Genomic DNA, 72,089 nt, shown 5'->3' on the forward strand with positions numbered 1-72,089 from the left:
CTAGGTATAAGTGGTGGTGATAGTAGTGTGGCAACGTTGGTGGTAGAGTAGCGACGACGATGGTAGTGGTGGTGTGGCGATGGAGATGGATTGATGGTAGAAGTGGCTCCCATTTAGACAAGTTTAAACGGGTACCCATGTCCAATCCACGTAAACTCAACTTTAATTGGGTTGATAATGAGCAACTCATTTCAACCCGTTTATTAATTCAGGCTGATTTATATAGATTTTAAATGGGTATAATTGGATGAGCTCATGGGTTTGGGTTGGGTTTGCCACATCGTTTTTAGCAAGAGATGGTGGACGAAGGTAATTGCTGTCGGTAGGAGGTAGATAGTTGTGGTTGCCAACCTCTTGGAGGTGGTGGTCAAAAGTGGTTATAAAAGGTAGTTACCAGCAATGTCGACCAGATGTGGTAGTCGATGGTAGTGATGAGTAATGAGTGATGGTTAGAACGAGCAAAAGTAGGAATGAACGAAAAAACAGATGAAATTAACTTTTTGTGGTTACAAAATTTAATAAATTTTACAAACTATTTACAAGTTTTCAAAAATGAAAAACGATACCAAATAATTGGTACTGAAACCAACCATCGTCAAAGTTAAGGACTGACAATGACTGACGATTAGGGGTGTAGATTGGGTTCGGGCTCAGATTGGCCTATGTTGGGCCACCTGGGCTCATGCCAAAATTCGGACCGAGCTGGGCCGGTCCACGAGCCAAAAAATTAGGCCCAAGCCTAGGCCCAGGGGGTATTCAGGCCTTGGGCGGGCTGGGCTAGGCCTAAACATTTGTTATTATTTTTTATTTTTTCTACCAAAATTTTATTATTTTTTACTAAAAATGACACTAGGCCTCGGCGCGAGCCGAACGGGTTAGGCCTCGGGTTAGGTTTTAAGTAGGTCTTGAGCGGGTTAATAGGCCAGGTCGGGCTTCAAAATGACGGCTCAAGCCCAAGGTCTCGAGCTGGGTCGAGCCCGAGCCTAATCAGGTTTAGTCGGATTGGGCTCATCTTGAGTTGAGAGCGGGTTTCAGGTTGTGGGCCATTTTTACATCTCTACTAACGATAGTAATATGGATAGATCAAAAGATAAGTGGACAAAAAGGCAAACACGTGAATAGACTTATTTGGTTAATCTTGCCTCTATATGATAGGCATGTGAATAGACTTTTTGGTCGATCGGCCATATCTTTTGGCCGAGGCCTTTCTATTTGCTTTTTCAGATATTTTTGTGCCAGTTGTGACAACTGGTGAGCACAGTTTTCATCCTCCATACACGTGTATGGAGGGATTGAATCAAGACTCAAGCTTGTTCAACAAGCTTGGGGATTGAATTTCTATAAGAAGGGGGACCCCTCTCCATTTCCAGAGGTTCTTAAAAATTGATATAGAAGATATATATCACTCTCTCTCTATATTCTCGCTCTCTCTCTATATATATATATATATTTACACTTGTTTGTGCTCAAAAGTGTAATTTCTTCACACTTTTGCACTAAAGCGCCTACTAGAACACCATCCTTTTGGAACTGAGGTCCCTAGGAGCTGGTTTTGGGGTTTTTCGATTGGTTTAAGCTCAGAAAAGCTACTGGAGTTGTGGTCTTGAAGGTGTTCTTCAAGGGTAAGTCAACTAGCCTTTAAACCCTTGTTTTGGTTTAAGCTTTTGGACCTATTTGCATGCTGATTTAAGCTTAACTTTTTACTGTAAAAAGTTTTGATTTTGTATGCTTGTAATATTTGTTTAAGGTCACTCTTGCGTTAGGGGTAGTCTACCCCCTCTTAGGCCTTGTTTGGTCTTGTTCTTGTGCCTTCCCTTTAAGCTATTGGGACCACCTTGTTTTGGCCTTCTCACCACTGAAACTCATATGATTTTCAGTGGTGGAAATGGTGTTTTGAGGTCCCAAATAGAAGAGGGTCATCCCCTCTCCTTGTGTCTTGTTTGTTTGTATAGATGGCTCATCAAAGTAGTATGTTTGTCTAACATGTTTTGGTTCCATTTCAGAAAGTTTTGGTGTTATTTTAGCATGCCTCAACTCTGTTTTAGGTTGGTTTGATAGCATCTTGCATGCTTCACATACTTATAGTGCAATCTTGCATGCTAGCATAACATGCATCATGTGTTTGGACCATCATTCTTGTATGTTTTGGCTCAACTCCAAGAAGCTTTTAGCCTTGTTTTACCATGCTTAAGCTCTGATTTGTGTTGTTTTGATCATGCATGCCATGCTTTGTGTAGCGATAGTGCATTCTAGCTTGTTAGCTTTGAGTTTCCAAGCCACTAGCATGCATTGCTTGGGCTACTTTCATGATTTGGAATCATTTGTTGTGTAATTTCAAAGCATGTTTCATTGCCATGCCCTTAAATTTGTCACTCTTTCAATGCTTTGAAGAGTTGGTGTTTTATGCCTTAAGAATGGGTCATTGTGCATGCCATCACACCTAGGACTTTGGGCCACCATTTCAATATGCATTTGGTCCTATTTTTCCATGCCATAACTCTGATTTTGTTGTTAAAGTCACCTCATGCTTGGTTTTGGTAGGTGTAGTGTAACCACCCTTATTGGCCTTACATGCATCATGCCTTATGCCCTTCATGTTGTCTTGTTTTGGCTTTGCTCCATGCATGTTTTAGCATCATTTTGGTATGCTCTAGGACTGTTTTGGGGTGCCTTGGCCATATGCTTCATGCTTTGTATATCTATAGTGCAAGTGCCTATGCTAGTTTCAAGCTTTGAGCTTTCTTGCATGCCATACTTGTCTTGTTTGAGTGGTTTGGAACCATTTCATACATGATTTCAGAGCATGTAGTGTTGTCACATGTCCATGCCTCTCACTCTTTAAGTGCTCTTGAGAGTTATCCTCTTATGCCTTAATTCTTGAGCCATTTGGCATGCATGCTTGTTTTGCATTTCATGCCTTCATTTCAACATTTTGGCCACTGATTTGGGCATGATTGAGGTCTGTCCATTTTAGTTTAAGTCCATTTTGCATGTTGTTGCATGCTTATTGCATTGCTTGGTACATTGCATGTTGTTGCATGCTTGGTACATTGCATGTTGTTGCATGCTAGTTGCATTCCATGACATTATAATTTGCATGTTATTGCATGTTCATGATGTTTAACATGTTTGATTAGACAGCATGTTGTTGCATGCTTGATATATAGAATGTTGTTGCATGCTTGTTCCATTGTATTGTTGTTGCATGCTTGAGTTGCATTGCATAGTGCTTGCATGCTCATGTTGCATTACATTGTTTGCATGCCATTAGTTTTGTTAAGTTGTGCATGCATTGCATTGTGTTTGGTTTGGGTGTTAAGCCGAACACGAGAAACGAGAGACGTTTCATACTTGAAGTGATGAAACGTGCCTCAATTCTCGGTCGCCGACCCTCTTGATCATGCATGATAGTGGTTAAGGCATTTATGTGTTTTTGTCCATTCATTTGGCATTGATTTGTGCAACTCGGCTTCTTTGGCAATCATGCATCGAAATGCATGATTGATGGCTCGAGAGCCAAGTACTACACACCTTTGAGCCTTAGACATGATAAGGGGTGCAGTTGCACACATTTTTTTTGCAAATTCATTGCCATGCCTCTGTTTGTGCTCTACTGCTGCAAAAAGGAGAGTTTGTAGGAAGAGATGGCCGATCGGCTATCTAGTGTGCCGATCGGCTACCAATAATTGGCCGATAGCCTCAAAATTGGTCGATGACCTTCATCCTTTGGCTGATGGCCATACCTTTTGGCCGATGACCTCTCTGCATGTCCATAAGGTGGAGTAGAAGTGTTTTGGAGATTGGCACAATTTTCAGAAGTCTAAAACAGTGTAAACAAAGGCAACATGAGGCATCGTAACGGATTTCCGAGCGAGGCAATCGAGCATGCATCTTCGAACTCTTAGAACTGAGCTGAGGCTTTTTAATTTGTAATTAGCTTTACTTGGTTCGTTAGCTTTTGAATTTGTAATTAAACTAGTTAATTTGTTAATTAGTTAACGTGTTGTAATAATTAGCTTAGTGTTAGCTAGTTATTCAATTTGATTATGTAATAATTAGTCTAATTAGATTATTAGATTAGTTAGCGTAGCTTCGCTTAGCTTAGTGTACTCATTCAAACCCTCCGTCAAGAGGGCGCATTGTTGTAATAAGTGTGCGTGAGTGTGTGAATGTCTTCCAACCCCACGTCTTTCTCCCTTTTACTTAACCGCTTACAATGGTTAGTTCTAGGTCATATTTCAATTAGCATACTTATGGTAGCATGTTTGCATACATTCATTTGTATTACATGCACCGGGCTCAGCGCATCATACTAACCGCATTGTATTTCAATACATTTACTTGAATTCGTGTTCAACAGAATGTTATCAAGTTACATTTCATATGCGATCTTAGAATAGTCGAGCCTATTTTTAGTTGCATTAGCCATCTTAACATAAACTAGGATCATGCATAATTTCTAACTTGTTGTTGTTTTGGCTCGGAGTACTAGGTAAGCTTTTACGCTTTAGCATCTTGTATATGTGTTAGTGTTGCCATGATAGCATGCTTGCCATGAGACTATGTGCTTAAATGATATAACTTGATGAATGCCTGTAGATGAAGGCTTCATTGCTTGAATTGAAACAATTCATCGAAATGCGAGTTTTAAGCCCACTTGAGAGTGGAAAATCATGTTTTCTAAGCCCACTTGAGGGTGGCTAAATCCACATCTTAGCCTACTTGCGAGTAACACCTTCAAACCATTTTCAAACAAACATGAGATGTTTTGTTCCAATTTAGGCGATCTAGTCTATACTTGTATGTTGTGTGCATCACATAGTAATTCTAGGTTAATAACCGGAATAAGAACACATGTATTTTCAAAAACAACATATCATGCTTAGTAAAGGCCGATCTTTTGATCGGGCGAGCGGGGGTGCTCATTGCATGACCTTCCCCTTTCGTACCCAAGTTCCCGAGCCGAGGCAACTTTGGTGAAGATGGACACGTGGCCTTAGGCACGAGTTGGGGTTTCCTAAATTTTCCAAAATAAAATATTTAGGCGGCGACTCTATATCTGGCAAAACACTCCATGTTTGGCACTTCTTTATAAAAATCAGTTTTCCAAAACGATTTGTCGGATTTGGACTCTTTTGTGATTTATTGGTTTTGCATTGCACTTTGCGAGATTAGATTTAGAATCATGACATTGAGTCCGAATTGTAGTAGCTAATGAACAAACTGATTTCGCGCCAGGACATTCGGGGTGGTCTACAGTTTCTTGTGACTCTGCTGGGGATTTAGAGAACTTGACTCGAACTCATGATATCTTGTTTTGATTACACTTATGTGTCTTTTTGCATTGCATTTGCATTGGTGCGCTTAGGACACCATGTTTGCCGTATGCTATTCTTGAACGGTTTGCTAGAGGCCCGCTTTGAGAAATGTACCATAAGGCTGGCCGGTTGCGAGCTCTGCCACGACGGGAACACAAACCTCAGTTTTTACAGGGGCACCCTTTTTTACCATTCGACCTAGTGCATATCGAAAACTGTAGTGACCATTCGTACCTAGGATAGGTTGCTTACCCGATTATAGGTTGTTTGGAACCGCTGTGTGCATAGTAAACCCTAGCTCGTGACAAAATCGGATAGGGAAACCCAACCTCTCCATAGGGGTGTTTTGGCTCTCACATTCTTACTATGTGCTTTTAGAGTGCGTCTCTACAGGAATGCATGTATCAGTTTGCAAGTCTGGGTATCAGGCCTGAGGGTATCAGTATTTGGGGGATCCGTTTTACCTGAGGGTATCAGATCTGGCGCAATGATTTGGGAACAGTGATCAGCGGTTGAGAATAGTTATTTTAGCTTACAAATGTCAACTGTGTGTTGTCTTTATTTAAGCCGTTATGCTGTCCGTTTTTCTGGTTATTTGTTTCCTTTTTATGCTTTATTTATCTTTTTGCAAGGTAGTTTAGCACCATTGCATCCGACCAGGCAGATATTCCCCTAACACTCTGGGTTAGAGGTCGAAGACTTAATCGATCCGAGGATCTGATAGACAAACAAGCGGTGTTCCTTTCTTTACCCCCGGTTACCAGACGAAGGTTAATAAGGTGCAGTGTATCGGTACAGCGGTTGCCAGATCAGTGGTCCTCCCCACTAGTGAACAGTCAGGTTGAGGTCTCAGTTTCTACTGTAGGGATAGATATACCGGTTGTTCAGATAGATCAGCACAATATGGTAGGTATAGAGGAGATGATGCGTCGGCTCCAGGAAAGTATGCAAGCCATGCAGCAGGATGCTGCCCGCCAAGTAGAATTTGTCGCACACCAGGCCGAGGTTACGACACAACAGATAGAGCTGATTGCTAGACTTCAGCAACAGCAACAACCACAGCAAGCCGGAGCATCTTCTTCGCACCCAGCTCCTCCCCCATTAGGAGTTCCAATACTCGGGAAGACCGCTAGTATCCAGGAAAATACGGACGTTCCAACGGGGCCGGCTCCGCCCCCAATCCTACCCCAGCTATCCAAAGCGTCGACCAATATAGTGGACACACCGTTTCAGTTCGAGGTGGATCCCACAACGCTAAAAGTGAGCAAGCTAGAAAAGCTGTTCAAGAAGTCTCACGGCGTGAAATCCATTCCGGATATAGAGGATGGGTACACCGACTCGGCCGTGACTCTGCCAGACCGGTTTAAGATGTCACACATAGACCGTTTCAACAGGTCTGGAGATCCTATGGTGCATTTGCGGCTATTCTCGGACATATTAAGGCCGATGGGCCTCTCCAGATTGCAGAAGCTTTCACTGTTTGGCCGAACGCTGTCGGGTGTAGCGGCTATTTGGTATGCAAAACTGGAGGACTCTGTTAAGAGGAGCTAAGAGGAGATGGCTGAGGCCTTTGTAGCACAATACTCCTATAACACAAAGATTAAGGTCACAACTCGTGATCTCGAGACAACTAGAAAAGAACCGAATGAGAGCTTCTCTGATTTTATGGCCTGGTGGAGGGCTAAGGCCTCGATGATGACCATCAGGCCTGTTGACAAAGATCATATTCGGATGGTTGTGCGCAACCTCCAGCCCAAGCTCATGCAAAAGATGATCGTCCTCCCTCTCCCTACCTTTGCGAATTTACATGAGATTGGGGTCCAAATCGAGGAGGGCATGAAACAAGGTCTGATTGACCATGAGAGAAAGCAGCCCAAGAGGACATTCAACTGCAATACAAATGCAAGCACAAGCAGTGCTGCAGCTGCCAGAGCTTCAGATGTGGGTATGGTCACCACTACCACCCAAAAATCCTTGCAGCTACACCATTCACCGTTGCGTCTGAAAGTAGCTCGCAAACAGCCAAGAATCCACCCCGAGGCCAGAGAACCTTTACCCCGTTGTATATGTCTCTGTCCAAAGCTTTGGGGGTTTTGATCAAGAAAGGGCACTTGAAGCCCCTAGAGCTGCGGCCATTGCCAGAAAAGCTTCCTCCCTCCCATAACCCGGCGAAGTACTGCGCCTTTCACCAACAACATGGTCACGAAACTGAGCAGTGCTTTAGATTGCGTCATGAGATTCAAGATCTCATTGACAACAGGGTGATCGTGCCTCCAGAGAAGCCGAATGTCACCACCAACCCACTCCCACCACATAACCAAGCTCCACCTCCCAAACGCATCAACCTGATCCAAACTGAGGTTGTGTCATACGACCCTAGCATATATATCACCCATTCCCACCTACCCAAGCTGGAGGTGTTCATTCCTAACAGCACTGACTTGTGCATGTTGGACATCTCCCAAACCTAACCTGAAATGGTAGTGGTGGCTATCGAAGATAGAATTGGGTTGACTATGAGGGCAGATGAGAATGATGATACAGAGCCTGAGGGGTCTGCGAGCTTCATGTACAACCCGAGGGGTTACATCACATCAGCAGGCCAAGCTAGGCCAAATATGGAATTGCCAGTGGAGGCAGAGATTTGTGTAGTTCGAGAGAATGCACCTAATCAGGGGCTAGATGACCTTGCAGAACTGGAGGAGGATATCGCGAGTCTGCAATTCTTCCATGAACAGGATCCAAGGGACGTGACAGTCAACTTGTTTGATTTGGAAAGGTCAGCAAAAGTTACAAGGTGGCTTAGCGACGAGCTGGATGTTGTTGAGGCACCTCAGCCAGAGCAAGGGCAACTAGGAGCTGGGATGTCAACAATGGCCGGAAAGGCCGGGAATCAGGATGCACTGCCGAAGAGCACCAGTGTTAAGAATTTTGCTCAGAATACGGGCAATTTGAGTACGGAAGATACTGAACAGTAGGCTGCACTGAAGTAATTTGAGCGGGAAAGGATCGAACATTCTGAGAGGGCTAGAAAGGCCAAAGCTGCTGTGGCGACAGAACGTGCTGTGTGCACAAGAACAGAACGTGCTGCAAGCACAGAAACGGAAGGTGCTGTGGGCACAGGAATAGTTGTAATAGAGCCGGACAGGTGTCTGTCGGCTGCCGATGGCATGTGATGGGAAGACGACGACTTATGTCTTCCCCACACAGATGAAGATTGGGGGAACAATCAACCGGATGATACTTGGTATGTTGGCGAGGTTGACCACATGACTAGGAGTGGGCGGTATTTCAAGCCCCCGCACTTAGATTAACCAGAGGCGTCCGGAAAGGACAAGGAGGCGGAGAGGTAGAAAGAAAAGCTGCTTGAAGATAAGGCTGTGTTGAAATAGCTGAAGAAAATCCAGGCAGACATCTCTATCTGGTGACTGTTGATGGCCTCAAGAGTTCACCGACAGGCTATTCTTTCTGCCATGGACAAGGCCAAACTTTCAATTAAGACCACACCTGAGCAGTTAGTAGGGTTACTTTTTCCAGGAGGAGCTTCCCTGATGTTGACCTTTACCAACAAGGAGCTGCCGCCTGAGGCTTGGATCATAATAAACCACGCTACATCTCTGCGGAGTGTAGAGACAAATGGATACCGGTGGTCCTTGTCGACACGGGATCCACCATTAACGTCTGCCCGTCAAGGACGGCATATGCAATCGGGTTGAAGCCCGCGGATTTTGTGCCAACTGCCTAGGTGATAAAGGCATATGACAATACCAGCAAAGAGGTGATAGGGACCGTGAAGATTCAGACTCAGGTTGGTCCAGGACAACAGGATATTGACTTTCATGTCTTGGACGTTCCCACAACCTTTAATCTACTCCTAGGGTGGTCATGGCTGCACCAGGTGAAGGCGGTCTCTTCCACCTTGCACCAAATGTTGAAGTACCCCTACGGGAAGGGGGTGGCAATTGTCTTTGGGAATTCTTCAATGCATTCGCCACCAGAGTGTCTACATCGGTTCTGGAAATCGAGCATGGCACAGAGGATGTGTTCCTGTCAGGATTTACCCTAGCCGAGGCCCGGGTCGTACAAAACATTTTAGCTGTTGATGAGGGGTTATATGTCAGCGCACAGTCTGTGTACCTCATGAACAAGCTCCAACACATCCCTGGGATGGGACTAGGAAAAAGTGGCCGGAAGGGCATTACTGTATCGGCCGAAGTGCCTCACAACCCACATACCTTTGGCTTAGGTTATCTGCCTACCAAAGAGGATTGGGTGAGGAAAGGCAAAGAGATAGCCGAAAGAGCTAGAGCCATGCAGACCGGGAAGCATTATGAGTTGATGCATCGGCCTATCCAGGGTACCCTGAACGGACGCTTTGTCTGGGAGGGGGAAGACTTTCCATTTTGCGGCTTCCCAGAGCCATGGCTAAACGTAGAGAAGAGGCGCCTGCTGGGATTTGACATCTTCTTTGACTTGCAGTTGTCCGGGGATGATGTTGCCGAAGAGCAGACAGACCCACCAGCTAAGGCTGAGCAGTGTAAAGAAGAGGATTCCGAGAGCACCGAGATTGAAATGGGGGTAACGCTGGCTTGTCTACTCTCAGATCCTCTGATCATACAAGAGTGCTTGGGGGATAACTCAGTTTCCATGATTGGGAATGAAGCGGCTGCGAGCCCATCTTCAAACATCCTGGATGCGTCCATCGCACCCTCCCTCGTCTGACAATACGATAAGGGATTTTTATCAAGCAGCACCGGGTCAGGTAGTGAGTTGGAATCTGATTCCACCAAGTCTATGGAGTTAGAATCAGGTTCCAGCTCGTCTAAGTCTGAGTCCGGTATTATTGGGGTGACAACCCGGATGCCACAATCCTGTCTAGGTCGTCTTTTTCTTTTTCCTTTGAGTCTGTTGTAACAGAGGAATCAGGCGATTTGGATGTGATTAATGAGAATTGTACGGTTGTGGCCTTCGAGTACTTTTTTGTGCTTTTGATTTATTGCATTAATCAAGACTTTCAAAATTTCGATGAAAACGATAAGGAAGAAATTCCTTCGGTTTTGAAATTTTTGCTTGATCAAGAGCAGGAGAGGTTTGTAAAATCTCTGGTTGATGAAATCACCACAATTAATGTGGGTACTGAGAAGGGCCCGCGACTGGTCTAGATCGGGTCCACGTTGTCTTCGGAGGAGCGCGAGTGCTTAGTCGCTTTATTAAAAGATTTCAAAGATGTTTTCGTGTTGTCCTACGAAGACATGCCTGGAATCGATCCTGAGATTGTACAGCACCGGATCCCTCTTGACCCAGAGGCCCGACCTGTTAAGCAGAAGCTCAGAAGGATCCGCCCGAACTGGGCTCTCAAGATCAAAAAAGAGGTCACCAAGAAAATTGACGCAAGGTTCTTGCTGGTATTTGAATACCCAACTTGGTTGGCCAATATAATTTCGGTGCCGAAGAAGGACGGTAGAATTCGGGTATGTGTGGACTTTAGGGATTTGAACAAAGCCAGTCCGAAATACGACTTTCCTTTGCTGCATATCGACGAATTAGAGGACTTCACTACGGGGCATGCGTTGCTCTCATTCATGGATGGCTTTTCAGGCTACAATCAGATTTTGATGGCACCCGAAGACCAGGAGAAGACTGCTTTCACCACCCCGTAGGGAACCTATTGTTATAGGGTGATGCCGTTTGGGCTGAAGAATGCTGGGGCTACATATCAACGGGTTGCGACCACAATATTGCATGATATGATCCATAAGGAGGTTGTGGTGTACGTGGACAACATGATTGTCAAGTCCAAGGAAAGAAAGGTCCACTACACCGCCTTGCAGAAATTCTTTTAACGGATCAGAGAGTTTCGGTTGCGGCTGAATCCTCAGAAGTGTACATTTGGTGTTACAGTAGGGAAAATGCTGGGGTTCTTGATTACACAGAGAGGTATCAAAGTCGACCCTTCCAAAATCAAGGCCATCTTAGAAATGCCACCACCAAGGACTGAAAAGGAGGTGCAAGGCTTTCTGGGTAAAGTGCAATTCATAAGACGATTTATTGCCAAATTAACCTTGACTTGTGAATCCCTTTTTGGTCTCCTGAAGAAAGGAAAGAAATTCCAATGAGACGGCCAATGCCAAGCTGCTTTTGAACAGATCAAGCAATATTTACAAAACTCACTTGTGTTGTCACCGCCTGAGCCGGGGAAACCATTGATTCTGTACCTTTCAGTAACTGAAACTACAATGGGCTGCATGCTTGCACAGGAGTCTAAGGACAAAATGGAGAAGGCTATCTACTACCTGAGTAAGAAAATGTTGGATTACGAGACCCGCTACACTCCGTTGGAGAAGGCTTGTCTGGCCTTGGTATGGGCTACCAGGAAGCTGCGGCATTACCTATTAGCTCACTTTGTAATACTGGTTTTGAGATTAGATCCCATCAAATATCTTTTTGAAAAGCCGGCACTTGCGGGTAGGCTAGCCCGTTGGTTGTTTCTGCTTTCTGAATTCGACCTGAAGTATATGACGCGCAAGTTAGTGAAGGGGAGAGCCGCAGCGGAGCACGTAGCCGATCACCCAGTTGAAGGGAATGAAGCAGTTGAGTATTTGTTCCCAGACAAGGCCATTCTGCATGTCGAACAACAGACTTGGACGATGTACTTTGACGGAGCGTCAAACCAATACGCGTATGGGATAGGGGTGTTGCTGATAGCACCCGACAATTCTTGCATGCCGCTAGCATTCAAACTTCGGTTCAAAGTATCAAACAATGAGGCAGAATATGAAGCATGTATTGCTGGACTAGAAGCCACCCTAGAACTAGGGGCAAAACGGTTGGACGTCATCGGGGACTTGAACCTTGTTGTATCTCAAGCTAAAGGAGATTGGAAAGTTAAAGAAGAAAAGATGAGAATCTACCACCAGACCTTGGATGTGCTGATTCCTCAGTTTGAGAAACTGAACTTCGCTCATCTGTTAAGAGAAAACAATAGGTTCGTTGACTCATTAGCAACTCTATCTTCTATGATAGACATCACTTTCGGAGTCCGGATGCGTCCGATCATCATCGAACAGAAATTCGTACCGGCCTACGAGTTGATTGCTACCACAAATAAGGTACAAGATGAGAATCCCTGGTATTACGATGTCTGGAACTTCTTGGAAAAAGAGGCGTATCCACCAGGGGCAAATGCCAAAGATAAGAGGGCAATTCAAAGAATGGCTGCTCAGTTCATCGCCTGCAGAGGAAAACTATACAAGAGAGGTCATCTCGGGATGCATAAACTGTGTGTTGATGCTAAAGAGTCCAAGCACCTGATGGAGGCCATCCATGGAGGAGAGTGCGGAGTGCATATGAACGGGGTGACGCTAGCCTGAAAGATCCTTAGACAAGGTTACTACTAGTCCACCATGGAGGAGGATTGTATTGGCTTTGTCCGGCGATGCCACAAATGCCAGATTCATGCAAACTGCATGAACATTCCGCCGTCGAAGCTGTACAACATGACTTTGCCATGGTCGTTTTCAGTCTGGGGGATTGATGTAATTGGGGCTGTCACTCCAAAGGGGTCCAATGGGCATGAGTACATTCTGGTAACGATAGATTACTTTACGAAGTGGGTAGAGGCCCAATCTTACGCGGTGTTGAACGCATCGCATGTTGCTAAGTTCATCAGGAACAACATCATCTGTCGCTATGGGGTCCCGAGCGAGATTATTTCAGGTAATGGTTCCCACTTCAAGAAGGAAGTGATCGACTTGTTGGAGAAATACAACGTGGCTTTTCATAAGTCATCTACATATCGGCCGCAAACCAACGGAGCTGTTGAGGCCGCCAACAAAAACATCAAGCACATTCTACAGAAGATGGTGGAAACCTACCGGGACTAGCCAGATAAGCTGTCATTTGCTCTGTGGGGCTACCGAACTTCAATTCGAACTTCTACTGGAGTAACCCCGTATTCTTTGGTTTAAGGGATGGAGGCTGTTCTGCCTATCGAAGTTGAGGTTCCGTCATTGCGAGTATTGGCTGAGTGTTAGATAGTTGAGGCAGATTGGCAGCAAAGCAGGTTCGAAGAACTCATGCTCTTTGACGAGAGAAGGCTGAAAGCACTGTATCATGTCCAGGGTTACCAACGAAGAATTGCCAGGGCTTTCAACGAGAAGGTTAAGTCCAGGAATTTGAAAGAAGGAGATTTGGTGCTCAAAGACAACCGAGCTCCCATCCACGACCCTAGGGGCAAGTTTAGACCCAATTGGACTGGTCCTTACATCAATTCTATCTAGTCGGGTGGAGCTGTCCTCCTAATGGACCTAGATGGCCTAGAGTTCTCCCAACCGATCAACATGGACAAGTTAAAGAAATACTTTCCCTGACTGGCTCGCTAGGCCGAAACCCGAAAGGGCGACCTAGGCAAAAGTTACAGCATAGAAAAATTTGAGATTATAAAAACTGAGCTCGCAAGGTTGAAAACCCATAAAAGGCGGCCTTGGCAAAAGTTAGAGCGCAAAAGGAGAGTGTTAATACACGAGTGAACCAGAGCCGAACTACGTAAGGCTTGATTCCCATCTTTAGGATACGTAGGCAACTTCATTCTGAAGTTCAGCCATAAACACTTCCAAATCAACTTTCTCCGTGTGATCATGTTGGTCATCCTTGTCTATTCCACATTCAAGAGCTCGGTTGTGATCTCCAGTGCAGTGCTATTCAGACTAGGGGCAACTTTCTAGTTGATGGGATCCAGGGTTGTACATCTCAGTGATAAATCTCAGCCGTGTCCAGTTCTGATCCATATCGAAAATGTTTTTGAAAAGTTTTAATAAAAATTGATTTTGCTCAAATTAATCTTTTTACAACTTAGATGATTTTTGGACCAAATGGAAAATTTTTAGTACCCACAACCTTCAATTACATTGATTTCAATACAGAGTCCTCCTGCTCTTGAATACAAATTGAAGTTGCTTTTTATTACATTCATAAAGAAAACTTGAAAGTACTGATTAAAGCAAATAAATTCGAGGCATAGTCAGGTGTTCCTGCGTTCCCTCCCAGAGCCTGTGGAAGCCTCTGATGCCAAAGTGGGCCTGATCTGTGCCTCCTCATCAAGCCAAGCTATGCACTCATCAGAGAGGGTGCAACTGAAAGTAGGAGCGGGGGCCAGAAACTCTCTCGTCCTCCACGCTGTAGCATACCAAGCTAGTTGTGCGCCTCGGACCGGAAATGCAGTAGGGTACTCTATCCCCTCTTCTGGGCAAGTCTGATCATGTCCGAACTGGTGCCAGAATCAGAATAGGAAGTAAAAGACACCTTGTGTCAGGCCAATCAACTGAATCCTGGGCTGGCGGGTCATGCTGTAGCTCATCGCCAGTAAATTAAGCCAGAGGCAGCGCCAAGCAATGTCGAGAGCAGACAAACTACACATCCATTCACACCACCATCCCTCATCCAGGGCATCGACAAGACGTCGTTGGAAGAAATAGCTGCGAGCTGAATATGCTGGGCATGAGTCCACAACCTTCAATTTATCCATCAACCATACCTGGGGAGGGATGAAAAATGAGAGATTAAAGAATAGAGAGTTGTACGTTGAGAGAAAAAGTAAGAAAAGGGTTTTGAGAGAAAAATCGAGCCTGAGGGCTGAGTGATGTGAGAAATATATGTGAGATGGGGTGGGAAACATTACCTGCAGTAGTAGTGGACTCCCCGCAAATCTTGTCATCTCCCGGCGATGAAAAGCGTCCAAACCCATCAATGTCTCAGCTAGCGTCATGGCGATGCAACTTTTGCCCTCTTTTAAGCCCTTGACAACTTCAATCAAACGAGTGCTAAACCCACCGAAGCCTGGGGCAAGCAAGAAATGAGACAACATGCACAAGCAAAGCGCATGTCGCCGATAACCCTGCCAATGATGATCGTCGCGGTCACCGACATCAGAAAATCGACGAATCAAGCTTAGAATGTCCAGCTCTCTGTCGTGAATTAATGATCGAGCGTCATGAAAAGTAAGCCCGCACATCCATCCTAAGGCATGGATATAGCCGAAGCGGAATTGAGGCAAGATTTCTTCATCGCGCTCGGATTCCATTAAAGCTTGGAAGTTCTCGAAAGTGGGACATATCTCTTGTCCGCCAAAGCTAAACACATGTGTCACTGGATTCCAAAACCTTGTCGTGGCATGATGGAGCGGAAAACGTAGCATGATACGACTCAACGTGAATAGTGCATTGATGCCAAAGCCCTGGAAATTCAGCTTTTCTGAGCCATCCAAGTTGGCAATCCAATTTGTGAGATTTTGGACAAGAAATGCTTCCATTTGGTGCAAAAACTGAGCTGAAATGGAGAAACGAAGCTGGGGCTTTGTAGAAGATAAGGTGTTGAGTGGAAGACAGGTGGTAGCATTCTGGAGGTTCTTGCCATTTTTGGCCGATCGGCTAAAAAGAGTGCCGACCGACCATCCTTTTGGCCGATCGGCTACTAATGATGGCCGATGGTCATTTCTTGTGGCCGATGGCCTCTCACTTTGGCCGATGGCCTTTCCTCTTGTTCTCTAAGCTGTCTATGTGTTGGATATGTTGAGAACTTGCAACTTGTTCCACTTCGAATGCCTTTCGGTGATGATTTTGCAAAGTCGCGCCTGTGTTACTTCAATTTGTTTATCGAGTTGTTGTACTTTTGTTTATCGAGTTGTATTTTGTGTTCTTTAGTTCTTGTCTTGCTTATCGAGTTGTATTTACATTTGGTTAGCATGTCAAGTTCTTTGTTTTGCTTATTGAGTTGTTTTGTTGTCAGTTGGTTCACTACCTGATTAATGCAATTCGAGTGTTTAGTTTTCAAAACAAAGTTTAATCTCATTTACATTGTTATGTAATATGATGCGATGCAATGCGATGCTTAGAATGTACAAATGTAACACTTTTTCAACAAAAACAGTTGTTTCATTCCATCATATTTTCTTTTGCAAAAGTACATAGTTTTGAAGAAAATAAAACCTGCCTGAGGCAGTACAATGTGCAAAACTACTTGTAAAAAGAAAAATAAAGCAAAAAAAGAGGGGCAGCATCTGGATCGAGGCCGGTCGTCTCAAGTACGGGAGTTCGTCCTCGTCCTCTTCCTGGATAAAAGTCCAAGATCGTCGCCGCCAGCTCCACTATCTGAGCCTGAGCCTGAGCCTGAGCCATCTCTAGCCTCATCCTAAGACGACTCTGCCTCAGCATCAGACTCGTCGTCATCTGGGACAGGTGCTTGCGAGCTACTCCCAGAGTGAGTACGCCCAGCCCTGCTGCGGCTGCGTGCTGAGATCCCTCGTCCTGCTCTCCCCGCTCCTCGTGCAGGTACAGATGGTCCTGCTGGAGCACCTCCTGCGACCGGTATCTGGAATGGGGCCTGAAAAGAACAATTGGAAAACGCATCAGTTATGCTATGCAAAGTCGAGTATGGTATAGAATACAGTATATGACAACAGTGTATGAATGTCGTGAGCAGTGTATGACTGCAGTATATGAAGGCCGTGGCCAGTGTATGAGTTACAGTGTATCAGTGCCGTAAGTGGTATGTGAGTGCTGTGTATGGAGTACCGTATTGACAATGTGATGTATCAAATCAGTATGGAATAGAATGTGCAAGGATTTGGGACTAAGGTTGAAAAAAAATTTCGGGATACCGTAAATGTTGAGCAGGTCCATGCTCCTCTGCAGCATCCCCATCACTGAGGCTGACAACTCCAGGGCTTGCCCAGTATACTCGATGGAAGCTTGCAAAAGTGTTGGAGTAATTAGTATTCTGCGGGATATCAAATGAAACGAAATGACTGTACACAATGCAAAGTATAGTACATACCGAGGTCAAGCTGCGAACTCTGACAAGCTCATGATTAGCCGGAGGAGGAGCGATGGGTATCTGATAAGTCTCCCCACCTTGTCCTCAGCATGTCATGGTGGTAGGCAGCTCTGGCCACTCTGCTCTGCGTCCTCTCCGGGAACCACTCCTGTCGCGGGCCTGAGTCGCCCTCGGTGCTCCCGTTCCTCCCACAGGGACTGCAGGCCTCTCCCTCTCGACTAGTCGAGCACTGGCCAAAGGCCGCATAAGATGAGTCTTGATGAAGACGGTGTAGTCGCCCTCATCTCGGAAGAAGTGTGCATCCCAGCCAATCGTGTAATCCTCTATCTCTTACGGGATGTATGTCGTTGTCTGCCTCATATGAGTGGGAGGTGGTATCGGAACCACTGGCTCTGGTAAGCCGAGAGTCTGCCACAGGAAACGCTCACCCAAATACCAAGCCTAGTAGACCGGATCCTCCAGGAGAACTAGGAACCGGGCAGTCTCCCAAGCACCCATGTACTAGTCTCTCATTGCATCTGGCAACGCGGCCTAGGGCTGACAGGTGATCTGCAAATGACAGGATATACAGTTGGTTATCTGCTTTTGAAAGTACAATGTAAAGCGAAGCTTAAATAAACTGTAATGTTTGAAATACCTCTGCTGCGGTAATGGTGTCAAAGTATCTGCGGAAGAACAGGAAAGACTCTAGCGGCCTCCGCTTGCACCTCACATCGTATCGATGAGAATATGAGACGGCGAGGGGCATCTCCACCTCTGGCTCTGGAGCAAGCCTCGGAAAGTAGGCATACACCCACAACTACAGAATGTAACAGGGTAATAATGAGTGTGCTTATCAGTAAGGCAGTATGCAGATAAAGCAAAAATCAGAGAATGATGTGCAGTGTATGTAGTGTATGCAGTGTACAACCAGTGTAAAGCAGATTGCATGTATACAGTTTGGGTGGTGTACAGATACTGTAAAGCAGAACTATAAAACAGAAAGGAAAAATGTACCTCCCAAGCTCGCCAATAGCCTCCCAGCAGATGTCCGCTGCGACGAGAGGAGGAGCTCATGTATCCGTAGACCGTGGCTAGGCCTGCGCCACCCCAGTCGTAGCACCGAATCCGGGCCACATCCACCAATGCGCTTAGCAGATATAGGCCAACTGTGTTCGCCCGGTCGGCGAAAAGAGTGCTGCCCAGCAAGAACATAATAAATCCTCAGGCAAATGTCTCAACCTCCTCACGGGTCGTAGGCGTCTGTACCCGAAACTAGTCCTCGAACCAAGAATACCTCACTAACCCTGGCCAGGAGAGAGCTGGTCGAGCGCCGAGCAAGAATATCTGGGCAGCATCCCACTCGCCCATGTCAGTGTCGAAAAGGATCAGATCACCTCCTACTCTAATGCCAGTGAGCATGGAGAAGTCGAAGGGAGTCATCGTCATCTCCCCTGTTGTAGAAAGGTGGAAGGAATTGGTGGTGTCCCACCACCTCTCCACCAGCGCGCCTAGAAGGGGCCTACTTGCAATGAGGCGTGAGAGTCCCATGCAGAAAATATCGAATCCGGCCTCATCAACGATATGGCGAACCTCGTCGGGCAACTCTATGTATCAACCCCGCGCGATGGTATTCTCATACTCCTGGAAGGCATGGGAATCTCCCTGTGTTCAAGACAAACAAATGCGAAGCAGTGTTAGAAATACAGAGTTTGAATATGTTCAGAATTGATGAAATGCAGTGTGTGTGCCTATGTTCGAGTCGACACAGATATCATGTATGATTGAGCTCTGGGTGAACTACGCATGTGATCTACAAGTGTGTTTGTGATGATCAATTATAGAACAGTATCGGCCATCAACGATATCTTACCTACATTGCAGAAAGTAAAAGAGGGGAAGAGTATACCTTAGCGGCGCCGAAGGATAGGTGCGACTCTGGCTCACGCAACAGGAGGTCCTCTGGAGCGCCTCGCGCGAAGCTCCTGAACTAGCGAATGCTGTCTGGAGGCAACACGTGTATCGCGGGCCGGTATGTCGCCGGGTCGAAAGGTCGAACATTAAGGGGTAAGAGCTAGACCTCGGGATCCGTATCCATCTCTAGGGGAGTCCCACCTCGTGGAATATCATCCGCCATCTTAAGAAGAGTGCAAAAATGGTCAAGGGTATGAAAAGTGGGCAAAAATGCAAAAAGTCAACCGAAAGTCAACCATGAGGGGTGAAAAATGGGAGAAAAGGTCGAAGTGTGGAAGAAAGCACGGAAACCAAGGCTAACTCGGGGGAAACAAACCCCAAGTGGTGGAAATCGAGAATGTGGCACCGAAATCACATTTCGTTCGGTTCAAAGTGTTTGAAACGAAGAGGGATTCGCGAATTGGAAGTTGCGGGAGGCTTGAAAACGAGAGAAAAGCACGGATCAAAGGGGCAAAATGACCTAGAGAGAGAGGGGAATGATTTTCGGCTAAGGAGAAGTGAGGAAATAGGGTTTGGAACCCTATACTTAAAGACCCGAAGCAAATGGACAAAATTGCCCTGAATCTGCCACTTTTGGCTGATCGGCCAAATTGTTGGCCAATTGGCCAAATTGTTAGCTGATCAGCTAAATTGTTGGCCGATAATCTCTTTTTGTGGTCGATGGATGGCCGATGGCTTCCCCTTGTGGTCGATGCACCTCCAATGCCCTTGTTTGGGTCAGTTCTACTGATTAGTACCCTCATCTTTCAAGAAAGTGCAAGAAAATACACTTCTGAAGCTTAAGCGGCCTTCGTGGTGACCTCGAACCGTGTCTTCCGTGTTCGGCACTCGATACGCACGAGGTGTATCCTTTTTCGTATCCTTTTGCATATTGAAAGAATTGCTCGAGAATTGCTGTTGAATATCTTGCCTTACGAGTGTTTTGTCTTTTTTGTAAGATGCGCGTTTGTTATATGCCTTTTTACTCTTACATTGAGCATGCCTCGTCTTGCTTTGAAGTTGCATCTCAACATCGCGAATAACATGCCTTTACCGTGCTTACGTTGAATATCTGCCTCTTTTTGTTGTCGTATTGTTTATACACATTACTTGCATTGTCGCGCACGTTTTTCTTGCATTGTTATGCACATTGCTTGTGTTGTCGTGCATGCTTTACTTACATGTGTTTATGGACCCCATGGCTTGCGTTGTCGCGCATGCTTTTCCTTGCATTGTTATGCACACACTATATGCATTATCGCGCACGTTTTATTTGCATTGTCATGCACATCTCACTTGCATTATTATACACATTGCTTGTGTTGTCGCGCATGCATTACTTATATGTGTTTATGCACCATTGCTTGCGTTGTCGTGCACGTTTTTCTTGCATTGTTCATGTGCCCCATGGCTTGCATTGTCGCGCATGCCTTTCTTGCATTGTTATGGACATTGCTTGCGTTGTCGTGCATGCTTTACTTACATGTGTTCATGCACCATTACTTGCATTGTCACGCACGTTTTCTTACATTGTTATGCACATTGTTTGCGTTGTCGCACATGCTTTACTTACATGTGTTTATGCACCCCATGGCTTGCGTTGTCGCGCATGCCTTTCTTGCATTGTTATGCACCCCATGGCTTGCGTTGCCGCGCATGCCTTTCTTGCATTGTTATGCACCTCTTGGCTTGCGTTGTCACGCATGCCTTTCTTGCATTGTTATGCACCTTTTTATCCGCGTTGTCACGCACACTTAGGTTGCATTGTCATGCATCCCCTTACTTGCGTTGTCACACATGTTTTACTTGCATTATCATGCTTGTTTCAGTTGCATTGTTATGCACCCCTCGCTTGCGTTGTCGCATATGTTTTACTTGCATTGTTATTCTCGTTCTAATTGCATCGTCATGCATTTTTTCACTTGCATTGCTATGCACCTTCTCACGCGCATCATATATGTATGCGTTTATCTCATATTGAAATGATATCTTGATCTAACGAGTGAACATGTGTTTCTACTAAATTGCACCTATTGAATTTCTTTCTTTTGCAGGCACGATATTGTATGTACGGTTCATTTGAAGTTGGTGAAACCAGCCAGTATTATATGTACGGTTCATTTAATAGAAGTTCCGGTTTAGCTTGACTGTTACCCCTCTCCACTCGCGTTTTGCATGCATTTGGGACGTATCTCTCTCCTCTCACATTTGGCACGCGTTTGGATGACTGCACTTTCTTGCGCAGTCCTTTCCTCTCCTGTGTGTGATACGCTGAGAGATGTTGTGTTTGAGACTCCGAGTATCCTCGGTAGTCGCTTTTAGTCTTCTCCGCGTGATACGCAGTGAGAATTGCATAATTTTCTTACATCCTTTCTATTGGAATGTGTGGGACTATTCTTTCTTACTCGCTTTGCTTAACTAATGTATGTATTTTGCATAAATGCCTCATCATATCTTTATTTGCATGATCATAAGTTATGCTCGGCATTGTGCATGTCATTTGCATCTTGCCCCTGCCTACGGGCTCATCTCTTTGTTATCTTGTATGCTTGTCTAAGTCTTCGGCCTTGTCGAAAATGGGTAATCTCTGGGCTTTGACATTCACTCCCGTCATCTTATGACTTTCAACTTCTGTCAAAGAGGGGCAACTGTAGACACCCCATTTTTGACCGTCCTCAAGACTTGGATGTCATCGTTTGAACACTCGATGATCATCCATGCTCGTGTTCGTTTTGAGTTCCCGAAGGTCTCGGCTGCGCACCTTGCCTTAAGATCTCTCAACTTGTTTGTTTTGTGCTTGGTTATGGACCAAGGACTTGTGATTTTGCTTCTACGGAAGAGGGTGGCTTGTTGGCCATCCCTACCACCCATCGACTAAGGCCTTGTGCCATCGGCCTTGTTTTCTTGCCATCGGCCATAAGTGTTAGCCGATCGGCACTCTTTTTGGCTGATTGGCACTCTTTTTGGTCGATCGGCCATATCTTTTGGCTGAGACCTTTCTATCTACTTTCCCAGATATTTTTGTGCCAGCTGTGACAACTGGTGAGCACAATTTTCATCCTCCATACACGTGTATAGAGAGATTGAAGCAAGACTCAAGCTTGTTCAACAAGCTTGAGAATTGAATTTCTATAAGAAGGGACACCCATCTCCCTTTCAAGAGGTTTTGAAAAATTGATATAGAAGATATATATCACTCTCTCTCTATATTCTCTCTCTCTATATATATATATATATACACTTGTTTGTGCTCAAAAGTATAATTTCTTCACACTTTTGCACTAAAGCACCTACTAGAACACCATCCTTCTGGAACCAATGTCCCTAGGAGCTAGTTTTGAAGTTTTTGGATTGGTTTAAGCTCACAAAAGTTGTTGGAGTTGTGGTCTTGAAGGTGTTCTTCAAGGGTGAGTCAACTAGCCTTTAAACCCTTGTTTTGGTTTAAGCTTTTGGACCTATTTGGATGTTGATTTAAGCTTAACTTTCTACTGTAAAAAGTTCTAATTTTGCATGCTTGTAATGTTTGTTTAAGGTCACTCTTGTGTTGGGGGTACTCTACTCCCTCTTAGGCCTTGTTTGGTCTTGTTCTTGTGCCTTTTTTTAAGCTATTGGGACCACCTTGTTTTGGCCTTCTCACCACTGAAACTCAGAGGATTTTCAGTGGTGGAAATGGTGTTTTGAGATCCCAAATAGGAGAGGGTCATCCCCTCTCCTTGTGTCTTGTTTGCTTGTGTAGATGGCTCATCAAAGTAGCATGTTTGTCTAACATGTTTTGGTTCCATTTTAGCAAGTTTTTGGTGTTATTTTAGTATGCCTCAACTCTGTTTTAGGTTGGTTTGATAGCATCTTACATGCTTCACATCCTTGTAGTGCAATCTTGCATGCTAGCATAACATGCATCATGTGTTTGGACCATCGTTCTTGTATGTTTTGGCTCAACTCCAAGAAGCTTTTAGCCTTGTTTTACCATGCTTAAGCTCTGATTTGTGTTGTTTTGATCATGCATGCCATGCTTTGTGTATCCATAGTGCATTCTAGCTTGTTAGCTTTGAGTTTCCAAGCCACTAGCATGCATTGCGTGGGCTACTTTCATGATTTGGAATCATTTGTTGTGTAATTTCAAAGCATGTTTCATTGCCATGCCCTTAAATTTGTCACTCTTTCAATGCTTTGAAGAGTTGGTGTTTTATGCCTTAAGAATGGGTCATTATGCATGCCATCACACCTAGGACTTTGGGCCACCATTTCAATATGCATTTGGTCCTATTTTGCCATGCCAGAACTCTGATTTTGTTGTTAAAGTCACCTCATGCTTGGTTTTGGTAGGTGTAGTGTAACCACCCTTATTGGCCTTACATGCATCATGCCTTATGCCCTTCATGTTGGCTTGTTTTGGCTTTGCTCCATGCATGTTTTAGCATCATTTTGGTATGCTCTAGGACTGTTTTGGGTTGCCTTGGCCATATGCTTCATGCTTTGTATTTCTATAGTGCAATTGCCTATGCTAGTTTCAAGCTTTGAGCTTTCTTGCATGCCATACTTGTCTTGTTTGAGTGGTTTGGCACCATTTCATACATGATTTCAGAGCATGTAGTGTTGTCACATGTCCATGCTTCTCACTCTTTAAGTGCTCTTGAAAGTTATCCTCTTATTCCTTAATTCTTGAGACATTTGGCATGCATGCTTGCTTTACATTTCATGCCTTCATTTCAACATTTTGGCCACTGATTTGGGCATGATTGAGGTCTGTCCATTTTAGTTTAAGTCCATTTTGCATGTTGTTGCATGCTTATTGCATTGCTTGGTACATTGCATGTTGTTACATGCTTGGTACATTGCGTAACATTATAATTTGCATGTTGTTGCATGTTCATGATGTTTAGCATGTTTGATTAGACAGCATGTTTTTGCATGCTTGATATATATCATGTTGTTGCATGCTTATTCCATTTTATTGTTGCTGCATGCTTGAGTTGCATTGCATGGTGCTTGCATGCTCATGTTGCATTACATTGTTTGCATGCCATTAGCTTTGTTAAGTTGTGCATGCATTGCATTATGTTTGGTTTGGATGTGAAGCCAAACATGAGAAACGAGGGACGTTCCATACTTGAATTGATGAAACGTGTCTCAATTCTCAGTCGCCGACCCTCTTGATCATGCATGATAGAGGTTAAGGCATTTATGTGTTTTTGTGCATTCATTTGGCAATGATTTGTGCAACTCGGCTTCTTTGGCCATCATGCATCGAAATACGTGATTGATGGCTCGAGAGCCGAGTACTACACACCTTTGAGCCTTAGACATGATAAGGGGTGTAGTTGCACACACATTTTCTTGCAAATTCATTGCCATGCCTCTGTTTGTGCTCTGTTGTAGCAAAAAGGAGAGTTTTCAGGAAGAGATGGCCGATCAGCTATCTAGTGTGTCGATTGGCTACCAATAATTGGCTGATAGCCTCAAAATTGGTCGATGACCTTTATCTTTTGGCCGATGGCCATACCTTTTGGGCGATGACCTCTCAGCATGTCCATGAGGTGGAGCAGAAGTGTTTTGAAGATTGACACAATTTTCAGAATTCTAAAACAGTGCAAACAGAGGTAACATGAGGCATGGTAATGGATTTCCGAGCGAGGCGATCGAGCATGTATCTTCGAACTCTTAAAACTAAGTTGAGGCTTTGTAATTTGTAATTAGGTTTACTTGATTAGCTAGCTTTTGAATTTGTAATTAAACTTGTTAATTTGTTAATTAGTTAACGTGTTGTAATAATTAGCTTAGTGTTAGCTAGTTATTCAATTTGATTATGTAATAATTAGTCTAATTAGATTATTAGATTAGTTAGAGTAGCTTAGCTTAGCTTAGTGTACTCATTCGGACCCTCCGTCAAGAGGGCGCATTGTTGTAATAAGTGTGCGTGAATGTGTGAATGTCTTCCAACCCCACGTCTTTCTCCTTTTTACTTAACCGCTTACGATGGTTAGTTCTAGGTCATATTTCAATTAGCATATTTATGCTAGCATGTTTGCATACATTCATTCGTATTGCATGCACCGGGCTCGGCACATCTTACTGACCGCATTGTATTTCAATATATTTACTTGAATACGTGTTCAACAGCATGTTATCAAGTTACATTTCATATGCCATCTTAGAATAGTCGAGCCTATTTTTAGTTGCATTTCGCATGTGTTGCATTTGCCATCTTAACATAAACTAGGATCATACATGATTTCTAACTAGTTGTTGTTTTGGCTCGGAGTATTAGGTAAGCTTTTACGCTTTAGCATCTTGCATATGTGTTTGTGTTGCCATGACAGCATGCTTGCCATGAGACTATGTGCTTAAATGATATAACTGCATGAATGCCTATGGATGAAGACTTCATTGCTTGAATTGAAACAATTCATCGAAATGCGAGTTTAAGCCCACTTGAGGGTGGCAAAATCCACATCTTAGCCTACTTGCGAGTAGCGCCTTCAAACCATTTTCAAACAAACATGAGATGTTTTGTTCCAATTTAGGCGATCTAGTCTATACTTGTATGTTGTGCGCATCACATAGTAATTTTAGGTTAATAACCAGAATAAGAACACATGTGTTTTCAAAAACAACATATCATGATTAGTAAAGGCCGATCTTTTGATCGGGCGAGCGAGGGTGCTCATTGCATCACCTTCCCCTCTCGTACCCAAGTTCCCGAGCCGAGGCAAGTTTGGTGATGACGGACACGTGGCCTTAGGCACGAGTCAGGGTTTCCTAAATTTCCCAAAATAAAATATTTAGGCGGCGACTCTGTATCTGGCAAAGCAGTCCATGTTTGACACTTCTTTATAAAAATCAGTTTTCCAAAATGATTTGCCGGATTTGGACTCTTTGGTGATTTATCGATCTTGCATTGCACTTTGCGAGATTAGATTCAGAACCGTCACATTGAGTCCGAACTGTAGTAGCTAATGAACGAACTGATTTCGCGCCTTCGCGCGTGGAGCCGGGACGTTCGGGGTGGTCTACATTGACCGTTGTACATTCTGAATCCAAGTTCAAGGTTTAAAAGCAAGGGGTCGAGTCTCGAGGTTGAGAGCGATCCTAGGCTGCACAATCTCAAGAGCGATTCCACATAGGTCTTCTCAGGACCACGCAAAACATTTTTTGAAATCTTTTAAGAAAAAGACTAGTCGCTTGCGTTGAAGACAATGTAGAACCAATCTGGATCAAGCCAGGATCCTTCTCAGTACTCACATTAACAAACATGATTTCATTCATTAAGGGCTTAGCATGGCTCGTTTTCTCTCAGTTGATCAAATTTTTGCAAAACCCGAGGAATTCTTTCCTCTTTGTTTTCATCACAGTGTTCAAAAAGTTTTGAAAAACTCAAGTCAAATACAATGATTTAAAGGCACAGAAAAACAGGTAAAAAGCACTGCCGTTTCATTCAAATTTTTTGGCACAACTAGCTCAAGGCAGAAACAAACACAAAAACATGAAAACCACTACTGTTTCATTCAGATCTTCTGGCGTAACTGGCTCCATGGTAGAAACAGACTCAAAAGAAAGGGTGTAAAAGGCAAACACAAAACAAGATAGTGATGTCCGAGGTAACACCCCCGAAATCACCCGACTCTAACACAACAGGATTGACTTGATACAACAAGACAGACTCAACTGACTCAGCACAAAAAGACTGACTCAAAGCAATACTACATAACTGACTCAATACCCAAGTCAGAAAGTACAATAAAAAGCATTTGCACATTGCTCAAAATAGTGCGTGCCATACGCCACATCCAGAGTAAACTGAGTGCCATCCGTAGATGGTTCATCCCCTGATCACATTATCCCCCAAGTTCATTGATCCAGTGCCGATAGACTTTGCAAGACTGGTGCGGCGACAACCTTGTTGTCAAACAAATCTTGTACATCATGGCGAAGACGAAAGCAACTGTCAGTTTCATGACCGGTTTGTTGATGGTAGGCACAGTACTTAGTCTGGTTATGCTTTGGAGGGAGAGGATCGGGTAGAGGCCGTTGTTCCAATGGTTTCAAATGTCCTCTCCTGAGTAAGACCCCTAGAGCCTTTGACAAAGGCATATAAAGTGGGGTAAAAACCCTCTTGACTCGGGGTGGATATTTGGTTGTTTGCGAGCTGGTTCTGGACACACCGATGAATGGAGTGGTTGTTTTTGATGTGGTGGTGGTGACCATGCCCACTTCAGAAGGTCTTGCAGCTGCATCACCACTGGTGGTCGCATTCGAACTGCGGGAAAACGCCCTCCTGGGTTGCTCCTTCTCCTGATCAATAAGTCCCTGCTTCATGGCATCCTCGATCTGTACCCCATGCTCATGCAAGTCGGCAAAGGTAGGGAGGGGTAAGACTATCATTTTTTGCATCAGTCTGGGCTAGAGGTTGCACACAACCATCCTTATCTTGTCTTTGTCAGAAGGCCTTGTAGTCACCATCGAGGCCTTTGCTGTCCATCTCGTCACAAACTCTGAAAAACCCTCATTTGGCTCTTGGCGGGTGATTTCAAGATCACGAGTTGTGACCTCGATCTGTGTGTTATAGGAGTATTGAGCAATGAAGGCCTCAGCCATTTCTTCCCAGTTTTGTTTCACAGAGTTCTCCAATTTCGCATACCAGATTGCGGCTATCCCAGACATGGTTCGGCCGAATAGTGACAGCTTCTGGGCTGTGGTCAAGCCCATTGGCCTCAGAATATCAGAAAACAGGTGGAGGTGCACCATTGGGTCTCCAGAGCCATCAAAGCGGTCGATATGTGGCATCTTGAACCAGTCCGGCAGAGTCACGGCCGAATCGGTGTATCCATCCTCTATGTCCAGAATGGATTTCACGTCTTGAGCCTTCTTGAAAGTCTTTTCAAGCTTGCTCACTCTTAACGCAGTTGGATCCACTTCGAACTCGGAAGGGGCCTCAATTGGGTAGGCTTGTGCTTTGGAAGTCTGAGGTAGAGTGGGGTCCACTATGACATCTGTATTCTCCTAGGCATTAGCGATAGGGGCAGGAGCCCTTGGTACAGGAGTTTCTACTGGAGGTGGGTGGGACGCAGAAGCTGTTCCCTGTTGCATTTATAGCTGCTGCTGTTGAAGCCTGGCGATTAAGTCTGCTTGTTGAGCCACAACCTCCGCCTGGCAGGCAACCTCCGCCTGGCGGGCAGCATCCTGCTGCATGGCTTGCATAGTCTCTTGGAGCTGACGCATTATCTCTTCCATGCCTGCCATAAGGTGTTGATCTAGCTGAATAACAGGTGTATCTCCCTGAGGTAAAAGCAGATATCTCAACCCAACTGCGCACAAGTGAGATGGATAATGACCGCTGATCTGAGGATTGTTGAACTGGTGATCTGTGCCTGACTGCCCTTTTTTGCCTTACTTCAGCGAAGGAAACACTGGTTGCTCTGAACTGAATCTCTGAGCTGACAAAGTCTATCAACACAAGTCCGTGTACTAGGGGGATATTGGAGCCTTCTGAAGCTATGGTTCCAAGACCACCTAGAAAAAGAGAAAACAAGCAGCATCTCAGCCCACTTTTACCAGTTCTCACAGATACAAGCATAGCTGAAGAACTGTACTCTTTACTGAATTCTGCCCAAAATTCTACCTATAAACTGATACCCTCAGGTAAAACTGATTCTTCAAATACTGATGCCCTCATGCCTGATACCCAGACTTCCAAACTAATACATATAACCCTATAGAGACACACTCTTACAGCACGTATCGAGTAAGTAAAAGCCAAAACACCCCTATGGAGGGGTAGGGTTTCCCTGTCCTATTTTGTCAGGAGCTAGGGTTTCACTACGCACGCAACGGTTTCAAACAACCTACAATTGGGTAAGCAACCTGTCCTAATTTGGAATAGTCACTATGGATTCCGATATGCACTAGGTCAAATGGTCGAAAAGGGTGCCCCAGTAACAACCGAGGTTTGTCTTCCCATCGTGGCAGAGCCCGTAACCGGTCAGCCTTATGGCACACAGCCTCCGGCAAACCGTTCAGGAATAGCAGTCGGCGAACATGGTGTTATAGGCGCACCAATGTAAATGCAATACAAAGAGACACATAAGTGTAGACAAAACAAAATATCATGAGTTCAAGTCAAGTTCTCTAAGAACCCAGCAGAGTCACCAGAAAATGTAGACTACCTGAGAACTCTGCTCTCCGCGCGCGAGGGCGTGAATCGTTTTGTTCTTAGCTACTACAGTTTGAACTCATGTCACTAATCTTGCAAAGTGCAATGCAAGATCGATAAATCACCAAAAAGTCCAAATCTGGCAAATCGTTTTGGAAAATTGATTTTATAAAGAAGTGCCAAACATGGACTGCTTTGTCAGATATAGAGTCGCCACCTAAATGTTTTATTTTTTGGGGAAAATTTAGGAAACCCTGTCTCGTGCCTAAGGCCACATGTCCGTCATCACCAAAGTTGCCTCGACTCTGGAACTTGGGTACAAGAGGGGAAGGTCATGCAATGAGCACCCCCGCTCGCTTTACTAACATGATATATTGTTTTTAAAAACACACGTGTTCTTATTCCAGTTATTAACCTAGAATTACTATGTGATGCGCACATCATACAAGTATAGACTAGATCGCCTAAGTTGGAACAAAACATTGCATGTTCATTTGAAAATGATTTGAAGTTTGTTACTCGCAAGTAGGCTAAGTCATAGATTTTGCCACCCTCAACTGGGCTTAAAACTCGTATTTCAATGAATTGTTCCAATTCAAGTAATCCAACCTTCACCCACAGGCATTCATGCAGTTAATCAATTAAGCAGTTAGCCTCATGGCAAGCATGCTAACATGGCAACATACACATCTCATGCAAGGATGCTAAAGCATAAACACTCACAGTGTACTCCAAGCCAAAACAGAGAGCTAGTTAGAAATCATGCATGATCCTAGTTCATGTTAAAATGGCTAATGCAATACATGCAAAAATGCAACTAAGTAGGCTCGGCTATCTAATCATGTCATATGATTGCAACACTTGATAACATCCTGTTGAACACGTATTCAAGTAAGTATTGAAATTCAATGCAGTTTGTATGATGCGCCGGGCCCGGTGCATGCAAAACAGATGAATGATGCACGCATGCATAGCATAAGGATGCTAATTGAAATATGCCCTAAAACTAACCATCAAAAGCTGATAAGTAAAAGGGAGAAAGAAATGGGGGTTGGAAGACATGCATTACACACACGCACGCTTATTACAACATTGTGCCCTCTCGACGGAGGGTCCGAAAAAGAAGCTAATTAGCTAATCTAAGCTAATTAAACTAATTATTACATCACAAAACTAATTAACTAGCAAGCTAACTAATTAAGTACAAAACGAAGCTAATTAACTAACAAGTTAACTAACTAGTTATTGCAGCACAAATAAGCAGCTAAATGCATTAACTACTTAAGTACATAACTAAAGCATAAACTAGCTAAGGAAAGCAGTAAAAAGGGGTCCTCGAGATAAGGAGTGCATGCATGCTCGGTCGCCTCATTCAGAAATCCGTCGCGATGCCCCAACTTGCCTCTGTTTGCAATTGTTCTCAAAACACTGCACCAAGCTCCAGATAGCTTCTAACTCGCCTTGGGGACCCTCAGGAGGGCTGCCGACCAGTTATTGGTGTTGCAAACCACCTGTTGATCACTTTTCTTTGCTGCAGACCAGAAAAAGTGGTCGGCCAACTAGTTTTTCTGGTCGGCCGACTAGTTTTGCTGCCACACTTCCAGTTCGCTACAACAGAGAACAAGAAGGGGCATGGCAATATATTTGCAAGACAGGTATGCATAACCACCCTCCCTATCATTTCATGATCTCAAGGAAGTGTAGTTCTCGACTCTCAGACCGCCAATTATGCATCTCGATGCATGATGGCCAAAGAGGCAAGATTGCACATTTCAATGTAAATGAATGCACACATAACACAAAAATGCATTAACCTCTATCATGCATGATCAAGAGGGTCGGCGACCGAGAATTGAGGCATGTTTCATCACTTCAAGTATGAAACGTCCCTCGTTTCCCGTGTTTGGACTAACACCCAATCCAAACACATGCAATGCAACTCAAGCATGCTAAACACAATGCAATGCATGCATACACAATGCAACGCAACATGAGCAACTTAACAATGCTAATGGCATGCATACACAATGCAAATGCAACAAGAGCATGCAAACAATATGAAAACAAACAAGCATGCAAACAACATGTTATCCTACCAATGCTAATTGCATGCATACACAATGCAATGCGACATAAGCATGCAACAACAATGCAATGGAACAAGCATGCAAACAACATGCAAGGGACAAGCATGCAAACAACATGTTGAATGGACTTAAACCGAATATGGATGGACCTCAATCATACCAAAACAGTGGCCATAATGCTAAAATAAAGGCATGAAAGCAAGAGAAATGTATGCACATGTATTGGCTCACCAATTGGGCATAAGAACACAACTCTCAAGAGTGCTCAAGGAGTAACAAATGTGGAAGTGTAACAACACTACATACACTGAAATCAAGTGTGAAATGGTGCCAAACCATTCAAACAATACAAGCATAGCATGCTAAGGTCCTTAAAACATTAAAGCTAGCAAAGAGGACTATACAAGGGACATGTAATACATGGCACAAATGCATGAACCAACCATGGACAGAGCTCAAATAGGTCAAAACAAAGACCAAAGCATGCTGAGATGGGAGCTCAAAAGTCTAAACATGCATGCATACACACTAGGCCATAAGCAAGGCAACAATGCACAACTCTTAGAGGCACTCAAAGGATGAAAGAAATGGGAACATGGCAATGCTATATGCTCTGAAATGTCATGTTAAGTGATGCCAAATCATCCAAACAACACAAATGAAGCATGCTATGGTGCTCAAAACTCAAAGGTAGCAAGGCCAATTGCACCACAGCTATGCAACACATGAAGCATATGGAAAATACAACCCAAAACAGTCCTAGAGCATGTGAAAATAATGCTAAAACATGTATGGAAGGAAGCCAAAATCAACTAGCATGGTGAGCATGAAGCGTCAAATATGCAAGGCCAAAAGGGAGGATTACGCTACACTTAGTAAGACCAAGCATGAGATGGCTTCGCCAACAAAAATCAGAGTTATATCATGGCAAAATAACCCCAAATACACACTGAAATGATAGCTCGCAAGCTTAAGCATGATGTCATACACAATGACTCGTGTTTCAAAGTATTGAAAGAGTGAAAGGTGTAAGTGCATGACCACACTACATGCTCTAAAATCATGTATAAAATGATGCCAAATCATGAAAATAGTCCAAGCAAAGCATGCTAGTGACTTGGAAACTCAAGACTAATGAGGTAGAATGCACTATGGTTGTATAAAGCATGGCATGCATGACCAAGACAACACAAATTAGAGCTTAAGCATGCTAAAACATGGACAAAAGCTTCTTAGAGTTGAGCCAAAAGCATGCTAGAATGACGATCAAAAGCATGATACACATTAGGCTAGTAAATGGAAATGCACTACAAGTGCATAGAGCATGCATGGAGCCATCAAACCAACCCAAAACAGATCTAAGGCATGTTAAAACAATACCAAAAACCTATTGAGATAGACTCAAAACATGCTAGAAAGACATACTACTTCATGAAGCACACAAAGCTAGTTTGTAAGGACTACACTACAAGTGTATGAAGCATGCATGAGGTGACAAAACCAAGCAAAAACAGTGGTATGCCATGCCAAAATAACCCCAAATACATGCTAAGATGGAGCCAACATATGCTAGATAAACATGCTCAAACATGAGGCATACAAAGCAAGCATACAAGACACAAGGAGAGGGGATGACCCTCTCCTATTTGGGACCTCAAAACACCATTTCCACCACTAAAATTCCTCTGAGTTTCAGTGGTGAGAAGGCCAAAAGGAGGTGGTCCCAATAGCTTAAAAGGATAGCACAAAAACAATGCTAAACAAGGCACAAGAGGGGGTAGACCACCCCCAACACAAAAGAGACGTTAAACAAACATGTTAACCCTTGAAAAACAGAACTTTTTGCAGTAGAAAGTCAAGTCAAAATAAGCATGCAAATAGGTCCAAAAGATTAATCAAAATAAAGCTTTAAAGGGCTAGTTGACTCACCCTTGTAGAACCACTTCAAAGCTACAACTCCAGTAGCTTTTCTGAGCTCAAACCAATTCAAAAACTCCAAAACCAACCTCAAGGCACCTCAGCAACAAAAGGGTGGTGTTTCACTTTGTGTTTGTGTGCAAAAGTGTGAAGAATATGCACTTTTGAGCACCAAAACAAAAGAGAAATGAAGAAGTATAGATATATATGATATGTATAGCTTTAAGCACAATTTTTTGAACCTAAGGCATGAGGGAAGAGGTTCTCTTATATAGAAAAAAAAAGTTCAACCTTGTTGAACACACTAGGAGCTCTAAGCAATCCCTCCATACACGTGTATGGAGGATGCTTTCTATGCGCAACAACTGGCACAGCTGGCAAGAAAAGATCTCTAGGAAACTGAAGGAAAGCTACCGACTAGTTGAAGTAGTCGGCCAGCTACTTGCACTGGTCGGCCAGCTACTTTTTCTGGTTGTCAGGAAGAGCAAATGGTCGGTAGGTGGCTTCAAAGGCCAAAAAGTGGCTGGCAAGTGTCCAAATTGAAGCCTCAGAAGTTAGCTTTCCAATGGCTCCAGCCTTGCATCAAAATTCCAATTGTACAAAAAGTTATGCCTGTTTTGGTGAAGCCGCGCAGTTTCGATCCAACCGGATTGATGCCCTACTTCAACCAACCATATCTCCCCCATCCGGACAACACATTCTAGTTGACTTCAATTCACTATATTTCAAATGAACAACATCAATTTTCAGTGTTGGGTTCATAGTCCATACCCAATCACCATTGACGATTTCATCCACACACATTTCTCATGTGTCGACTTGCGTTGAAATTTTTGTCAAGTACTTCCTTTAAGGCCCATTCCTAAAGGTTTTCCTTAACACACCTTATCAACGACTTTTTGTTGATCAAGCAGACAACATCATCCAGTTAGCACATTGCATATCATGGACTTTACATCTCATGCAAACTATAATGTCCATACCTTGTCAGTTCCTCTATCTTATTACCTGACCAAACACATGTTTCCATGCAAGATAGAGTCGCAAAACATCAATTATCTAGGCGTCCCCAGAGTCATCTGGCTATGCTCTTATATAAGTAGCTAAACCTCCTAGCTAGGCATTTTTCAATCCCATATTAGCTACATGTTCTCTGAATTTTTCTAGAGACAACCCTTTGGTCATAGGGTTGGCCACCATCTCTTCTGAGGGTATATAGTTGACTTTAATTTCACTTATGTCCACTATATCCTGAATATAGTGGTAACTTACATCAATATGTTTTCCATTAGAGCTATTCACTCCACTTTTTACTAATGAGATGGCAAACTGATTGACACAAAACATATTGACTGGTTTGGTAGGTATACCTAATTGTAAACTGTCAACAAATCGTTTTATCCAGACTGCATTACTCACAGTTGTGCTACAAGCTATGTATTCAGCTTCCATAGTGTACTTTGCAACACAACTTTGTTTCTTACTTAACCAAGAAACTGTTGTTCCACCAAACAAGAACACATGACCACTAGTAGATTTTTTATCATCTACATCTCCTGCAAAATCCGCGTCAGTGTATCCTTTTATGTCTTGATCACACAAACCAAAGCATAACTTCAATTTTTTAGTGCCTTTTAAATATTTGAATATTCTTTTGACTGCTTGCCAATGTTCCTTACCTGGATTGGATTGAAACCTACTTACCAATCCGACTACATGACAGATGTCAGGTCCTGTGCTTGTCATAGCATACATTAGACTGCCTACTGCCTGAGCATATGGGACATTTCTTATTTCCTTAATGCCAGACGTAGTTTGAGGACTCATACTTTTACTAAGACTTTGTTCCTTGCAAACAGGCGTGCTTAAAGAATTATAATTATCCTTATTAAATCTTTTGAACACCTTGTTTAGATATTTGTCTTGATCTAGATATAATAATTTTGAATTTCTATCTCTTGAAATTCTAATTCCTAGAATATAGGTTGCAAGACCCATGTCTTTCATTTCAAATCTAGATGCCAAGAAAGTTTTGGTTTTTATAATTATATTTGGACAATTTTCTGGTAACATATGTCATCCACGTTCTTTGGTCTAGGAGACCTTAAAATCCTGCATTTACACTCGCGCTTTCTTGCGCATCGCACTTTTTTGTGCATTTGCATTTACACTCGCGCTTTCTTGTGCATTGCACTATCTTGTGCATTTCATTCCATGCTCTTATCTTGCATAGAAAATGCTCGTATCTTTTGCATAGAACTTGCTCACACTTTTTTTGCGCACCTTACATGCACTCGTTAGTGCATTGCTCGCGCTATTTTGCGCACCTCACCTGCACTTGTTAGTGCATTGCTCGCGCTATTTTGTGCACCTCACCTACACTTGTTAGTGCATTGCTCGCGGTATTTTGCACACCTTACCTGCACTTGTTAGTGCATTGCATCGCACTATTTTGTGCACCTTTTATCACACTGTTTTGTGCACTTTGCATATTGCACTGTCTTTTACACACCTGCATCGCACTGTCTTGTGCACTCTCTGGTCTAGGAGGCCTTAAATCCTCTAAAGGTGCAATTCCTTTGGTGTTTGTCATGCCTGAACGACTTCCAGTGGTTTGGTATAGCCACCTGCCTATGTTTGCGGTGAGTTCCTAGGAGATCAACTAAGGCGGTGGAAACTAGAGTTCGAATGGCCGATGCCTAGAACGCAAAGGTTCAGAATACCCAGGGGTGTATCCCCGGCTTGAAATCTGTATGGAAGCCCCATAGGTTGAGGTAGCGTGTATTCACCTCAATTCTGGATGCTGAACCAACCTAGTCTCTCACCCTGTTGGAGAATAGGGAAAGCTGCGACCATAGCCAAGGAGAAAAGTAGTACCTGTGGCTCAATCAAGATGCAGAAACGGGAGATCCCCAACAACATAAGGTGAGTCATCACCAATTGCCCTTGTAAGGTACTTTTGAGAGCATCACTTCCTAGCTGCATCATCGTATCTATCATAAGTGTTGCATAATATCTATCGCATTGCATATAGCATTTATTGCATGCATCTACTGCATTATTACATCATGCATCCTTTCCATGTTAAGCTTAGTCTGGCATATGCTCATATCTTTCCTTCATTAAAGCATGGTTCTGTGATGATGTGTACACACCTATTCCACTAAGAGAATTGTGGACTGAGGGTTTCGGCACCTTTTCTATGTTAGACGTGATCTGTTTTGTGTCCATACCTTTTCTAGGTAAAATGTGGTTTGGCCGCACACCTTATTCACTGCATTCATTGCATCTATTGCATTGTACTTTGTTTTGTTGCATTCAGCAATTAGGATTACGATCTTTCCTCGGCAGATCATTCCTCACTCATATCATCTCACCCAATTACTTGTATTCTTTTTGCGAAACACACAGTTCTGCATGTGCACACGCCTATTCCACTAAGAGAAATGTGGTTTGAAGATTCTAGCACCTTTTCTGTGTTAAACGTAGTTTGATTTTGCATCTCCATCCCTTTATGGTATTTGTGTGGTTCACACTGCTTGTGGTTTGATTATTTCAATTACATTGCATGTCATTTGCATTGCTTCATTACATTGTATATCATTGCACTGTTTTGTTGCATTGTGTATCATTTTGCATTCTGCCCCTGAACTATGCTGGTTTGATTCCTTACAAAGGGATACGTAGGCAGCCTGCGGGTGCAACCATTTGTTTCTGCATTTTCGTTTTATTTGTTTGTCCAAGTCTTCGGCCTTTTAAAAAATGGGTCATCTCTGGGCTTTGACATTCACTCACGTCATTTCATGACTCTGAGCTCTATCAAAGAGGGGCAACTGTAGACACCCCATTTTTTACCGCCCTCATGACTTGGGCGCTATTGATTGTTTACTTGGTGATGAAAGATGTGCAGTGCAAAGATTCAATTTCTTTAGGAAGAGGAGCTTCAAATCCCAACCTTCACACCCCTTTTTGGAACAAAACCATTTTGACCAAAAGATTTTAGACCTTAAAACCCTCTTTTTCAAAATAGTTTTTGAAAGAGTTCCTACGATGTTCTGACGCTCGCATTTTGTTAAATGTTGCACTTTTCGATAAACCGAGCAAGGGCAAAGTGGAAATGAATGAAAGAGAGGTGAAATCTTTGAAAAATCTTTCAAAACACCTTATCTAGGGGTTTGGAGTTGAAGAAAAGAGGAGAGGAGGAAAGAAAACTAGTTGAGGAGCAATTAGGCATCAGAGAGTCGGCATACAAGTAGAGGTACACCTCTCCTTTGCCTAGAGATCCTTAACTAAAGTTGTATATCTTTGAGTTGAGGCATCTTGGAACTAATTTTGGGCTGTTGATGGGTCATTTGAGCCAAGAAAGTGGTTGTTTAAGTCTTGTGCTTCAAATGTATAAGTCTTACTTCTTTTAAGCTCTTTGTACACTCTTGCTTTGCCATATTTTTGTGTTGTTTTGAGCCTAGTTTTCAATTGCAAAAAGTTCTGAATTTTGGGCCTAAACATGTTGGTTTAAAGCCATTTTGTGCTAAGGGGTTGTATTCCCCTTCTTGTTGCCTATTTGTATGTGCCTTTCCATCATCTCTTAGCATGTAAAAGTCAAAATTTTTAGGCCTTTAAACCACTGAAATTCAGAGTTATTTCAATGGTAAAAAGTGTGTTTTGAGGCCCAAAATAGGAAGGGGTGGCCTCCCCTCCTTGTCTCTCTCTTCCATGCCTAGTTGGCATTACAAAGTAGCATGTTTTTGTGGCTTGTGTTAGCTTATTTCAAGCATGTTTTAGGCCCTATTTTGACATGTCTCAACTCTATTTTTGGTTGGTTGGAGCTCTTGTTGCTTGCTTCTTGCACTTGTAGTGCAATTATGCTTACTAGTCTAACATGCCTAATGAGTTAGCTTATTATTCTAGCAAGTGTTAGCTTCATTCCAGCACATTTTAGCTATGGTTTTGACATGCTTTAAATCTGTTTTGGGTCAGTTAAGTCCTTCGAGGCTTGGTTTGTATGGCTATAGTGTAACGATCATCACTAGTCCATTGCTTTGAGGCTTTGAGCATGAAGTATTTGAGTTATTTGCATGTTGTAGCCTCATCTTGCATGTAATTTCAGCATCATAACCTCTGTCATGTGCGCATGTATTTCACTCTTGCATTGCTTTTAAGAGTTGTGCTTTGTGCCTTGCTTGCGAGCCAACATGTGTGTATGATTTTATAGCTTCTTGTGCTTCAATTCCAGTATGTTTTGGCCACTATTTTGGCTTGTTTAAGCTCTGTCCATAGCTGGTTTAGTCATTTGAGCTTGATATTGCATGCCTCTAGTGTAGTCCTCTTCTCTAGCTTTGATGCTTTTGGCTCTTAACATGTTGGGCATGTGTTCTTGCATGTTTTAGCATTATTTTTCATGTCATTTCAGCACTGAAAAATCTGCAACCTCCCTTATTTCTTCATTTTTCCATTTGTTTTGAATGTTGGTTAACCTCAAGGTTGTGTTTAAGCTTGAGATAGAGCTTGTGCTCAATGGCTTTAACTCTCTTTTGAGGGTTTCTACTAGCCAAAGGCATGGTCTCTCTCATGTCTTAGACCATCCTTTGGTTGACCCCTCTCTCATTAGAGAACACTCATTTTAGACTTAACCGATTAAAGAATGGCTTGGTAATGCTAAAATGTGTAAACAAGAATTGGACAAGTAAAACATGACCAAGATAAGCATTTGTGTTGCATTGCATGTGTTTGGATCGGACGTTACTCCAAACACAAGAAATGTGGGACGTTTCATACTCAAAGTGATGAAACGTGTCACATTTCTTGGTCACTGCCACCCTTGATCATGCATGATAGGGTGATGGCCACTTGAGTCTTATGTGCACATTCATTAAGCTTGTACAAGCTTGGTTCTTTGGCCATCATGCATGAAAATGCTTAATTGGTGGCTTGAGAGCCAAGTGCCATACTGCTTTGAGCTTGAGATATGATGAGGAGGTTGGCAGTACACACATTTCCTTGCAAATACATTGCTTTGCCTCTATTGTTCTCTGTTGCAGCAAAAACAGAAGCCTGGAAAAATGGGTGGCCAACCGGCCACTTGCACTAGCCGACCGGCCAGGTGAGGTAGCCGACCGACCACCTGCAGTAGCCGACCAACCACTAGTTCAATGGTTGTCCAATGTGTTCATGTGTTGGAGCAGAGGCAATCTGGAAGTTTGTATAGTGTTCAGAGATCAAGGTGAGTGCAAACAGAGGCAACCGATGGCAAGGCGATGGATTTTCGGGAAAAAGCCAACTAAGCATGCATATCTCCCTCACCCGCGAGGCCACTTTGTTGCTTTATTAGCTAGTTGTAGCTAATTATTACATGTGTTGTAATTAATTGTTTAATCTATTTTGTAATATTTTAATTTGCTTAACATAGCTAGTTATTCCATTGTGATGTAATAATTAATTGGCTAGAATAGTTAATTAGTTGCTTTGTAATAATTAGCTTAGCTTAGTGTAGCTTAGCTTATTCATTTGGACCCTCGTCCGAGAAGGCATATTGTTGTAATAAGGGTGCGTGTGTGTGTGCTTGTCTTCCAACTCCACTTCTTTCTCCCTTTTACTTAACCGCTTTCGAAGATTAGTTTAGGAATCATTTTTTATTAGCATACCTTCTGCTTGCATGTTTGCATCATTCATTTGTCTTGCATGCATCGGGCTCAGCGCATCATTCAAACTGCATCATATTTCAATACTTCTTTGAATACATGTATCAAATTGTTGCATTCATATGCCATCTTAGATAGTCGAGCCTTAACATAGTTAGGATCATGCATTGTTTCTAACTAGCTTTTGTTTTGGCTTGGAGTACTCGGTGAGTTTTATGCTTTAGCATGCTTGCATGAGTGCGATTGCCATGTTGCCATGATAGCATGCTTACCATGAGGCTATTTGCTTAAGTGATTAAATTGCATGAATGCCTGTGGGTGAAGGCATGGTCGCTTGAATTGGGACAATTCGACGAATGAATGTTTTAAGCCCACTTTGCGAAGTGGCAAATCATATTTTCAAAGCCCATCATGTTTGGTGGCAAATCCATGCTTTAGCCCACTTGAGAGTGGCACTTTCAACCCATTTTCGAAAACAAACATGATTTGTTTTGTTCCAATTCTCGCGATTTAGTCTATACGTGTGTGTGTCACATAGTAAAGTTAGCTAATAGCCGGATAAGAACACATGTGTCTATCAAACAACATATCATGGTAGTAGAGGCCGATTTTTGATTGGTTGAGCGGGGGTGCTCATTTGAGGACCTTCCCCTCTCGTACCCAACTTCCCGAGCCGAGGCAACTTTGGTGATGATGGACCCGTGGCCTTTGGCACGAGTCAGGATTTCCAAAATTTTGCAAAAATAAAATATTTGGGTGGCGACTTTGTAATCTGGCAAAGCAATCCAGTTTTGGCATTATTTGATTCAAAATCAAATTTCCAAAATGATTTTCCGAATTGGACTCTTTGGTGTTTATCAGTCTCGCATTGCACTTTGCGAGATTAGATTCAGAACCATGACAGGAGTCCGAACTGTAGGAGACCAATTCGCGCCTCTCTAAAAGGGGGGCGCGCGAAGAAAGTCGGGTCTATAGTTTCTGGCGACTCCTCTGGGGATTTAGAGAACTTGACTTGAACTCATGATATGTTGTTTTATCTACATTTATGTGTTTTTTTGCATTGCATTTGCATAGGTGCACCTAAGTCACAGTGTTTGCCATCTGTTATTCCTAAGCGGTTTGTTGGAGGCTCGCTTGGAAAAGCTTGCCATAAGGCTGACCGGTTGCGGGCTCTGCCACGATGGGAACACAAACCCTGGATCTAGACTACCGCTGTACCGTTTGATCCTCCTTTCACTTCTTGGTGTTAAGAGTGAGAGGTATATTAGGTGGTCTTGCTAAGGCACCCTTTTTGACCAATTGACCTAGTTGCATATCGGAAGCCATAGAGACTGTTCCAAACTAGGACAGGTTGCTCACCCGAATGCAGGATTGTTTGAAACCACATGTTTGCACAGTGAACCCCTAGCTCCTGACGAAACTAGGACAGGGTAACCCTATCTCATCATAAGGGTGTTTTGGCTCTCTTTAACTGGTATGTGCTTTACAATGAAATTGTACAGGGATGTGCATATCAGTTGCCAAGTTGGTATCAGTTTGTGGGGCAGAATTCAATGTGGAATACAGTTATTCAGCATTGCTCATATCTGTTCTAGTGAAATTGGGCTGAGATACTGCATGTTTTCTCTTTTGCAAGGTAGTCCTGGAACTATAGCTTCAGAAGGCTCTGATATCCCCTGGGTACATTGGACTTGTGTTGATAGACTTTGTCAGGTTAGGAGATTTAGCTCAAGAGCAACTAGTGTTTCCTTCGCCGGTGGCAGGGCACAGAAGGGCCTGACAGGGCTCATTGGATCAACCGATCTGGCAGTCACCAGTCACATCACCTTTGTTCAAACTTAGCAAACCTGTAATGGCACAGAGTTCGAAAGAAGTTGTGGCCATGATAATGACATTAAACCAGGGAATCGCCATGCAGGATGAGGCCAATGCTGAAATACAATGCCCATCTGGGGCACCTACCACACATCCAGCCTGGGGACCCCAGCGGAACTTTAACCCACTTCCTCCAGCTGAAGATTTGCATGGTCCGGATCCCCAAGAAGGGTTGGCTCAAGCTTGAGTTTTCAGACCCCTGGTGCAGCCTAATGAGAGGCTTTATCCCCTTGATGCTAATGATCTCGATCCAACCTCAGTGAAAGTTGCGAATCTTGAGAAATAATTCAGAAAGGCACAAGGCCTTAACTCCATTCCCGACATTGAGGATGGGTACATCGAGGCTGCCGTAAGGCTCCCAGACAGATTCAAAATGCCACATATTGACCGTTTCGACGGGTCTGGAGATCCTATGGTACATATTTGGCTTTTCTTGGACGTCCTGAAACCGATGGGTCTGACTAAGCCGCAGAAACTCTCTATGTATCGAAGAACCCTGTTGGGTATAGCAGCCACTTGGTACGCTAAGTTGAAGGATGCAGTGAAGCAGAACTGGGAAGAGTTGGCTAAAGTCTTTGTCAATCAGTACTCTTACAATACCCAACTTGAAATAACCACTCAAGACCTTGAAGCAACCCGTCAGAATCCTACGGAGTCTTTTGTAGAATTTGTTGCAAGGTGGAGAGCAAAGGCAACACAGATGACAAATCGCCCTTCTGAGAGGGACCAAGTGCGAATAGTGGTGTAGAACCTTGAGCATGATATGTTGCAAAAGTTAATAGTCACTCCACAATTCACTTTCAAAAGTTTGCATGAATTGGGGGTTCAGATTGAGAGTGTGTTCAACACAGAGATTATTCCCAAAACAAGTGAACCAATGAGGAGGGTGATTTCCGGGAGTACCCATGCTGGTAGTAGCACTATTCCTAAACCCATTGAAATCAATTACAGTCGCCACAGCCGATCCTTTTGCCAAAGCAAGCCTACAAACAGCCAGCCCAACCCCAGCACAAGGCAGAACTTTCACCCATCTCTATATGAGCCTAACTAGCGCAGTAAAAGTCCTAATGGAAAAAGGGTATCTCAAACCCCTTGATCCTTAACCTCTGCTTGACCAACTCCCTGCCAGACATAACCCCACCAAATACTGCGTATATGATCAACAGCACAGTCATGGCACCAATCATTGCTACCGTCTTCGTCATGAGGTCCAGAATCTCATCAACAACAAGACGATAGCTCCACCTCCAGACCCCAATGACCAAATATCTCCTGCCTACTTCAACTTCATCCATACACTGCCATTCACCTACAACCCCAGTATATACATCACCCCGGCCTATCTACCGAAGGCTGAGGTGTTTATTCCAGAAAGCATGGACTTATGCATGATGGATGCACTTGAACCCCAATCATCTCAAACCCATGAACCACTACTTCTGAGCTAGTGAGCATGATTGAAGATTTGCAAAGAACTATGGCAGATTTAGCCTTTGGAATTTTGGCTTCATCATCGACCATATCACAGGCCAGAAGTTTCAATCCAAAAGGCTCCTCAAACTTGGGGCAAGCTGCAATTGAAAAGGGCCAACCTGAAGCCATCTCAGATCTGGGTGGTGGCATGTCGACAGCAATTGGGCTTTGCACTGATATAGCGATCCAATCCCTTAGCAAAGTGGAGGCAAATGAAAAGAACAAGGTAGGGGCAGGCATTGGTCCCCATGAACACCTTCTGTGGGCTGTTGAGGCTTTGAAGGCTGAAGAACTGAACAAACAATAAGTGCTTGCAGTGGTTGCAAAAGCTGTGGATGACACTTTTGTCACTCAAGTTCGGGGCATTTCAAAACAAGGGGCAAGTCGGGAAAAGGGTTGTTGTACTAGAAACACTCCTTTCAGCTCCAATCCTACACTTGGAAGAGATCATCAAAAGTCAGTACCTGCCAACCCCTTTGCTGGTACATCCATAACTCCACAAACCTCGAAGTACCAACCCCGGGGCCAAAGGGTCTTCACCCCGCTTTACATGTCCATATCCAAAGCCATGGGCATGTTGATCAAAAAGGGTCATCTCAAGAGCCTCGGCCTCTCCCGAATCCCCTTCCAGCCAAGCATAATCCGGCCAAGTACTGTGCTTTCCATCAACAAACCGGTCATAACACTGACCTTTGTTTTCGTCTTCATCGTCGCACCAGGTCCTGCAAAGTCTATCGGTACTGGATCGGTGAACTTAGGGGATAATGTGATTATGTGATTGGGGGATGAACCACCTACTGATGGCGCTCATTTTACTCCAGCTATAGGGATGGCACGCACTGTTTTGAGCATTTTGCGAATGTTGTTTACTTTACTATCTGACTTGGGTATTGAGTCGGTTCTGTTGTGTTATATTGAGTCTGCCTTGTTGTATCGAGTTAGTCCTGTTGTGCTAGAGTCAGGTGATCTTGGAGGTGTTATCTCGGACATCACTATCTTGTTTTGTGTTTGTCTTTTACACCCTTTCTTTTGCGTCTGTTTCTTCCATTAGGCCAGTTGTACCAGAAGATCTAAATGAAATGGTGGAGCTTTTCACCTACTTTTCTGTGCCTTGAAATCATTGCATTGACTTAAGTTTTTCAAAAACTTTTCTAACACTGTGATGAAAACAAAGAGGGAGGAATTCCTCAGGATTTGCAAAAATTTGATCAACTGAGAGAAAGAGAGGCATGCTAAGCCCTTAATGAATGAGATCATGCTTGTTAATGTGAGTACTGAGAAGGATCCTGGCTTAGTCCAGATAAGTTCTACACTGTCAGTGCGAGCGACTAGTCACTTTCTTAAAAGATTTCAAAAATGTTTTGCGTGGTCCTGCGAAGACATGCGTGGAATTGATCTTGAGATTGTGCAGCATAGGATCACTCTCAGCCTTGAGACTTGACCCCTTTTGCTTTTAAACCTTGAACTTTGATTTAGAATGTTCAACGGTCAACCACAATGTGAGGCTTGCATGGCCAGATTTGAAGCAACCCATGAACTAGGGGCAATAAGGTCATATGACATCAAAGGAGGCCCGCCAGGCCAGATTTGAAGTAGCCCTCGAACTAGGGGCAAGAAGGTCAGATGTGATCAAAGGAAACTTGTAAAGCTAGAAGAGAGGCATCCCTTGAACTAGGGGTAAAAATGTCAGACGTGCTCAAAGAGTCAAAGAAGAGTCATTCCGCAAGTTAATGAAGATCGGCAAGAAAGCCAAATTCCAGCAGCTAGAAGAAGAAATTTTTGTTGAAGGACAATCGAGTTCCTATCCACAACACTAGGGGAAAATTCAAACTTGATCGGATGGGCTCCTACATCATCAGCAAATCGCAACCATTCTCTTGGATTCAGATGGCTTCGAGATCTTATGGCCAATCAACATGGACAAGTTACACTTTTCTATCCTTGAGAGGCTCGCTGAGCCGAAAACCCAGAAGGGCGACCCAGGCAAAAGTTAGAGCAAGAAAAAGAAAAAAGAAAAGAACAAAGATGAAAAAATGAAAAGAAAAAGATGAAAAGAAATGAAAAGAAGAAAAGAAAAACAAAGCTCGCAAGGTTGAAAACCCGGAAGGGCGACCTTGGCAAAAGTTAGAGCATAAAAGGAGAGTGTCAACACCCGAGTGTACCTTAACCCGGAACTACGTCAGGCCTGATTCCCATCTTTGGGATACGTAGGCAACTTCATCCTGAAGTTCGGCCCCAATCATTTTCAACCTGCTTGGCTCATCCAGGTTGACTGGTTTATCCTTGTTCAACTCAGCTATCTTGTCCATGTACAAATTGGCTCGTCTTTGTTCAAATTCAGTTGTCCTATTCCGTTGGAAGATTCAGTTGCAGGATGAATTAAGTTCAGATCTGAGGTTGTGCATCTCGAGAGTAGATTCCGTGTTGGTCGAGCGGTGGCCATTTGCAAAAACAGTCTTTGAGAATTTTTAATGAGGTTGACTAATTTTCTCGAAAATTATTCTATTTTTCCAAAATTGGATCATTTCTTCGACCCAAAAAAGGAAACTTTTTAGTGCGCATAACCTGACTTGCATGATTTCAAATCAGAAAATTGAACAAGTGTGTTAATCTGACTTTCATGTTGGTCAAAATTGTTTTAACAGAAGCCAAAAAACAAAAAAATGGTCAAAATGATGAACTAGGGGCACAGTTGAGTCAGGTTTTCTGTCTTTTCACCGTTGTCAACATACTTTCCAGAAAGGACACTCTATTTGCCAGAAAGGGCACCATACTTACCGGAAAGGCACAACTGAAGCTAACAGAGAAGGGCCGAAAGCTCTCTCATCCTCCAAGTAACGAGCTATCAAGCTAAGTGCGAAGCACGAATTGGAAATGGAGTTGGATATTCGTTTCCCTCATCTGGGACAATCACGCTTAAGCTGGCGTCTAACCCGGAATGGGAGCATAGAAAATACAAGGTGTGAGGCCAATCAATTGTATACCTGGCCGGTGTGACGTATTGTAATTCATCTCAGTTAAGCTAAACTAAGGATGTCGTCAACCGATGTCAGTTGTAGACCTGCTGCACGCCCAGTTGTAGCGCAACCCCTCTGTGGGAAAGCTCACTGTAGTGAACGGAAGAAGGAGAATCTAGTAGAATACTAGGGGTAAGAGCCCACAACTTCGTGTTCATCCATCAACCACCCAGGGGAGGGATAAAAAAATAAGAGAGATTGAAGAATAGAGAGATGTGCGCTGAGAGCAAAAGTGAGAAAAGGGCTTTTTCAAAGAAAAGGAGATTAAGTGCCAGAGTGATGTGAGAATCACAAATAAGAAAGGGTGGGAAACAATACCCGAAGAAGCTGTGGGCTCCTTGTGAACTGAGAGGTCTCTCACCATGGAACACATTCAAGTGTTGTGTTTGTTGTTTTTTATTCTTGTTTTGAGTCGTTTTGAGTGTCTATAGATGTGTTTAGGTTGTTTTACCTTTGTTTTTCCTTTGTTGAGTCGTTTTGACTGTGGTCAGCTGTAGGCTCAATACTCGATTAAGAATTCATTTCAATTTAAAAAAAAATTGTTTTGTGCCCGGAGTGCTGTGTTATTCTCCACATTTGTACAAAACAGGATTCTTTCTTTCATAAAATTCCAGGGTTCAACCCCGATCAAGAGAGAACAACCAAACCAGGACCTATCTGAAGCTATCTGGGTTCCAAACTGCAAAGCAAAAGAAAAGAGGAAAATTTTGGAGCATCTGAGTGTGTTCCAACTTCAGCAAATTCCAAAACTGCATTCCAAGTGTATCTTCTCAGGCCTCGCCTTTTTCTAGAGTATGGGTGTATCTCGACCCCAAATTTAAGCCTGCTTCAAGTCAGAATTAAAGCAGCATGCAGATGTTACCCATCGCCAATATGAACAGGGTGTGTCCTTTTTAAGTTAAGCACATTGCAAAATCCTTCGAGAGGTAAATTAGAGGCACCAAAGTACATATTTGCCTCCCTTCTTGCATAGAATGTGCCCTTTCATATACACTTCTGTTGCATGCGTGTTACGCATCGTTCATGCTTCTTGCATAGAATATGCTTTCAATGTTACATAGAATATGCCTGTCTCTTGCATAGAATATGCGTTCAGTGTTGCATAGAATATGCTTTTGTCTATTGCATAGAATATGCTTGTTTTATGCATAGAACATGCTTTCAATCAACATCGTGCATCTACTACACAAAAATCTCACTCAGTAAATCTATTTCACAATTTCATATCACTTGCACTGTCTTATGCACCTTGTGGTTGTGTGCCACTCGCACTGTCTTGTGCACTTTATGGTTGTGTATCACTCGCACTGTCTTGTGCACCTTGTGGTTGTGACCCACTCGCATTGTTTTGTGCATTCTTTGGTCTAGAAGACCTTAAAATCCTGCATTTACACTCGCGTTTTCTTGCACATCGCACTTTTTTGTGCATTTGCATTTACACTCGCGTTTTCTTGCGCATCACACTATCATTTCATTCCATGCTCTCATCTTGCATAGAAAATGCTCGTATCTTTTGCATAGAACTTGCTCGCGCTTTTGTTGCGCACCTTACCTGCACTCGTTAGTGCATTGCTCGCGCTATTTTGCACACTTCACCTGCACTTGTTAGTGCATTGCTCGCGCTATTTTGCGCACCTTACCTGCACTTGTTAGTTCATTGCATCGCACTATTTTGTGCACCTTTTATCGCACTATTTTGTGCACATTGCATATTGCACTGTCGTGTGCACACCTGTATCGCACTGTCTTGTGCACTCTCTGGTCTAGGAGGCCTTAAATCCTCTAAAGATCCAATTCCTTTGGTGTTTGCCGTGCTCGAACGACTTCCAGTGGTCTGGTATAGCCATCTGCCTATGTTTGCGATGAGTGTCTAGGAGATCAACTGAGAGGGTGGAAACTAGAGTTAGAATGGCTGATGCCTAGAACGCAAAGGTTCGGAATTTCCGAGACTAGAGTCTGGTTTAAATACCCTGGGGTGTATCCCTGACTTGAAATTTTTATGGAAGCCCCGTAGGTTGAGGTAACATGTATGCGCCTCAATTCTGGATACTGAACCAACCTAGTCTGTCACCTTGTTGGAGAATAGGGAAAGCTGCGACCATAGCCAGGGAGAAAAGTAGTACTTGTGGTTCAATCAAGATGCAAAAGCGGGAGATCCCCAACAGTATAAGGTGAGTCATCACCAATTGCCCTTGTAAGGTACTTTTGAGAGCATCACTTCCTAGCTACATCATCGTATCTATCATAAGTGTTGCATAACATCTATCGCATTGCATATAGCATTTATTGCATGCATCTACTGCATTGTTACATCATGTATCCTTTCCATGTTAAACTTAGTCTGGCAGATGCTCATACCTTTCCTTCGTTAAAGCATGGTTCTGTGATGATGTGTACACACCTATTCCACTAAGAGAATTGTGGTCTGAGGATTTCGGCACCTTTTCTATGTTAGACGTGGTCTGTTTTGTGTCCATATCTTTTCTAGGTAAAATGTGGTTTGGTCGCGCACCTTATTCACTGCATTCATTGTATCTACTGCATTCATTGCATCTATTGCATTGTACTTTGTTTTGTTGCATTCAGCATTTAGGATTACGATTTTTCCTCGGCAGATCATTCCTCACTCATATCATCTCACCCAATTACTTGTATTCTTTCTGCGAAGCACACAGTTCTGCATGTGCACACGCCTATTCCACTAAGAGAATTGTGGTTTGAGGATTCCGGCACCTTTTCTGTGTTAAACGTAGTTTGATTTTGCATCTCCATCCCTTTATGGTATTTGTGTGGTTTGCACTGCTTGTGGTTTGATTATTTCAATTACATTGCATGTCTTTTGCATTGTTTCGTTACATTGTATATCATTGCACTGTTTTGTTACATTGTGTATCATTTTGCATTCTGCCCCTGAACTACGCTGGTTTGATTCCTTGCAAAGGGATACATAGGCAGCCTACGGGTGCAACTATTTGTTTCTGCATCTTCATTTTATTTGTTTGTCCAAGTCTTCGGCCTTGTCAAAAATGGGTCGTCTCTGGGCTTTGACATTCACTTACATCATTTCATGACTCTGAGCTCTATCAAAGAGGGGCAACTGTAGACACCCCATTTTTTATCGCCCTCAAGACTTGGGCACTATTGATTGTTTACTTGGTGGTGAAAGATGTGCGATGCAAAGATTCGATTTCTTTAGCAAGAGGAGCTTCAAATCCCAACCTTCACACCCCTTTTTGGACCAAAACCATTTTGACCAAAAGATTTTAGACCTTAAAACTCTCTTTTTCAAAATAGTTTTTGAAAGAGTTCTTACGATGTTCCGACGCTCACATTTTGTTAAATGTTACGCTTTTCGATAAACCGAGCAAGGACAAAGTGGAAATGAATGAAAGAGAGGTAAAATCTTTGAAAAATCTTTCAAAACACCTTATCTAGGGGTTTGGAGTAAAGAAAAGAGGAGAGGAGGAAAGAAAACTAGCTGAGTTGCAATTAGGCATCAATCTGTGAGGACCATAACTGAGCAGTCTGCACTAAAAGAGGCATATCTCTTAGCACACTTGGAATTTTGATGTGAGGCTGGCACCATTGGATATCTCACTTCTGGGGATTCAATTTAGATACAAGAATGACCTGAAAAGGAGTCCAGATGAAGGAGATATACTCATTTGAAGTTGGACCTGGAGAGCATAATTTTGCTGTCGACCACAGGGGTGGCCGGTTGGCCACTAATGTCCCAAACTCAGATATTTTGCAGATATTTTCCCTCTAGCTGTTCTACACAACCTCCAGCTGTCCCAATTCAGATAATTTGACCAAATGCTCTCTTTTTGCTATATATGAAGGCCATATCTCTCATATTGAAAGGTTAGCAAATTTTGGGAGCCTCTCTCTCTAAAAATCCTCTCTCCCTACAATTCCCTCTCTCTACATTTCTCTCTCTCTTGCCCTTTCGTGCATACAAGTAGAGAGTCTGCATACAAGTAGAGGTACACCTCTCCTTTGCCTAGAGATCCTTAACTAAAGTTGTATATCTTTGGGCTGAGGCATCTTGGGACTAATTTTGGGCTGTTGATGGGTCATTTGAGCCAAGAAAGTGGTTGTTTAAGTGTTGTGCTTCAAATGTATAAGTCTTACCTCTTTTAAGCTCTTTGTACACTCTTGCTTTGCCATATTTTTGTGTTGTTTTGAGCCTAGTTTTCAACTACAAAAAGTTCTGAATTTTGGGCCTAAACATGTTGGTTTAAAGCCATTTTGTGCTAAGGGGCTATATTCCCCTTCTTGTTGCCTATTTGTTTGTGCCTTTCCATCATCTCTTAGCATGTAAAAGTCAAAATTTTTAGGCCTTTAAACCACTAAAATTCAGAGTTATTTCAGTGGTAAAAAGTGTGTTTTGAGGTCCAAAATAGGAGGGGGTGGCCTCCCCTCCTTGTCTCTCTCTTCCATGCCTAGTTGGCATTACAAAGTAGCATGTTTTTGTGGCTTGTGCTAGCTTATTTCAAGCATGTTTTAGGCCCTATTTTGACATGTCTCAACTCTGTTTTTGGTTGGTTGGAGCTCTTGTTGCTTGCTTCTTGCACTTGTAGTGCAATTATGCTTACTAGTCTAACATGCCTAATGAGTTAGCTTATTATTCTAGCAAGTGTTAGCTTCATTCCAGCACATTTTAGCTATGGTTTTGACATGCTTTAAATCTATTTTGGGTCAGGTAAGTCCTTCGAGGCTTGGTTTGTATGGCTATAGTGTAACGGTCATCACTAGTCCATTGCTTTGAGGCTTTGAGCATGAAGTATTTGAGTTGTTTGCATGTTGTAGCCTCATCTTGCATGTAATTTCAGTATCATAACCTCTGTCATGTGCGCATGTATTTCACTCTTGCATTGCTTTTAAGAGTTGTGCTTTGTGCCTTGCTTGCGAGCCAACATGTGCGTATGATTTTATAGCTTCTTGTGCTTCAATTCCAGCATGTTTTGGCCACTGTTTTGGCTTGTTTAAGCTCTGTCCATAGCTTGTTTAGTCATTTGAGCTTGATATTGCATGCCTCTAGTGTAGTCCTCTTCTCTAGCTTTGATGTTTTTGGCTCTTAACATGTTGGGCATGTGTTGCTTGCATGTTTTAGCATTATTTTTCATGTCATTTCAGCACTGAAAAATCTACAACCTCCCTCATTTCTTCATTTTTCCATTTGTTTTGAGGGTTGGTTAACCTCAAAGTTTTGTTTAAGCTTGAGATAGAGCTTGTGCTCAATGGCTTTAACTCTCTTTTGAGGGTTTCTACTAGCCGAAGGCATGATCTCTCTCATGTCTTAGACCATCCTTTAGTTGACCCCTCTCTCATTAGAGGACACTCATTTTGGACTTAACCGATTAAAGAATGGCTTGGTAATGCTAAAATGTGTAAACAAGAATTGGACAAGTAAAATATGACCAATATAAGCATTTGTGTTGCATTGCATGTGTTGGGATAGGACGTTAATCCAAACACAAGAAATATGGGACGTTTCATACTCAAAGTGATGAAACGTGTCACATTTCTTGGTTGCCGCCACCCTTAATCATGCATGATAGGGTGATGGCCATTTGAGTCTTATGTGCGCATTCATTAAGCTTGTACAAGCTTGGTTCTTCGGCCATCATGCATGAAAATGCTTGATTGGTGGCTTGAGAGCCAAGTGCCATATTCCTTTGAGCTTGAGAAATGATGAGGAGGTTGGCAGTACACACATTTCCTTGAAAATACATTGTTTTGCCTCTGTTATTCTCTGTTGCAGCAAAAACAGAAGCCCGAAAAAATGGGTGGCCGACCAGCCACTTGCACTAGCCGACCAGCCAGGTGAGGTAGTTGACCGACCGCCTGCAATAGCAAACCGGCCACCAGTTCAAAGGTTGTCCAATGTGTTCATGGGTTGGTGCAGAGGCAATCTAGAAGTTTGTACAGTGTTCAGAGATCAAGGTGAGTGCAAATAGAGGCAACCGATGGCAAGGCGATGGATTTTTTGGAAGAAGCCAACCGAGCATGCATATCTCCCTCGCCCGCGAGGCCACTTTATTGCTTTATTAGCTAGTTGTAGCTGATTATTATATGTGTTGTAATTAATTAATTTAATCTTATTTCTAATATTTTAATTAGCTTAGCATAGCTAGTTATTCCATTGTGTTGTAATAATTAATTAGCTAGAGTAGTTAATTAGTTGCTTTGTAATAATTAGCTTAGCTTAGCTTATTCATTCGAACATTCCTTCGAGAGGGCATATTATTGTAATAAGGGTGTGTGTGTGTGTGTGCATGTCTTCGAAGCCCACTTCTTTCTCCCTTTTACTTAACCGCTTTCGATGATTAGTTTAGGGATTATTTTTTATTAGCATACCTTATGCTTGCATATTTGCATCATTCATTTATCTTGCATGCACCGGGCTCTGCGCATCAGTCAAACTACATCGTATTTCAATACTTCTTTGAATGCATGTATCAAATTGTTGCATTCATATGCCATCTTAGATAGCCGAGCCTATTTAGTTGCATTATTGCATGTGTTGCATTAGGCATCTTAACATAGTTAGGATCATGCATTGTTTCTAACTAGCTTTTGTTTTGGCTGGGAGTACTCGGTGTGTTTTATGCTTTAGCATGCTTGCATGAGTGCGATTGCCATGTTACCATGATAGCATACTTGCCATGAGGCTATTTGCTTAAGTGATTAAACTGCATGAATGCCTGTGGGTGAAGGCTTGGTTGCTTGAAGTGGGACAATTCGACAAATGAATGTTTTAAGCCCACTTTGCGAAGTGGCAAATCATGTTTTCGAAGCCCATCATGTTTGGTGGCAAATCCATGCTTTAGCCCACTTGAGAGTGGCACTTTCAAACCATTTTCGAAAACAAACATGATTTGTTTTGTTCCAATTCTCGTGATTTAGTCTATACTTGTGTGTGCATCACATAGTAAAGTTAGCTAATAACTGGATAAAAACACATGTGTTTATCAAACAACATATCATGGTAGTAGAGGCCGATCTTTGATTGGGCGAGCGGGGGTGCTCATTTCAGGACCTTCCCCTCTCGTACCCAAGTTCCCGAGCCGAGGCAACTTTGGTGATGACAGACACGTGGCCTTTGGTACGAGTCAGGGTTTCCTAAATTTTGCAAAAATAAAATATTTAGATGGCGACTCTATAATCTGGCAAAGCTGTCCAACTTTGGCATTATTTAATTCAAAATCAATTTTTCAAAATGATTTTTCCAAAATGATTTGCCGGATTGGACTCTTTGGTGTTTATCAATCTCGCATTGCACTTTGCGACATTAGATTCAGAACCGTGACAGGAGTCTGAACTGTAGGAGACCGATTCGCACCTCTCCGAAAGGGGGGCGCACGAAGAAAGTCGAGTCTACAGCTGCATGTACCAGAAATTCGAAAGAATTTAGTTTTTGGTTCTTTGTTAAGTAAAAATGGTTTTAGGCTTGTATTTGAGTCTGATAAGTTTGAATTAACGAAGAGTGGAATGTATGTGGGTAAGGGATACATGAGCGATGGTCTCTTCAAGTTGAATGTAATGACTGTTGTACCAAAATCTGTTATTAATAAAAGTAACAGATCTTTTGCTTATATTCTTGAGTCAAATTTATGACATGGTAGATTTGGAAATGTGAATTTTGATGCTTTGCGTAGATTAATTGATTTGGATTATATACCAAAGTTTGAAATTAATCCTAATCACAAATGTGAGATATGTGTAGAAGCAAACTAACTAAGGCTCCATTTAGATCGAGTGAAAGAAAAACTGAGCCTCTAGAATTGTTTCATACTGATGTGTGTGATCTTAAATTTCTCAAACTAGAGGATGAAAAAAGTATTTCATAACATTTATTGATGATTGCACAAGATATTGTTATGTATATTTACTTAGAAGTAAAGATGAAGCCTTAGAAATGTTTAAACTCTTTAAACTGAAGTTGAAAATCAACTTGGTAAAACCATTAAAATGGTTAGAAGTGATAGGGGTGGTGACTATGATGCACCTTTTAATGAATTTTGTGCACAACATGCATTATTCACCAAACTACAACACCCTTTCTCCATAGCAAAATAGAATTGTTAAAAGGAAGAATAGAACTCTTAAAGAAATGATGAATGCCATGTTATTAAGTTCAGGCTTACCGCAGAACTTGTGAAGGGAAACAATTTTGTCTGATAATTATGTCCTCAATAGGATACCTCACAAGAAAACTAATAGCACTCCGTATGAATTATGGAAAGGTCGACCACCTTCCTACAAATACTTAAAAGTGTGGGAGTGTTTGGCAAATGTAGAAGTTCCTGTTTAAAAAAAGACTAAGATATGATCAAAAATAGTGAATTGTGTGTTTATTGGTTATGAGCAGAATAATAGTGCATATTGGTTTTTGACTTATAAATTAGAAATACTTAATATACATGTGAACACTATTATAAAGTCAAGGAATGCTATGTTTTTTGAACATGTTTTTCCTTACAAGAAAATACCATAATAAGTTCACAAAAAAGAACATATGATTATACACAAAATCAAAAGACTAATGACAATCAAACGCAAGAGACTAGTAATGGTTGAGACGAACAAAATTTAATTGATAATGAACCAAGACGAAGTAAGTGAGCGAGAATATCAAAATTCTTTGGTCCAAATTTTCTGACAAACCTGTTAGAAAATGAGCCTCAGAGCTTTAAGGAAGCAATGTCAGGTCCTAAAGCACCTTTGTGGAAAGAGGCTGTTAATAGCGAAATTAAATCCATTAAGGAAAATCATACTTGGGAATTGGTGGATCTGCCACCCGATTCTAAACCTCTTGGGTATAAATGGATATTCAAGAGAAAAATTAAAGCAAATAGTTCAATAGACAAGTATAAAGTAAGACTTGTGATAAAAGGTTACAGACAAAAGGAAGGTCTGGACTATTTTGACACATATTCCTTTATGACAAGAATAACATCTATCCACATGCTTATTGCTATAGTAGCATTATATAATTTAGAGATATATCAAATGGATGTGAAGACAGCTTTCTTAAATAGGGATTTACATGAAGAAATCTACATGTAACAACCTGAAGGGTTTGTAGTGACAGGAAAAGAAAAGAAAGTGTGACGGCTTCTAAAATCTCTCTATAGATTCAAACAAGCTCCTAAGCAATGGCATGAGAAATTTGATCATGCTATGCTAACTAATGGTTTCAAGATAAACGAATGTGACAAATGCGTCTATGTTAAAAACACTAACAAAGGTTATGTCATCGTTTGTATTTATGTGGGTGATATGCTTATCATTGGAAGTAGTCTAAACATGATTAAATCAATCAAGCAAATGCTGAACAAAAGATTTGATATGAAAGATATGGGAGTTGCAGATGTTATATTAGGAATGAAAATTATTAAAACATCTGATAGATATGCATTAGCTCAATCTCATTATATTGAGAAAATTCTTGGCAGCAAGAACAGCCGTAGACATCAGTTTTTATTTATCGAAAAATAAAAGTGATGCAGTGTCTCAGTTAAAATACTCCCAAATCATTAGAATCCTAATGTACCTAATGAATTGCACGTGTCCTGATATAGCTTATGCTGTCAGTAAATTAAGTAGGTACACTAGTAACCCCGAAGAAAACTATTGGAAAGCGATCATTCAGATTCTTAGATATCTAAGATTTACGCGTGATCATGGCTTAGACTTTACACGATATCCAGTATTACTCGAAGGCTATTTGTAGCTCGACTTTTTCGCGCCCCTTTTCGGAAGTCGAAATAAGCCCTACAGTTCGGACCTCCACGGTTCTGAATCTAATCTCATAAGTGCAATGTGAAATTGATAAACACCAAAGAGTCCAAATCCGGCTAATCTTTTGGAAAATCGATTTTGAATCACATTGTCAAAAATGGACTGTTTTGCCAGATACAGAGTCGCCACCTAAATATTTTTGAAAAATTTAGGAAACCCATGACTTGTGCCAAAGGCCACATGTCTGTCATCACCAAGATTGTCTTGGCTCGGGAACTTAGGGACGAAGGGGAAGGTCAGGAATGCATTTTAGCACCCTTGCTCGCTCGATCAAAGATCGGCCTTTATTAATCATGATATGAATCTTATGTACATTATATGCTCTTGTTCCGGCTATTAGGCTAGCATTACTATGTGATGCGTACACACACAAGTATAGACTAACTTGCAAGAATTGGAACACTTCGAGTCATGTTTTGTTTTGAAAAATTGTTTCGAAATATGTACCACTTGAAAAAGTGATCTCATATAAACAATACTCAAATTATTCCAATTCAAGCAATAAGCCCTCATCCACAATCATTCAAGTAGTTACAACAATTAAGCAGTTAGCCTCATGGCAAGCATGCTAAACATGGCAACAATCACACGCATGAGATATGCTAAAGCGAGTAAAGGCTCACCTAGTACTCCAAGCCAAAAAGACGAAATGAGTTAGAAAAATGCATGATTCTAACTATGCAATATGAATAATGCGACACATGCGATATGCAATCTAAATAGGCTCGGCTACTTAACATGGCATATGAATCGATTCGATAACTAACAATGCGGTCTAAGCACGTATTCAAAGTAGTATTTAAACTAACAATGCAGTTAGAATGATGCGCCTAGCCTCGGTGCATGCAATACAAATGGATACAAACATGGAAAATGCTAAAAGAAACATGATGTCCCTAAATTAACCATAAGCTAGCAAATAAAAGGGAGAAAAACGTGGGGTTAGAGGATATACAAATTATTATAAAATTGCGCCCTTACGAAAGAGAGTTCGAATAAACTAAGCTATTTAACTAAAGATAAGCTAATTAAGCTAACTATTACAAAACAAAATAAATAAATAACTAAACTACTTAACTAATTATTACAACACCATATGAATTAACTAACTATTCTAGTTAATTAATGATTAGAACATCACAACTAGTTAATTACTTTAACTAATTAAAAAATTACAATACAAATGTAATTAAAAGAATTAAGTAAGCTAAACAATCTAAATATTAAGCTAACTACTCCGCCTCGCGATGCGTGGGATTGTCATACGCATGCTCAATTTCCACCCGAAAAGTCACTGTTTTGCTTTCGGAGAGCCTCCGTTGCGCAATAGAACACATACACTGTTGCCCACTTTCAAAATAACTCTGCTCTGTCTTACAAACATCCTGCTGAATTTGAATCAGTGGCTGGCCAGCCAGTGATGAAGGTTGCTGGCCATCAAAGGTGGTCTGCCGGCCACTTGCCGGCCATGGAAAGTGGCCTGCCGGCCACTACTGCCCAGTTCTCCTTGCTGCCACAAAGGACAAACAGAGCATATACAGGGTATTTTCATGGGTTTGTTTGCACAACTCACCCCTCATTTTCATGAGCAAATCAAAGGAGTAATGAACTTGGTTCACAAACCACCAACTCAATCAATTTCATTGCATGATGGCTTATGAATCAAAGTGCACAATTTCAATAAATGCAACAAAATAAGACTCTCAAAACCACCTCTCTATCATGAATGATCAAGGGAAGTGGTGACCTTAGAAACTTGAGTCATTTCATCACTAGTAAGTATGAAATGGCCCAAGTTTCCATGTGTTCAATTAACGTCCGATTGAACACAACCAAATTATTATATTTCACCATTTTAGTCCTAATTTCAATTACTCCATTTTAAATTACCAATCATTCTTTAATCAATTGATTCCAAAGAGTGAGTTTAAGTCCTCTAATGAAAAGAGGGCTCAAACCAAAAGTTGTCTTAGGCATGAAAGAGACATCATACCATTGGTAATGAACCCCCTAAGGGATTAAATCATTAAGCATGACACCTTAATCTCATGCTTTAAACAAGCAAGTAGTTTGAACCACTTTCAAAGAAAAACCAAAAGCCAAGAAATGAGGGAGGTTGCAAAGATTATTAGTGTTGAAAATGAGTGAGAAAAGAATAAATAAATGCTATCAACTCAAATGATAAGGTGTCTAAGGCCTAGAACACCAAACTCATGACGACTATTACACTATAAGCATGCAAACAAAGCTCAAATGCAACAATCAACCAAAAACAATGCTAAAACAGTCTAGAATAAGTCCTAAAACATGCTGAAATTGAGCTAAAAATAGCTAGATTAATGTACTAAAATATGGTACTAACTACGCTTGTGAGCAAGACATAAGGAGGGTAGGTAACCCCTCCAAATTTGGACTTTAAAACATGATTTTGGCCACTGAAAAAGCTCTAAAAATTAGTGTTTAAAAGCTCAAAAAAATATAGTAAAAGGGTGGGAAACACAAAGGCAAAGGCCCCCAAAACAAGGTACAAAGAAAGGTAGAACACCCCTCAACCTTCTATGGCCTTAGAACCCAAGTTTCAGCCCAAAAATACAGAAGTTTTACAGCCCAAAATCAGTTGGAAAACATCAAGTACAATAGTAGAAAAAGCATGTAAAGGGACAAAGCCTTATACCTCTTGAAGAGGAAATGAAGTCCAATCTACAAAACCAAGCAAACAACACCCTAAAGAGCTCTAACAAGCCTCAAAGACTTCTTAGCTCAAATATGGAGAGATTTGGTTAAGGGTGTATAGGCAAAGGTTGAGAGTGTATAGGCTAAAGTGTAGAAATTTGCTAGAAAGAGAGAATTGTATAGAGAGGAAAAATTTTGATCTCAAAATTTTCTAACCTCAAAACATGAGAGGAAGGTCTCCTATATATAGAAAACATGAATTCCCCTCAAGGATATCCAGCCCTACACGTGGGTGCAGATGCAGGCATCTGTGCAAATAGCTGGCACAGCTGTCACAAAATATCTTCAAAAGAAACTAGCAGCCGACCGGCCATCACTGGTGGTCGGTTGCCAAAAAGTAATGGCCAGCAGCCCAAAGCTTGGTCCAAGGCTGTGGCAACAAGAGCGGCTAGTAGCCGGTCGGCCGGCAGCCCAAAGGTGGGTCCGAGGCTATGGCAACAAGAGTGGCTGGTAGCCGGCCGGCCATCACTGGTTACAGGCTTGAAGAACCAAGGCTTGGTCCAAGAATGAGGCAACAAGAGTGTAGGGTTTGAAAGGCTCAAAGCTGTGGCATTCCACTGAAGGCTTCGAGCACTTGGCGAGCATATAAACTCATTATCGGGTATGCATGCAATGGTGTCCAAGTCTTAAGGGCCATAAAAAATGAGGTGTCTACAGTTGCCCCTCTTTGTCAGAACTCAGAGTCATGAAATGACGTGAGTGAATGTCAAAGCTCAGAGACAACCCATTTTGACAAGGCCGTAAGACTTGGACAAACAATCAAGACCGAAACAAATGGTTGTGCCTGTAAGCTGCCTATGTATCCCTTTGCAAGGAATTAAACCATCGTAGTTCTGGGGCAAGATGTAAAATGATACGCACAATGACTTTGAAAGATGGACTTGTACGCTCCACGAAGCCGGCTATTTTGAAAGCTCATGATCATGCGAGATGATGCAATAAGCAATAACAAGTGCAATAAGAAAAACAACGAGATAACAACACATGAATGAGCAACTTCAAGCTTGAAACCAACACAGGTTCCATGCAAAAAGATAAAACCACACTTTAACCACGCTAAAACAAGAGACGAGGAAAGAAAACACAGCTCAGGGTTGCGTTTCACGCATCCTAAGAAGCTGAGAAAACGAAAAACCGCTTGGGGTCATGTTTCACATGTCCCGACAAACAAGAAAAACGAAAACTGCTCAAGGTCGCGTTTCACGAGTCCCAAGAAACAAGAGAACTCGCTCAGGCTCGCGCTTCGCGCATCCTGAGATGAAACAAAATCGCTCAGGCTCGTGCTTCGTATGTCTTGGGAAACAAGAAAACCCGTTCAAGGTCACGCTTCGCACATCTCGAGATGAAACCCACCCAGGGCCGCGCGTCACGTGTCCTGAGATAAAACTGCTCGGGCGTGTGCTTCGTACATCCCGAAATGAAACTCACCCAGGGCTGCGCGTCACACGTCCTAAGATAGAACCGCTCGGACGCGTGCTTCGTACGTCTTGTGATGAAACCGCTTAGGGCCGCACATTACGCGTCCTAAGATAAAACCACTCGAGCGCATGCTTCGTACGTCCCGAGATGAAGGCCACCCAGGGCCGCGTGTCACACATCCTGAGATAAAACTGCTCGGGCACGTGCTTCGCACGTCCCGAGATGAAACCTGCCCAAGGCCACGTTTCACGCGTCCTGAGATAAAATCACTTGAGCGCATGCTTCGCATGTCCCGAGATGAAACCCATCCAGGGCCGCGCGTCATGCGGCCTGAGATAAAACCGCTTGGGCGCATGCTTCACACGTCTCAAAATGAAACAACAGAGGGGTGTGCGATTGATGCACAAAGCAAACAAGTGCAAAAGATGCACAAAGCAAACAAGTGCGATAGATGCACAAAGTGAATAAGTGCGATAGATGCACAAAGGAAACAAGTGCGATAAATGCACAAAGTAAATGAGTGCGATAGATGCACAAAGCATGTTCTATGCAAGACGAACGACCGATGTATGATGTTAAGTGAAAACATGTTCTATGCAAGAAACAAATGCATATTCTATACGAAATTGGAATGATGTGAGATACACATGCAATATGTATATGTGAAATGCATATTTTATGCAACAATACATGTGAGATGCATATTCTATGCAACAAATATGTGAAATGCATATTCTATGCAACAATAGAGGATGAAAGAAGAACGAAGGCAAAACAAACAAAAGCGATATTCGATTGCACCTTCCGATTTACCTCTCGAAGGAATTGCAATTTGTTTAAAAAGGATACTGTAGACACCCCATTTTTGACCGTCCTCAAGGCTTGGACGTCATCGTTTGAACACGCGATGATTATCCATACTTGTGTTTGTTTTGAGTTTCGAAAAGTCTTGGCTGCGCTCCTTGCCTTAGAATCTCTTAACTTCTCTGTTTTGTACTTGGTTGCACTAAGAGCTTGTGGATGTGTTCTTGAAGGAAGGGGGGGAGCCTGTCGACCAAGTCTCCTGCCCACCTGCCACCTTGTTTTTCAATCGGCCAAATGTGATGGCCGGCCGGCCAATTTGACTGCCGGTCAACCACTTTGATAGCCGTCTGGCCAAATGTGGTTTTCAATAGATATTTCTGTAGACAGCTGGCAGCTGTCATTCTAGGCCATACCCCAGCCCATACCTGGACGTGGGTGTTCTGAGGAGCTGCAGATTGATACATATCTATATCAATCAAGCTCTCTCACAAGAGAAGAGGAGAGAAAGCAAGAGGAACAAGAGGGAAAAAGAGATATAGAACTTGGAGCAAAAAAATCTCTCTTTCTCTCTACATTTTCTGCCTCTCTCTCTAAGGTTTAGGGCTTGTTTGTGCTCAAAAGTGCATTTTCTTTGCACTTTTGCATACAAACACCTAGTTCTCTACTCCCTTTATTGAGCTGAGGTCCTTGAAGGTGATTTTTGGGGTGATTTGAAGCCTTTTCTTGATCCAAAAGTTGCTGATTTGCTGCTGTGCTTCAAGGGTGAGCTTTTACCTCTTTTAAGCCTTGTTTTCACAGCTTGTTTTGCCATATTTGCAACTGTTTTTGAGCTTAACATATAACATAGAAAAGTCTTGTTTTTTAGTGCTCTAAATAGTTTGTTAAGGGTTTTTTAAGCTTTGGGGTTGTTTGACCCCTCTTAAGGCTTGTTTGGCCCTTGTTTTGTGCCATTTCGGTTGAGCTCTGGGACCATTGTGTTTGGGCCTCCTCACCACTGAAATCTTGAGGGATTTCAGTGATGAGGATGGTGCCTTGAGGTCCTAGTAACGAGAGGGCCACCCCCTCTCCTTGTTGTCCTTGAAAAGAGCCATTTTTAGCCTCTTGAGGGAGCATATAGTTTGAGTGTGTATTGACCATGCCTTGACTAATTTTCATTCTTATTATGTCATAATATAGCATTGTTGTATGTTGGTTTTGGTACACCGTGCTTGCTTAGCATACATGCCTTGTAATGCCTTGTTTTAGCCTTAACATGTCCTATGCGTTGAGCCCTTATTCAAGCATGTTTAGGCCTAGCTTTATGAAGCTTTTATGTTTGTCTTGCCATGCTTAAGGTCTGTCCTTGGCTGTTTTGGTCGACCAAGACATGTATTGCATAGTCCCTTTGCATCTTAGATTGTTAGCCCCAAGTGTGTGAGTGTGTAGTGTGCGTTACTTGCATCATTTTCAGTGGTTTGGAACTACTTACCATGCTATTTCAGTTCTCATAACATGCTTGCATGCATGCCTTTGATGCCTCTTTGATGCCTTAAAAGCTTGTGTTGTATGCTTCATGTTTAGCCTCTTTTGCATGCTTCCATGTTTAAGCCACTTAGATGCCATCTAGGTGTTCCCTTTGCATGGTCTAGGCCTACCTTGAACCTGTTTTAAGCCCTCTTAGCCTTGTGAGGCTTGGTTGGCTTAGCCATGGTTTAAGTCTCCTTGACTAGCCTTAAGTACTTAGACCAATTGTACGCTATGTTTGTCTTGGTTAAGTTGTTTTGGCACCATCATTAGCATGGTTTTCGGAGCTTACATTGCATGCCCTTAGTCCATGTTTAGTCTCTTCCAAGCGTGCTTGAGAGTTGCCTTTTGATGTTTAAATGTTGGCCCATTAACATGTGCATGTGTGTGTCTGTGTTGGTCCTCATGTTTGAGCACTTCGGCCACTGATTTTGGCATGCTTGCGAGCCATCCTAAATTAGTTTAAGTCCATCCCCTTTGCTTGATTGTGTGCTCACCCTGTATGTTTGCTTGCATACTTGCATGTTCGCATTGCATTGCTATGTTGTATGCTAGTTCACATGCTTAGGATTGCATTGCATGAGTATGCATGCTTGACCTCTTGAAGTGAGTATGATAGAGGTTGAGTTCAATTTGTTTGATTATGTGCATTGCATTTCATATCAAGATGCACACTTGATTCTTTGGGCCATCATGCATGGAAATACGCGATTGGTGGTCCGAGAATCGAAGACCATGTCCCTTTGAGTCAGACACATGATAAGGGGTGTGATTGGTGCATACATTGCTTGAAATACATTGCCATGCCAAGTTCTGTCCTCTGCTGCTGTCAAAACAGATTCAGCAGGAAGATTTGGCCGGCCGGCAGTGTTTAGTGCCGACCGGCAAATAATGTTTGGCCGAGAGTTCAATTGATGGTCGATGACCACTTCAAAATGGCCGGTGATGATCCCACTCAGCCGATGGTGTTCTACAACACTCAGAGAAGCAACCTTGGGAGTTGTGCAATTTTTAGAGAAGCAAAACAGTCAAAGCAGAGGCAAACTTGTGCATGGCGTTGGATTTCCGAGCAAACCCGAGCACGCGCGCATTGGATCCTCTTCCCGAGGCCTTTACTGCTTTCTTAGCTTAGTTATTTATTTTCTTAATTAATTAGGTGGTCTATAATAATTAATTAGCTTGTAGGTTAATTAATTTGTATTATTCTTTTGGTCCCTCCGAGCGAGGGTGAATTTGTAATAAGTGTGGGTGCGTGTGTGCTTGTCTTCCAACACCCACTTCTTTCTCCCTTTTACTTACCTGCTTTGATGGTTAGTACTAGGACATGTTTACTTTAGCATACCTTATGCTATGCATGCGTGCATCATTCATTAGTCTTACATGCACCAGGCTCAGCGCATCATACTAACTGCATAAGTATTTCAAATCTAACTTGAATACGTGCTACTTGTGCATTTTAACATGTCATTTATAGACTAGCCGAGCCTACTCTAGTGACATTCCGTATGCGTTGCATTAGCCACTTAACATGAGTTAGGATCATGCATTGATTACTAACTAGCTTTTATTTTGGCTCGGAGTATATTGTAAGTATTTTTACGCTTTAGCATACCGCATGCGTGTGAGTGTTGCCATAACAGCATGATTACCATGAGGCTAGCTGCTTATGTGATATAACTGCTTGAATGCCTGTGGATGAAGGTTGGATTGTTCGAGTTGGGATAACTCATTGAAATCCGTATTTTAGCCTACTTGTGAGTAACAAATTCTAAAGCGTTTTCCAAACAAACAGATATGCAATGTTTTGTTCCAATTTAGGCGATTTGGTTTATACTTGTTTGCTACGCGCATAACATAGTAATTCTAGGCTAATAAATGGAATAAAAACACATAACATTTTCAAAACTGGATATCATGGTTAGTAGAGGCCGATCTTCAGATCGGGCGAGAGGGGGTGCTCATAGCTGACCTTCCCCAATCGTACCCAAGCTCTCGAGCCGAGGCAACTTTGGTGATGACGGATTTGGACTCTTTGGTTCAGATATAGAACCGTGACAATTTGAGAGTCCGAACTGTAGTGAGCCCAAAACGAACAGAACGGGGGACTCATCCTCCTGGGGCGTTCGGGGACGTCTACAGATACACCTCGTTTATGTTGACAAGTAATGAACATCATGCGCCAAAAACACAATTTTGAGCTTCCGTAGAGACAATCTAAACCCAACAGTGAACCTTCCTTGCAACTCTTGGGAAACAAAGACACAAAACAGCATCAGGACTCAAAGGAAGGCCATCGACCACCTGCCGGCCACCTGCTAACCATGAACAAGCTTTGCCAGCTACCAATGTGGCCTGCAGGCCACCAATGGTAATTCAGGGGCAAACTTGTCTTTTCACGCACGGGGTCTTTAAGTATAGGCTTCCATGCTTCACTTCCTCATAACCTCATGTCTGAAAATGCTCCCCCCCCTCTCTCTAAACACTTTTTCTCTCTAGATCCGAGCCTTTTATGCATTTTCCAACGCCCCACGCAAACTTTATTCGCTAAACCCTCTTGATTGTCTTCCTTTTGAATCGATCAAAATTTGATTTCGACACTTCTTTCCTCATTTTCACCCTTCTAGGCTTGATCCCCTCGAGTTTCTCTTGAGTTTCACAAACTTTCCCAAGCTTTGACTTTTTCTTCAATTTTCTCTGTCCTGGGGTTGACTTTTTCCAAGTTTACCCTCTTTTCTCTATTTTTTTTCATTTTTCACAAACTTTTCATCCATTTTCCAGATGGCAAATGGTATGTCACGTGACGGGGCTCCTTCATAGCTTCCCCCCGTATTCCCACTTATTGCAGAGACAGAGGCGCCAGTCGCTGCTGAGGCTGCCGAGGCGGCTCAGGGTATTGAGGCCGACCTTGAGGCAGAGTTTGAGCCTGAGGTGGAGTCTAAGCCACTACCATTGAGGGTACGCCCTTTTGATCCAACGAGGAACCATCCCCGGATATATATCTTTCTAGCGAAAGGCATTAGGTGCTTTAGCGACTTCGTTCTCAATGTACCGGAGGACCTCCTGTTGAGGGAGCCGGCTTCTCACCTTTCATCCATCGTCGTTGAGGTATGAACTCTGTTTTCATGCATTCTTGCCTGTCTTTACTTGCATTTCTTGCACTGCCTTTTATCTGACTGTACTTTCATTACTGTCTTATTTGATTCATCTGTTCTTTTCCACAGGGTGAGTCTCGTGCCTTCAGAGGGTATGGAGCCACGACTGCACGAGATTGGTACGACGAGCTCCCTGCAAGGGTTCGTGACATTATGGATGAGACCGGCTTCGGCCTGACGTGGGTCATCGCGAGCCGTCCTCTTCTAGGAGCACTTGTGGAGAGGTGGCAGGACACCACCAACTCCTTCCACTTCTCCACTGCTAAGGAGATGACGATGACTCCCTACGACGTTGCCATGATCACCGGCTTAGGAGTAGGGGCTGATCCAATCCCGTTCAACACAGACATGGAAGAGTGGGAGGCTGCTTGGGTCAAGCTACTAGGAGCGCGTCCACTCTTATACCGGACAGCTATGGTCAGATATAGTTGGTTCGTTGAGTAGTTTCGATGAAGCGAGCCCGAGACAGTAGAGAAGATGGAGCAGTACGCCAGGGGTTTTCTGATGTTTGTCCTCAGTACCACCTTGTTTTTTAACAGGTGGAACACCGTGGGCTTGTATATGTTGAGTGGCCTGGTGACCCTTTCCTGGGTTCGCTTCTATGACTGGGGCGGAGTTGGCTTCACCACCCTGTATGGCTACATGAGCTCTACCTCCCACCTGATGGAAGAGCTTATCGGAGGCTACTGGCGAGACTGGGCGGTATGCATTTCAGTTCCTTCTTTGCACTTTACATTTTGTGCTTCACATTTTCTGTTTTATATCTGCAAAACACTTGTGCTTTCTGCTTTGCACTTTTTACATCTGTTCATGTTGTATGCTTTCTGCCTTGCACTTTCTGTATCTATTCATGCTGTATGCTTTTTGCTTTACACTTTCTGTATCTGTTCATACTGTGTTAATCACATATTACTGCACTTTCCTTGCAGCTGTAGGTTTATGCTTATTTTCCAGTACTCGCCCCAGAGCCCATGGAGGAGCTCCCACTGGTGGTTCCTTACTCGAGGCGGTATGATGGCACATGTCAGTGTAGGACTCGCGAGACCTTCACCTTCTTTCGCCACTATTTTGACATAGTACCCACCTATAAGGTAACCCAAAACACAATTATTTATGCTTTACAACTGTTCTGATTCACACTTTAGCAACTGACAGCGACTAATGATGTGTACACTCTGTTTGCAAATCATGTGGCAGCCTTGGGCTATGATGCCAACTGGGATACGGGACCAGTATGCCGGGGCCTAGGCCACTTCTTGCTTCCGCATTCTACTTGAGGGCCCAGTCTACAGAGCCTGGTTCCTGAGTGAGCAGTTCATCCGACAGACCTTGGGCTTACCAGACTCGATCATTCCGATGGCACCGCCGAAGTCCATGAGATCAGCAGACAGCCTATCCGTTGATGCAGTCACTCAATTTATGGTGGGCTTGGATGCTGACTACTTTAGATCAGAGGGCAACTCCGCGACCTTTATTCAGACTCACCTCATGCCACCCTTGACAGGCGCTCGTAGAGGTAAGGGAGCAAGGGCTCCTGTAGCGAGAGAGGCGCGTAGGGCGACCAGAGCCTGTGCTAGAGGGGCTCCCCCTACAGGGCAGGGCACCGGTTGGCCAGTGCTTCCTACTGCGCTAACATACTGGCAGCATACTGGGGCGGCCGGCTTACCAGATCCCGATTGAGCTTGCAGCGGCTAGTCATAAGCTAGTCGGAGTTCAGGGTCCGTCTTAGGTATGGACCATACTTTATTATTTGCATTTCGTATTTCACTTCAAATATGTTTATTACAGACACTGATCATCAAAATACATTTGCAGGCATTGATAGAGTACACGGGGAGCGCTCTTGAGATGATAGCCTCCTTGATGGGCATGATACAGAAAAGGGAGACGTTGCTTGGTGTCCACGGCATCTTGGTAATTCCTTTAGTTTCCACCTCATGCTATCAAATTTCCACTGATACACTGGCATTTCAACTATAGTCTTCTCCAAACTACACTGATACACTGCATAGGCACACTGCATTCACACAGTGTACCCACACACTGTATTTGACTTTCGTATACACTTATCCTGCATACTATGCTTACATCTAATATACACATTGCATACTGATATGTGACAATTGTCCTTTCAGATCCCACCTTTATCGGTGGCTCCGGCGGCGGCAGCAGCAGTAGTACTTCCTCCAGCAGGAGGAAGGAGAGGCAGAGATAGGGGTACTCGAGGCCAGAGCAATCCTCCAAAGCCTATCTTGCGCAATAACGAAGCTAAGACCAGCAACTCTGCAGAGGCAGCGAGTCAGCATTCTGAGTCATCCGAGAGCAGAGACGATGTCAGCTCTGGTTCCAAGAACGGAGGTGATGATGCCAAGGCAGGTTTTGGGATAGAGAGCAGAGATGATTCTAGCTCGGGTTCAGAGACTGATTCAGACAGCGGCGCTGATGGAAATAGTGCCCCAGAGTCCTCTCCTCCAAAGAAGAGGACGAAGAGGGCCTCTCGGGCCTAAGGTGACCGGCGCTGATTTTTTGATTTTTTTGCTTAGTCTTTTTTGGGTTGGTAGCATTAGCACATGTATAACTTCAGATAGGTTTTATTTTCTTTAAAACTTGTACTCCCTTTTTTGTAAAAAAAATGATCGGAATAAAACCTTGCAGTTTTTATAAAAAGAGTGTTATTATTTTTGCATCATGAGCATCATATTTGCATGAAAATGAACACAAAAGTGAATTGGCCAAGAGCACTTGATTGAAACAATGTTCTTAATCGGGTAACAAGCCGACCAACAAATGAAATACAAAATACAACTCGATAAACAAAAACAACTCGATAAACAAAGCAAAAACAACTCAAGTACAAATAAACAAACTTGCTAAAATCAAAAAGACTCAAAACAAGACCGTAAAACACACAAAGATAAAGACAAAACACATGTTTCCAGCACTGCACAGCGCATAGGTGGGCAGCAAGCCTGAAAAGAAGGCTGCCGGCCATATGTCGGCCACAAGAGGTATCTGCCGGCCACCAATGTGGCCTGCCGACCACATGTCGACTACCAAATGGTGAGAATCACCGGATTGTTGACAATTGGCTTCCACTCACAGCCTTATCTTCTACAAAAGGTCCAGCTTTGTGAATTCTTCTCCAGAACATCATTTCAGTTGTAATTTCTTCACAAATGGAGTCGTTTTTCGCCGAAAAGCTCTCGGATTGGATTGCAACCCTAGATGGCTCGGAAAAGGTAAATTTCTGGGGTTTCGGCATAAATGCACTTTTTTGCTGAGTCGTGCTCCACTTTGTATTCTGTTCCTTCATGCCGCGGCGCGATGCTGGGACCCGATTACACATGTCTTTAGCTTCAGGGGCTAAGAAATATGCCTGACAATCAAAGAATTTCAAGCACTAATGGAATCCCGGCGCGATGAGAAAATCATACCTCAGCCCCGTTTTGGCCATGTCTAAGCTTTGGGATAGATGTGTGGACTCACTCTACCCGAGGCTCGATCTTTGCTTCACAACGGAGAGCTGGATATTCCCAGCTTGATTCATCCCTTTTCCAATGTCGATGACCGAGGCGACCTTTTCTGGTGAGGTTTTCGGTGACACGCCCTTTGCTTATGTATGCTTGCTCGTTTCCTTCTTGCCCCTAGTTTCGGTGGGTCTACCATTCGGTTGGTCAAAGTGACCCAAGGTTTGAAAGAAGGCAAAAGTTGCATTGGCTTGGTGTTGACCGAGACTTTGATGGGCTTAGACGTCTTTCATCGGTGAGAGACTACCAGATTCACGAGGAACCCACTACTTCTTCAGGTATTGTTTCCCACCCTTGCTTATATGTGTTTCTCACATCACTCGGCACTCATACTCTATTTTTCTCTTAAAGCCCTTTTCTCACTCTTCTCTCGACATATAGCTCTCTATTCTTTAATCTCTCTTTTCTTTCATCCCTCCCCAGGTGTGGCTTATGGATAAGCTAAAGGCAGTGGACTCTTACCCTGAGTATTCAGCGCGAGGCTATTTCTTCCGCCACCGACTAGTAGATTTTCCCAACGAGGGGTGGTGGTGCAACTGGACGTGCAACAGGTCTGCTGCTAACATATCTTGGCGTTGCCTCTGGCTTAATCTGACTGAAATAAGTTACAGCATGGCTCGGTAACCTGGCATTCAGCTGATCGGCCTCACACACTGCGTGCTCTACTTCCCATTCCGGTTCAGATGCCAGTTTGGGCATAATCAGACCTGCCTAGAGAAGGGGGTAGAGTACCTGATTTCATTCCTCATCCATGGTTCACACTTGGCTAGGTACCTCACTGCTTGGAGGACAAGACAGCTTCTGGCCCCTGCCTCTAGTTTCAGTTGTGCCCTTTCTAGCAAATGTTTGGCTTGACTTGAGAATGAGGCATAAACTAGGCCCACTTTGGCTTCAGAAGCTTCTACAAGCATAAGCGAGGGATGCAAGAGCACTTGATTCATCTATGCCTCTAGTTTATTGTTGTGACCTTGCTTTTCAAGTTTTTTCAATGTAATAAAAGCAACTTTGATTTGTATCAGAGAGTTTGAGAACTTTTATGTTGAAATTAATGAAATTAAAGTTGTGAACACTGAAAATTTTCCTTTTTTTCCAAAAATGGTCTAAGTTGTAAAAGGTAAAATTTGAACAAAATCAACTTTATTAAAACTTTTCAAAACCATTTTCAAAAAGGATCACCACTTGACACGCATGGAATCAATCCTCAAGATGTACAACTCCGAATCAAAAGATCACAAATTGCCCCTTGATTGAATAGCACTGCTCAGCATTATAACTAGCTCTTCTCTCAAAGTAAAGATCACAACCGAACCCTCGGGTAAAAAACAAACAAAGATCAAACACATGGACATGACAGTTGAATTGGAGGTGTTTACGGCCGAACTTCAGGATGAAGTTTCCTACGTATCCCAAAGATGAAAATCAGGCCTTACGTAGTTCAGTTCAGGTCCACTCGAGTATTAACACTCTCCTTTTGCGCTATAACTTTTTCCAAAGCCGCCCTTTAGGGTTTTCAACCTTGCGAGCTCAGTTTTTCTTTATTTCAAATTTTTCATGCTCTAACTTTTGCCTAGGTAGCTCTTTCTGGGTTTTTAGCCTAGCGAGCCTCTCAGTGATAGTATTTCTTCAACTTGTCCATGTTAATCAGTTGGGAAAATTCCAGGCCATCTAGGTCCATGAGAATAACAGCTCCACTTGACCAAATAGTTTTGATGATGTAAGGACCAGTCCAATTGGGTCTGAACTTGCCCCTAGGGTCATGGATGGGAGATCAGTTGTCTTTCAGCACCATATCTCCCTCTTTGAGATTTCGGGACTTAACCTTCTTATTAAAAGCCCTTGCAATTCTACGTTGATAGCCCTGAACATGATACGATGCTTTCAGCCTTCTCTCATCAAACAGCATCAGCTCTTCAAATCTGCTCTGTTGCCAATCCGCCTCTGCTATCTGACACTCAGCCATAACTCGCAGGGACGGGACTTCTATTTCAATTGGCAAAATAGCTTCCATTTCGTAGACAAGAGAATAAGAAGTTGCCTCTGTAGACGTCCAGATTGAAGTTCTATAGCCCCAGAGCGCGAATGGCAATTCATCTGGCCAGTCCCTGTAAGTCTCCATCATCTTCTGCAAGATATTCTTGATGTTTTTGTTGGCGGACTCAACAACTCCATTGGTTTACGACCGATATGTAGATGACTTATGGAAAGCCACATTGTATTTCTCCAACAAGTCGATCACCTTTTTCTTGAAGTGGGAGCCATTATCCGATATGATCTCGTTTGGGACTCCGTAGCAGCAAATGATATTGTTCTGGATAAACTTAGCCACATGTGATGCTTTTAACACTACATAAGACTGAGCTTCCACCCACTTTGTGAAGTAATCAATTGCCACCAGGATGTATTCATGCCCATTCGACCCCTTTGGTGTGACTACACCGATGACGTCGATTCCCCAGACTGAGAAAGGCCATGGAGAAGTCATGTTGTACAGTTTTGACGGTGGGATGTTCATACGATTAGCATGAATCTGGTATTTGTGGCATCGCCGAACAAAACCAATACAATCCTTCTCCATAGTGGACCAATAATAACCTTGCCTAAGAATCTTTCGGGCTAACATCACTTCATTCATGTACGCTTCACACTCTCCTCCATGGATGGCCTTCATCAGGCGCTTTCACTCCTCCTCTTCGACACACAACTTGTGCATTCCCAGATGACCTCTTTTGTACAGTTTACCTCCGCAGATGATAAATTGGATAGCTATTTACCGTATTCCCCTTTTGTCCTTGGCATTTTCCCCTAGTGGATAAATCTCATTTTCCAAGAAGTTTCAAATATCGTAGTACCAAGGTTTTTTGTCTTGCGCTTCATCTATTGCGGTGATAGTCTCATAGGCCGATGT

The sequence above is a fragment of the Camellia sinensis genome, chromosome 11, assembly GCF_055761805.1.
Source record: "Camellia sinensis isolate YWXY chromosome 11, ASM5576180v1, whole genome shotgun sequence".
Lineage (NCBI taxonomy): Eukaryota > Viridiplantae > Streptophyta > Magnoliopsida > Ericales > Theaceae > Camellia > Camellia sinensis.